The sequence below is a fragment of the Bidens hawaiensis genome, unplaced genomic scaffold (assembly GCF_021521415.1).
Source record: "Bidens hawaiensis isolate Kalapana, Puna unplaced genomic scaffold, B.hawaiensis_p1.1 tig00001269_1, whole genome shotgun sequence".
NCBI classification, from domain to species: Eukaryota; Viridiplantae; Streptophyta; class Magnoliopsida; order Asterales; family Asteraceae; genus Bidens; species Bidens hawaiensis.
Genome location: NW_027491072.1, coordinates 964,801 through 1,036,889, shown reverse-complemented (window position 1 = coordinate 1,036,889; position 72,089 = coordinate 964,801). Strand labels below are relative to the sequence as shown.

The window sequence follows — 72,089 nt, the reverse complement described above, 5'->3', positions numbered from 1 at the left end:
GATACACCGTTTTGTTGAGAACATACGACGCATTGAATTCATGATGAATTCCCTTCTGTATGCAGAAGAAATCCAATACATTATTCATGAATTCAGTTCCATTATCACTACGAATTCGTCTCACTTTAAGTTTGTAAAGTGATTCGATCTTCGTGATAAGATTCTGAATTAACACAGGAGTCTGATCTTTAGATCCCATAAATAACACCCAAGAATATCGTGAAAAATCATCAGTCAAGACTAAACAATAAAAATCACCCACGATGCTAGCACGATTCACAGGACCAAATAAATCCATAAGAAGTCGTTCTAGGGGTGTAATAATCGAATTAATCGATTTACACGGGTGTGACTTCTTCTTTTGTTTTCCCTTCTTGCAAGCGACGCAGTGATCATTCAACTTGAAGTTCTTAAGGGTTACTCCATCTACCAAGTCATTTGAAACCAAATGATTCATTTTGCGCACATGGATGTGTCCCATACGTCGATGCCAAAGTATCGTATCTTTCTCCGTGGCTTTGGAGATAAAACACGTTTCTAAAGGACAAACATTTACGTTAAAATTCATGTCTAGGACATGAATATCATTCGATCGATGTGATCTCATGACAACCATTGCTTCAGGAATTGTGTATCCCGGTTGAAGGATAACACATTCCTTGTTTGTGAAAACTGTGGTATATTGTTTATCACAAATTTGTAAAACACTCAACAAATTATGATCCACTTTTTCACAATAATTTACTTTTTCAAACGTCACTTTCCCGTTTGAAACTTCTCCTTCCTTTGTTATCATTCCAACTTCCTCACAGTTGGTAATCATACAAAACACTTGAGAAATTAAATAAACTTGAAAACAATTCTTTGCATTAAAATAGCATTACAGAGTATAATTTGGCGGAAAACGTAAATAGATGAATAAGTTCCTAAGACCAAAATTAATTATAACTTTTAAAAGTCTTTTGAAATAAAAGGTTTGTAAGTAATTCTTCATTCCAGTATGTGCTTCACCGTCCAAGTAACTCCGTGCACGTCCAAGCGAATATGCATTCTCTTCCTAACCTGAAACTCACACTAACAAGCACACAAAGTCAGCTTAAGCTGAGTGAGTTCAAGTTTTAAATAAGTAGCAACAGTTTTTAAATTATCATTCCAACGATTTCAAAACGGTAAACGGAAATACATCGGTTAGGTCACCACATTCAATAAATAATCATCCTTACGTATGAGCATCTCTATACGTGCATTCCTATATACATAAATATATATAAAACATCCAATAATAACATTCAGGGCCTAGAAAACGTACAACCCAAACACGTAACATTCAGCGCATGCAAACACAAAGTAGGCATACTCAACATTCAGTGGTCGAGACGACCACAACATTCGCCAAATTTTGGCCATTCTAATATATATAAATATATATATATATATACATACACATTCCATAACATTTCAAGGCCTACCGATACTAGCTAGCCTATGTAAAACCATTCAAAACATTTCATCAAGTAAGAAAAACACTTAGGTGTGCATGCTAGCCCAAAACTTAAAAAGAGTTAAACAGGGCATCGAGAACTCACCTGAGATCGATCGAATACTTGCAACGAGCTAGGAAGTTCCTATGGGCACAATCACAAGCAAGGACCTGTAAATTATACATAACACGTTACTAGACTAGACTGTAGGAACACTCTAGCCTAGTGGGCCGTACAAGCCCAACACTTTGGCTCAAGGCCCAACAACTTGGCCCAAGGCCCAAGGGAAAATCAAATCGGGTCGAATGCGCGTGTAATAATCCTTAAAACCGTTTGTTAATCGAATCAGGCCCGAATGGGCCAAATTCCGTCTTAGATCTTACATGAACCCCGAGCACATCCTGGTTTATCTTAGAATTTATCTTTTGGTCTCGAGCACACTTTGTTCTTCTCCAGCAAACCTTCATCGAGCACACTTTGCTTTTGTGCATGCTCAGGAAAAGAAGAAAAACTAAGTAATTTTCGAGCAAGGTCTCGAGCAAGCTCGAGTAAAGTCAGCAGCATGCTTGATTAACAGAAGTGCTTGCTCAAGCAAGGGCCTCGAGCAGCTTTCCAGTATGCTCGATGAAAGACCAGTGTTTGCTCGAGCAAGGGCCTCGAGCAAGCTTTCCAGCATGCTCGATGAAATTGTTTTCTCGAGCAAGGTCCTCGAGCAAGCTTTCCAGCATGCTCGATGAAATTGTTTTCTCGAGCAAGGTCCTCGAGTAAGCTTTCCAGCATGCTAAATGAAGTGCGTTCAAGCATGCTTTAAAAAAACTGAGTATACTCGTGAAGGGACTTTGACTTAGGTGCGCTCGTGGACTGAATCCATGGTCGTAAATGAATTACACTTGGGATTTTTTTGTGTCGTTGACCGTTTGGCCAAGCTGACCTTTACGAAAGATACATTCCTGGGGTATTTTGGTAAATTGCCCCAAACATAAAAAAAAATAATTTTCCCACAGCCCTTAGACTCCCCTAGGGCCATGCAAACTGATTCGGTTGGTCATCCAACCGATTAACGCATCAACTCAACAATTTGCAATTCTACACCTAATAAACCCTAGTTTTCGAACTAAAATCGATTGACCGACCTAAACACCTCCATTGGCCATGAAATTATAATGTGATGTACACGTCATACCTAGAGGGATGTTGATGCAAAATCCTCACTCGAAACAGCCCCTGAAAAGCTCAATTGGGCAGCCACCCGGTTAGCCTACAACCTGACGTTTTTCGATCAATACGGCCAATATAAGGATCAATCAACGTGTAAAAGACTTGGGGAATTGTAGTACATACCTTGAATTGAAGTTCTAAGGCTTAGAATTGGCTGCAAAAAGAAAATCGTGGGTCTTGGGGCTACTCCTACCTGCCGATCACAGAAAGAAATGGGGGCTAGGGTTAGGTTGTGTTATAACATAATATGTTACACTCTAGACCCTCTAGATTGGAGTGTAAGGCAAAATGGAAGGAAGAGTTAGGCTCTTAATGTACCGGGATGGCGTGAAGGCTTCCGAGAAACGTCGGTTAAGTCCCAAGAGTTATACATACTCTACAAGCTTTAATTCTTAAAACCGGAATTAACGGGCGTTACATTACCAGCAAACGCCACGTAGCCCCCTTGAATATCTTTGACATTGGTCAGAAGGTCCAGGTTTCCAGTGATATGCCGAGAACATCCACTATCCAAGATCCACTTGTGGCTTGACACGGATCTAGATGAACTCTGCACAACAAGGTAAAGAAATTAGTTCAAAAAGGCAGCCCAAGCCTCAGTGTTGGGCTCTCCCTTTGATACTTTAGGAGAAACGTTTAAATTAATACTGCCATTCAGAAATTGAGAATAAGTGACAGGTTTCTTTGTTTTCTTCTTTAAGTACCCATCACGTATTCTACCTGAATCAGTGTTTTGACAAATAGGTTGATCACGATCAACGAATTTGTTTGAAACATTATTAGAATCAACCCGAACAACCTTCTTCGGATTAATATTTGAATACTTATGACACACCCATCAAATTGATTTTCTTTTAAATTTTTAAACAAATCAGTCTTTCGAGTTGATGAGGATTTGATATCATCTATCTTCGCTTTACATTTCTTTGAGATATGACCAGGTTCACCACATTTGAAACATAAAAGAGAATCTAAAGATTTTAATGGTGAAGTACAGGTCTTATTTAATAGCAAAGATTGATGAGTATCAACCTTGGGTTTCTCAAATGTTACCGACTTTGGAACTTCATGTTTTAAACCCTTTTTGGTCTTATAGAATTCAAGATTTGTTGAATTCGAAGAATTCTCCAAACCTAATCATTTTACAAATTTGATAGGTTTAAACACATTATTTCTTGGTTTTTCTTGAACATTAACAGATTTTGATTAATAGAATTTTTGTTCAAGTTCGGTAACCTTTGAAGTATCATCCTGATATACACTTTCAATCATTTCGGGTTTAAGAAGGTTCAGTGGAACTTCCTTGTCCGAAAAAACTTTGGATAAACCCTTTAACTTAAATACTTTCCAATTTGAAGAAACAGACTGAGGATTGACAAATTTCATCAACTCCTCATCAGTTACAGTCGGTTTATCTGATTTCTTCGAGTTAGAAATTACATTAGACTTTTTCGCTGAATTACCCGAAGACTTTGAGCCATAAACAACTTGCTCAAACTCTTCAGGTTCACACAGAATGTGATTGTCAACAGGTATATTCGTGTTTTTGACAATCTCATTTGGTTCAGACAACTCCTCGATAGAACCATCCAATTCATTTTTGGTAAAGACAGCTCTACTTTTGATATGAATCTGTTCTCGAGTAGTTTTGGTTGAATCGACATCCTCAGATTTAACAGTAGGCATTTCTGAGCATTTTTTCACATCGGGAATGCTACTGTAATCTTCCTTAAAAGGAGGAGGAATCTCGACGAATCCTAAACCTGCTTTTCCATTTTTCTTATGAGCATGGTTTACTTCAATGATTTCATTCAAAAGAAACGAGGAATCTCGAAATTTTCCAAGTTTGTTTTTAAGTTCCATTATTTCATTTTCAAGTTTTGAAATACAGGTTCGGAGTCGAAGAATTTCCTGAAAATGTTGATCAACAACTATAATCTTACACTGAATCTCAGCTTTAAGATCATGATTGCTTTCAGACAGATTTTGAATTTAAGTCTTGATTATTCTAGTAACTTTGATTTCTGTCTATAGCATTCATTGATCATAAAATGATCTTTTGTGAGAGTAGTGTTCTGATTTAAAGCTGTTTCAAGTTTGGCTTTGAGTACAGCACATTCAGAACACTCAATCACTTCAGTTGAGAATGCAGATACATTAACTTGAGGTTTAGGACATATCTCATCAATCTTAGCCATACAAGCATAAGATTCAACTTGATCAGAAATTGATTCAGTTTGATCTGACGAACTCTGATCAGTATCAGTTTCAGAGTCAGATGAATCACTTTCATCAGATACATTATCACTGTTTGCATCTTCGAACTTCTCAACTGGTTCAACAATAGCCACATTTGCTTGATTACCCAAGAAGCGTTGAGACCAATCAACAACTTCATTTACCACAAGAGCTTGAGTAGCTGGAGACTTATCTTGTTCACCACCAGCTGAAGTTGTCTTATTCTTATCCCCACCAGATGAATTCTTTCCTGAAGATCTATCTGAATTGCATGGCCCAGAATATTCTTTTCTTGGTTTATCGCATTCTTTGGCAAAATTTCCAAAGTCCCCGCAATTGTAACATTTCACCTTCACTTTATCAAATCCAACCCTCTTATTCAAAGTAGGAAGATCTTTCCCAGTTCGCTGCATGAATCTCTTGACTTTTCTGACAATCATAGCCATGTTCCACTTGAGATCCATTAACTCAAGATCATCAGGGTCGATTTGATCATAGTCTTCATCTGTTAATTCACTCGTGGCTATTTTGCTTCCAACAAGTTGTTCATACGAAGTCATGAAAGCGCATAAAAATGCAAATTGTTGTTCAGCCTCTTGAAGATTTACTTTAGGCATGCTTGAAGTTGTAGCATGTGTGCTTGCATTGGCTCCATTAGCCATAAAGCATACGTTAGGCAGACTGTTTACATTAGGAGTTTCTTCTTGAGCGTGAGCGAAGAACGCATTAATTGGAATAGAATTTGAAGAATGGTTGGGCATTGCTCCTCCATAAATTAAAGGATTTTGGTTTGAGGAATGCTGGTTTTGATTTTCCTTCAACGAATTCTGGCATTTAATATTTAAATTCCCTTTCCTCTATATTATTGATAAATTGTATAGCAGTAAGCTCAGTGTTTCGAAAGAAGCCATTTTCTTTCACACAAACAAGAAAGTCGAATATGATGGGGGCTAGGCATTTTTCAGCGTATCAATCTTGTCTGTTTCAGTTGGATCAAGATTAACACTTGACATTTCCACAATCAGATGACTAAATCGGTTAATCATCTCTTCAACCGTTTCATTTTTCATCAAAATAAATTTTCGAAATTGAAATTTTACGACAGTCTTCTTACTCTCGAGAGTATTCCCCAAACTTCTTGTTTTCAAAGTTGTGAACAATGAAGCACAGATCTTAATAGTACTGTATTGATGAAAGATTTGTTCTTGTAAAGCTATCGTGAGAGTCGAGTAAGCTTTTGTCTCACTCTCATAATCTTTCAATTCTTATGCTTCATAATGTTTGAATTCCTTTGGCGTCCAACCCATGTTGTCACTACCTACTAGAGGTGCCGCATACACATCATCGAGAAAACATACGCTACTTGGATGTACCGATCCCAAGTGAGCACGAAACCTCAGTTCCCACCGAGCAAAGTCTAATAGTTTTAGAAGTTTAGGATATTTGTTGTGACTGCCAATCTCATTGTCCATAGTTAGCATCTGTTGCATTAAAGCATTCTGAGATGCTAATGCATAGTAAGAAACGTTTTTTGAAGCCATGAGTAAACAATTTTTAAACATCAAGGACTAAATTTGTCAATGCTTAAAATTTATGGTTACTGTTCACACGAATGAAAGAACAGTAACGAATGTGAATTGCAAAGATTAACGAATGAATGAAATTCGTTAATGATTTAAACGAATGTGACTGATTAACGAATAGAATGATAATCATTATGAAGTGAAACGAAAGTGAATAACGAATGAGTATAGACGAATGGTGAATGAGTTTAGCGAATGAGGAATGACGGATGTGTATAGCAAATGTATATAACAAATGAGTAGTGAATAACGAATCAGATTGAGCGAATGTGGTTTGAACAGCGAATGAGTAGTTAAGACTTAACGAATGAGCAGTTAAAACTTAACGAATCAGTCTTTATTGTAACGAATGTGTATTCAAATCTTCATCAGGTCTGAAATTCAAAACAAAATTCAAATCCGTCCAAATCTAACTTATTCACCCTAAAACCTATATCAATATGCTCGCAATTCGATTCTGAATCTCCCTATGTTCGTCCGTAATCACGAACACTTCAAACCAGACCTCAATTGACCAAACAATCAACCGCCATTAAGCATTCAATTCAAAACTCAATTCACTCGATTCACTTATCCAATTCAACTCAATTCTGAACTCAAACCTTCATAATCCAGTCTCAATTTCCTTAATACCTTTCCTAATTAACAATTATATCGGTCCAATTACTATTAATATGAAGCTCTGTTTCACCAGAACTCAATCAAACAACAATACTGATCAATTCATGATGAAATTAACTCATTATTTGATGAATCTATACAATTAAACAACGAATAGCATCGAGGATCAGATCCGAGGCTCTGATACCACTTTTAGAGAGCATGATATGATCTAGATCTTGTGATTACAACGATGAAATCGTTATGTATGTATACGATTAGGCTATGTTACTTTAAGTGTGTGAACTGTGTGAGTTGAGAGAATATTTTGGCAAAGTAACGAGAGGGAATGCGAATGAATAAGAACTGTTACATTAATAAATAGACTACAGGGGTATATATAGAGGATGACCTCGTTCATTAAGATAGACTTAACGAATGAGTCATTCGTTTCATTAACTTAACAAATAAACATACTTATTCGTTAATACATTATCATAGAGAATAGCCTTCATTCGTTATGTTATATTCGTTAAGCTAGGTTAACGAATGGGACTTACATTAATACGAATGTGACCCATTCGTTACGGAGTAACGAATGCGTCTTACAATTAGGCGAATGGCATAATTACATTAAAACCCCTATAATAATAAACTATTACATTAATACCCTGATAAAGACCGAGACGTACAAAACATGTATCAACATTTTGTTCACACTCTTTTGAGGTTTGTGACTAGAAATGTGATCTTGTTCGTATCGATTAGGACAAGCGTAAAACACATGTCCAACTTCATTACAACAAAAACAACGTCTCCTATCAATAAACTTATTGATCTGGGATGTTGATTCAAAATGATCAAGCTCAGCTTTCAAACGATAAAATTCATCATTTGACTGTTTTCTAAATTCAATTTCCTTTTCAGATTCTGAAGTTTTGCCAATTACAAACTTTATCTTTTTCTCTTGATTAAATCGTGAAGATTGCTTGTTATAGAAACTTGTTTTTGCAAATCTTGACGAGTTTTCATCTACTTTCTTTTGTTTATCCAAATCACTCTTATGATTACTCAACCCATGAGGTTTAACACTTTCCTCATTCAACACATCTTCTACCATTTTTATTCCAATTGCAGAATCACAACCAGAACTCTCATGTTCAACAGATTTAGAACTATCATGCCGTGGCGTATTGATTTCCACATTTAGTGCCTTTTTCAAATCTTTTGGTTTCTTTGGAACATAGTCATTCCACAAAGGTGGAGGCACAGCATGATAATTTTCTCTTAAGTTCTCGGTCTCATTATCCTCACTTTTTGATGATGTTTTGGGGATAATGTGATCAAGTACATATGACGATGCAGCATAGCTTACCAGTTTCAGGTTAACTCATTCAGTCTCAATCTTGAGTGTTTGAAGCTCAAGTTTAAGTGTTGCGTTTTCATCAATGTGTCTGTTAATGGCAATTTGTTTGTCTTCAACAGTGTGTTTAAGCATTGAAATTGTCTTTTGGTTTTGTAAAATCTTTTCCCAAAGACCCTTTTCACACGATTGAAGCTTCATGTAGGCCTCATTAACAACAATTAAATCAAACAAAGATTTATCATAATTTTTCTTTAATTCTTTGATTTCTAGATTTTTGAAATCACATTCAAAGCAAGGTAATTCGCATTTTTCCACACAGATTTGAGTTTAGAATTACCTCATTGGCCATGAACGCTTGATCAATTACTTCTTCACTTGCCGTTTCTGAGTCATCATCAGTGATTTCTTCTACCACTACTTCAACAACCTTATTCTCAGCCATCTTTTCATCAACAGAAACGATCTCCTCCTCATCTTCTGATTTGATGACGTCTGAAATTTCATCATTTTCTTCCACACCAAAAACAATTTTTCCTTGTGGAACATCCTCCTCATAAAACCAACCTGCAAAACTTTCAACAATATCAAGAGAAATAATGAGATAAGATAATAAGAAGGAACTTCATGAATTTTATCATAGGTTCGAGGAAGTTCATTATCAGAAGTATCACAAGCAGCTTCTTTCTCATTGTTGTTTTCTTCATCCACATTCTTGTCCTCAACTGCATCATTAGACTCTTGAGTCTCAACTTCATCCTTGTCTTTATTCATCTTAGCCATATTCTCATCATTAACCTTCTGTTTGTCTTCGTCAACCACTTCAGCCACATTAGCTTGGAATACCGAACTCCAATTAAAACCTTCATCAACTTGGGCTGTAGCTGCCTTTTGCTGCGAGGTTGATGCTTCAGAAGTTTTCTCCCCTTCGATGATTCTCCCTCTAGGTGATGATATATATCTTGTTTATAGTAATCTCGTCCAAAAGGATTAGCACTATTATCATCAACAATCTTGCTAGTACATTCCCTCTTGAAATGTCCTTTCTCTTTGAAACGAAAACATCTAACTTTAGACTTGTCAAAGCCTAATTTAGAAGTTGTACCATCAAGCACATTCCGACCAGTTATCTCCTTGAATCTTTGTGCCCTTCTTATCACACTAGCCATGCACCATTTTATGTCAATCATCTCCATTTCCTCTGGGTCAATCTGATCATAATCTTCTTTAGTCATATTATAATTTCCAATGTGACCCGTCACCAAACACTCATATGATTCTAGAACAGAACCTAGAAAAACCATGTGTTCCTTGATAGTGTCAGTGGTCATGTTTCCAGTATCCTTAAATTTTTAAATAAATAAACGTTCCACGCAAATCTTCCCATGGTTATTTCTCTTATAAACACCTTTTACTTAAATTTTCAAATTTCAATTTTTTTAAAAAGTCATTTAACAAATATATATATATATATATATATATATATTCAAAAAATTTCATTACACAAAATATAATCATAATATTTTTTTTCTAAAAGAAATTTCATTTTAACCAAATGAGTTATTACTTATATTATAATCCGTATTATTATTATTATTCTTATCAATATTATTGTAATTCCAAAAAGATCTTTAAGATAAGATTTTTTCTTAAGTTAATAAAATTTGTTACAAATTATTTTTATCACATTTCACTCAATAACCAACTTTTTCATACTCGTTAAGTTTGTGAGACCCGTTAATATTATATTATCACTATAATAGTTTTATCAATAAGTTATATCATTTGGCGATACTCCATGATATTTTAAGAACACCCAACCCAACAGAAAATCTTTTACACTAAAAGGTTTTATAGAGTTTCGTAAACTTTAGCACTTACTAAATATTTCTTTGCAAATTATTATTTTTCCTTGAGTTATAAAAACATCACGTTTTTACAACTGATTTACACAAATTTAAACGAATCTTTTTGTCACACCCCGTTTAGTGATATGTGGAAGCGTAAAACGGAAATGTAACAGATACAACTGGTATCAAATGCATTGTTAATAAAGAAACATTACTAACTACTTTACAATATATCACATCATTCTAATATCTTTTACAAACACAATCAAAACTAGCTCTTCAACTACTTTACTTCTAAATCAAATGCTCACAGCATCGATCACAATCCAAATATGTAACACATAAGCAATCTACTCCACCTTTCTGATTACATGAAAAGCATGTTTAAAGAAAAGGTCAACTACGAATAGTTGGTGAGTTTCATAAGTTTTAACGAAATCAGTTCTGCATACCACACTGTCGTAGTTTTTATATACGCGCGTATATAAAAATTGTATTTACCTTGGTATATATGTACAGCTGTATCTCTGTGTGTACATATGCATACATGTAAGTTTATAATAATAATTCGAAATTACGATAAAATCGTGCTTGTTTCTTCATACTACGTGTTTCCAATTTTCGTGTTTAATCAACCACTGTGGCCCCCCTTCCGCCCACAACGGTTCCACATAAAGTCAACCATTGTGGCCCCCCTTCCGCCCACAACGGTTCCGCGTAACATCAACCACTGTGGCCCCCCTTCCGCCCACAACGGTACTATGTGAAATTCAACATTACACATAGTATACACAAATAATTAATATTTCCTACACCACATTATTTCCTACTCCTATTCACATAGCATGTATATAGACTTACACACATATGTATATATATTTATGCACATGTATAGCATTTATCACGTATCACCAAACACTGTGGCTCCCTTCCGCCCATAATATCCTCGTGGCCTCCACTGCCCACGTTATCCCCATGGCCGTTACAGACCACGTTATCCCCATGGCCGTTACAGATCACGTTATTCACCCATGGCCGTTACAGACCACGTTATTCACCCATGCCCGTTACAGACCACGTTATTCACCCATGGCCGTTAAAGACCACGTTTTTCACCCATGGCTATTACAGACCACGTTATTCACCCATGGCCATTACAGACCACCTTATTCCCCCAACTTGTTATGTTTAACAATACACAACGTATTTGTATAAACGTATTGTCAAGTGTAATTTCATTATGTTTTGGTATTCGTACCATGTCCACTTAATTTATCATTCAACAATACTATTCACTGTTCATTCGCACGTAATCAATCATTATGTTTGTAGGGACTTTTTGTATGTAAACGTTCAGGTGATTTATATCCTGAACCATTTCCAGATAGATAACGTATGTAACTATGATTTTCACCCCAAAATGTTCATAAACAATTTGAAAAGAGGGGTCATGAAACTCACGGTTTTGTAAGCACTCAGTGCGAGGTCAGCTCGGGGTTTGTTTCCCTTGCTATAACTTAGTCCCTATAGTCCACATTATAATAATATTAATATTTTAATATTATTATAATCTTTATACTAAGCTGGGCTGTATAGCTAGTCTGGGTGTGGTTGTAACACCCAGAAAGTGTCAATAGGCTTAGATTGTGATGTTGTTCAATGTCTAATGTTTAAAATCGAACTTGGCTCAGTTTCCCCGTTTTACCAGCAGGGCCAAGTTGCTCGTTTACGTGTTTGGAAAACAATTATGGGGATGTAAACTTGGGTAAACGTGTTGGTCGATAAAATAATTAAGTTATAAAGAAAGATCACAATTCTGGGGTCTGGATTCGCTACGAGGCTCGTTTCCGTTTATTCAGTTTGATTTGGAGAAAAACGCGCACAATCTATCCAAATTGTCCGGATTTCTCACAAAAATTTCATTTTTATATAATTAATCCGAAAATATGCTTCTTGATCATTTTTTATGTTCGGATATTCCAACAGGTTCGTTAATCATGAACGTGTCGGTTTTCGTTAGAATTGAATTTATTTAATATTCAAATTAGCATAATTAATTATCCGTTAATCATTAGATCATGAAAATTAAGACACTTATCAAATAAAATATGTAGACTTTTATAAAAATATTTATGGAATTATTTATAGATTTATAAATTTTTAAAAAATCATTTTATATGTTATACTTAGCCCGAAAATCATCCGTTTATACCAAATGATTTCCAAAAAAATCCGCCAAAATTCCTGAGTGACCAAAACACTTCCCAAAATAACCTGTAGCAATTCCACAAGCTAACAATCTTGCCAAATATCATTTTCGAGCCAAAAACGGCTATGAAAATTCGAATAAACGCAAATGTACCAAACATACCTAGGGTTTTCCAAATGACCCTAAATTTCATATGTGATCAAAATATATTAAGTCTGAGTTCCCCAAAAAATTTAATAATTTTTCAAGCATTTTAACTATTTTTCTCAAATAAATGCCCTAATTTAGTAATAAATTCGCCAAATATTCTCGGATGGTCGAAAAATTACCAAATTTGAGAAAGGACTCAATGATATGGTCCCTTATGTCCCTGAAAAATTTCATGACCTACAATATGCACATCACAATCGAATCCTAAACAGCCCGTAATCGAATGTTTCGGCATTACCTTTGTGGTTTTCGCCCGTTTTCGCTCTCTTAATCCAATTTCCGGGTTCTTGTGCTTCTATATAAGCTAAGTACAGGTCCTATATCACAAACCAAGCATGTATCATCAACATAACAGCCTTGGAAGCTAAGGTTTCGGTTAGAGCTCTAAACCGAACTTTTGAACCGTAAAAATGCCGTTTAAACCCTCTAATCCGTGTTTATGGACAAAAAATCATTCAAACCAGATTCCTATCCATGTGTAGGATCAAAGCATGTTTTTGAACCATTTTTAGGATTTTTTTTCATGTTTAGAAGTGATTTTTGGCAATCAAACTATGTTTATATATGATTAAACATAATTAAACAAACAAAATATTAATCAAAATAAAGGTTTTTACCCAAGGTGTGAGCTTTGGTGGAGTTTAAGAAGTTGTAATCCAGAATTTTAATGAGAATCATGCAAGAAAAATCGAGTTTAATAATATATATATATATATATATATAAATCACTTAGAGGGGTATTTCCCTTGTTGGCGGCCAGGAGGTATTTGGGCCTCCTTGGGCCCAATTTTCTGGCCCACTGCCTCATTTTGCAGGCTCGGACGTTAAATCTCAAGTCCAAAATTATTTCAGTTTCGATTTTTGGTGCGAAAAATATATCGGGTACAACAAACGGCGCGAAAACGAGTGTTTTTCGGCTAATTTCTTATAAATAAAAAAAACATAGTATTTGTTTGTAAAACTCAAAAATATTTTCGCGGATCGCTTAAAGCATCCCCAAAAAGTATTTGGTAGATCTTTTTCGGCTTAACGGATGATACAATGCTTGTTTCGGAACTATCTTTCGCGTTTAAATCCATAGCGGGTAGTTAAACGAGCATGTTTTCGTTTAACTAGTTTGCTATCGAACAAACGCCTTAATATCAATATTTTGGCCAATAATAGACGTATATCACTTATAGATGGCCCCCGGGATATCCGGGTCATAACCAGACCCGTTCGATTATTCGTTTGTTCGCTACGCAATAAGCGGTTAAACGCTTATTTGAGTTTGTAAGTACTAAGGTGTATCCGGTTTTGTCACGAATGTCACACTTTTTCCCTCCCTTTTCAACGCCAATGAGTTCCGAGATAATAAGTCATACCACCGACCCCATAATAATTTTCATACCATAACCCACTTTCAAGAAGACCAGCATTGAAAGCTACCTTTTGTTTCCTTCCTTTCTACTTCATATAGATATATTGTTATATATATTAATCTATTTGGACATTATCGAAATAATTTTTATGCATCGATTTCTTTTGAAGATTGTTGGGTTTGATTATCATTAATTAGTGAACTATTTTCATTCATAGTTGCATTCTGAATCGGTTTACTTTGTTATTTCAATCTCGTGGTCTATAGCCGATTTCCCATAAACGTAATAGTTTAGTGGAAGTTGGGGACTATGAGAACGTTATTATACATGTTGAGTTTGTTATTTTACATAAATTGTTATGATTGCTTGAGTAGTCTGAGTTCCGCTCAATGTTTTATTCGAATCATCTTGCATTCTTGATTTCAATATTTTATCAATTTGACCAAGATTTTATAGTGATTTTGAAGTTTCAATTACTTTTATTCTTGATGTCTTATTAATTTGAGACCAAAGTTTTACTTTGATCTCGAAGTTTACAATTATTTATTTCGTTATTCTTAACCTCAATGTTGTCCTTATTTCGGTTGATATTTTATTCGGAGTGTACATCAGTTTAAACAAGTCATTATTGACTCAAAGGACATAAGCTATTCTACTATTCTAATATTTCGGTTATCTATTATATTCTGGAACCCAATGCTTTATCGACTTGCGCGTTTATATTTTGTGAGCTTGATGCTACTATATTATTCTCGACTTGAATGTTTTGACTTTAAAATTGTTATTCATTATTCACACTATTTTAAGTTACCTTAAGAATTTCGCTTATTTTGTTTATACTTCAATTACTTCGTTTGTTTAGTTTGAACCACAATGGTTTAATTTATTTATACCTAACATTTATATTTATCCTTGGCCTCAAGAACTTGTTTATATATTTTTGTTCTTTTCAATCCTTAAAGTTCATAGTTCCTAATTTCAAAATTTTCATATAAGACTATTTTTTTATCTTAAAATCCACACAATGGGACAGATTACGTGGACCATCGGATGAGAAAGGTAATTATGGGTTGACACGTAATTATCCAAGTTCTCGCATGGAAGACATAAGAAGTCTATTGTGTGCAATAACTCGAAACATGGGATGATTTTGAAAGACGGGACAAATACAGGATGATAAGGGCATGGTGGATACACCGCAGATATATCCTATATATAAATGTCCTTGCCATATTCCCATTTGTGACGTCTTTAAGGCCATTCAAAGATCGACGTTATTGTTTTAACTTGGTGTTTGCAAAAAAAATAAAAAAACAATTGTTAAAACATTTAAAAAAACTCATTGTATTAGTTGTTTTCTTCTAAAATGTTATTTTTATTTTAATTTCGAGACGAAATTTCCAAAAGTTGTGAATCCTATAACATTCGTTACTTTTCATACCCGAAAACCCGACCCATTTCGAATTTTCGTTATATATATATATATATATATATATATATATATATATATATATATATATATATATATATATATATATATATATATATATATATATATATAGGGTAAGGATCCTAAGACAACCGACAACCATTGGCAAATTGAGAACTTTGAGAACCATTTTGGACCACAAAAAAAAACTCTAAAAAAATATTTAAAAAAATTATAAAACAGAAAAAAACAAAAATTTTAAAAATGTAAAAAAACCAAAATTCTTATATGTCATTGCGGTTTCATTTAAAAAAACGAATTTTTTTTTCTTTTTAATTCGTATTATTCCTATACACATATGTATACTTTCATTTAATCTCTAGTTACGTAATGTACACATATGTACATTATCATTTACCTTAAATTATACATATGTGTATAGGAAAAAACATGTGTGTACATATTATACATATATGTATAATAAAAAAAACTGATTTTTTTTTAATTCGTATTATACCTATACATATATGTATACTTTTATTTAATCTCTAGTTACGTAATGTACACATATGAACATTATCATTTACCTTAAATTATACATATGTGTATAGGAAAAAATCATGTGTGTACATATATATACATATATGTATAATTTAGCTAAACCGAGAAATTTTTTTTTTAGAAACCGGTATGATAAATAAGAACTTTGGTTTTTTTACTTTTTTTATTTTTGTGTTTGTTTTTGTTTTATGATTTTTTTATTTTTGGGTTTTTTTGTTGTCCAAAATGGTTCTCATAGTTCTCAATTCCCAAAAAGTTCTCACATGATCCTGATCCTATATATATATATGTATGTATGTATGTATGTATGTCTATACATATGTTATTATTATTCTCAAAGTTTTGTTTCGTATGACAGTTGTAACGTTTATTTGAATTTGAATTTGCACTTGTATTTCGTTAAATCGACTGGTCCGTCGTTCTTTTACATTTGTGTTTAACGTTCAAGTCATATTCACAAGGATTTATGTTCATCGTCATTCGATTCCTTTTCATTTTATTCAATTCACGAAACTCTGGTATTTAAAGTGTTTAATAAAAGTAAACAATTCGTAACTATTTGGGTATAATACGCAAGATCTCAAAATTTATAAAATTATTATTACATTTATTTACATCCTAAAGTATAAGGTCTAAATAGTATATATATTAATTCCTGTTTTAGATGAAACATGAAAATTAGAGGACCAAAAATGTAAATTAACTTAAGATGTTATATATTATCTAAAACACCAACCCAGCCCACCCCTGTTCTCCGTCGGTCTTCCGACAGACATTCCGGACGCCGAGGTCCGGTTCCGGCGATAAGTAAACACACCAAAACGCTATTTTTAATCCAAATTAATGATCATAAACCCTTTCTCCACTAACGGTTAATTATAATCGAGCATTATAACGAGTTTTAACGAGCAAATAATGTCAAGTAATTCCTCAAAACGGCCGGATTATCTATAAAACGCAATAACGTCTAATTAAGCTTCAACAGTACGATTTAGGCTATAAATAGATCCTAAACATTACTCTAAACTCGTCCCTGAAATCTATTTCATCCAATACACTCTCCATATCAAGAAATTAATCCGTCAAAACTTGTCTTTCCGGCCACCATATTCGTCGTCAATTCATCACGTTTTCATGTAATTAATATATGATTTTTAATCACTTTTAACCGATTAACAAAACCCCTAACATAAATTGATCAAACATTGAACGGATTAATCTAATTGAATCTAGGGTTCAATGAGGAAGATGATGATCTTTGTTTTTTATTTATGTATTTTTGTTTCTGTCATAAATCAGATATCAAGCTTAGCCCAACTGGTTAGCACTTCTTACTCTGGATCTCTAGACCCGGGTTCGAACAACCCGGGTCAGATCATTTCTTTTGGGTTTCATTTTTTTATATACTAATCATTTAAATGTTTAAAATTATTATTAAATCTTTTAAATTAAATAAAGCTATTTTAAACTAAATAAAAAAATTAATTAATTATAAATTATAATATGTCATGTTCACATAAAAACATTTTTTTTCATATTCGTTGAGTGTCGTGAAACCGGTTAATACTATTTAAAAAAAATATTCCGTTTCGTTAACTTTGCTTCGTTAACTTTAAAGATAAGTTATCATAACTGTTTCGAGATAAAATTCAACTGTTTACAACCAATGTTTCGGTGAATAAATTATTCTCATTTTAGTAACAAACCCCTAATTAAATAATATTAAAAGTAATAGTAAAATCATTAAAATCCCGTTAAATCTTAAAACAATATTATAATGCAATGCCTTAAAATCTATTCAATATTCCTTTAACCAAAATATTTAACTTTATAATCCCGTTAGTTAGAGTTAGTTTTGTTTTAATTATAGTTCTTGAAGTTCGGTTGTTTCGAGTTCTTTAACGCGCTTTCAGTTTATATTTCAAGTTTATCTTCGACATCGAGGTGAGTTTCTCACACCCCATTTTTTTAACGCTTTTACTTTTGGGGTAAGCATATATATCCTATTAAACGCAAATCGATTATATACTCAGCTATTAAACTGCAATTCATATCGTGGACTTGTGTGTTATATGTGCTTACTTGATTATGTGCTCAGCAAGTGGTTGTCTCAATAAGTATGATCATACGCCCCCCTTTGCACTCAGGACCATTTTGTTATGAGTGGAAAAGGGACCCCCGATCCGAGTACGTTAGCTGTTGCCAACTGGAAAGGACATTGCATGCGAAGTAGTTTAATTATCACAAGTTTCATGGAATTGCAAGGTTTTTATGTATTTATTCAAACTTGTGTGAACTCACCAACTATTAAGTTAGTTAACCGTATTATATATATATATATATATATATATATATATATGCTACAGGTACAAGCATTAGAGGATGATACTTGGAGAAGACACTAGACTTAGGTTATTTAAACAAATGGACCAATTAATGATAATATTGTCACTTAATAGTGTCACATGTGTTTTGAACAATCTGTACGTCACACTCAGGCATTTACGCTTTAGTCGGGGTGTTACACTTGGTTTTTCATTAATTAGCGAACTATTTTCATACATATTGCATTTTGAATCGGTTTACTTTGTTATTTCAATCTCGTGGTCTATAACCGATTTCCCATAAGCGTAATCGTTTAGTGGAAAGTTGGAGACTATTAGCATGTTTACACACCTGTTGAGTTAATTTTGATTACACGAATGGTTTGGTCGTATTGTTCTTTTTCCGCCCAACGTTATGTTCGGATCAGTTTGTTATCCATAATCCCAATGTTTTACCAATATGAGATCAATATTTTTAATTCTATCTTGAAATTTCGATTATTTGTTCTCAATGTTTTACCAATTTAATGTTAGTGTTTTATTTGGATCTCGAAGTTGCAATTATTTATTAATCTCAAATGTGGCCCTTATTCATGTTGATATTTTCATTTGTTTATTGAGTCACTATTGACTCCAAGAACTTACTTAATTCTTTTATTAAAGTTTTGTTATTATTCTCGGACCCAATGCTTATCGACTTATGTGTTTACATTTTGTAGCTCAATGCTACGTTTACTTAACATGATATCCTCAACTTTATTATTTCATTATTTTAATTGATGTCATTCGTTATTCTAATTATTTCATACCTCTCAAGAGTTTCGCGCATTTTGTTTGTATATTTAAAACTTCAATGATTTCATATTCTCGCTTATCCTTGAACTTAAGGATTGGTTTCTATATTTTTGTTAAATTTTGATCTGTATAGTTCATCGTTCTTGAATTTTAAAGTTTTCACATAAGGACTTGTTATATTTTTAAACCCACACAATGGGACGGACTATATGGACCATCCGACGATAAGGGTAATTATCGGTCGACACTTAATTATCCAAGTCCTCGCATGGAAGACATAATAAGTATGTTGTGTGCAATAACTTGAAACCTGGAATGATTTTGAAAGACGGGACAAATGAAATATGATAAGGACATGGCGGATACGTCGCTAGTACAACCTATATATAAGTGCCCTTGCCATATTCCCATTTGTGGCGTCTTTTGGGTCATTCAAATATCGACGTTATTGTTTTTTATTTAATTATGTATATAAAATTTGTTAAACTTTTAAACAACTCCCTACATAAGTTGTTTTCGTTTAAAATTTTATTTTTATTTTAATTTCGGGACGAAATTTCTAAAAGTTGTGAATTTTGTAACACTCGTTACTTTTCAAACCCAAAAACTCGACTCATTTCGAATTTCTATTTTTGTTTATAAATATATACATATATTATTTATATCTCAAGTTCGTTTCATGTATTTTATGATGCACGTTTATCGTTCGTTCATTTCTTGTTCATTTTGTTCAAATAATGAATCTACAAGATTTAAAGTTTTATTTAAGAGAGTTGAAATAATACGTTAAACATCCAAATTATAACTTCTCATTACGTTTATTAACGCATCTCAAAGTTTGGGATCAAATTCGTAAGTTATATTTAATTTCTAGACTTAAAACAATATCGGTAATTTATGTAACTATACTTAAAACATGTTTTACTATAACTTTAAAAGACGAGGGACTATACTTGTAAATTATTTAAAAATATATTATTAAACCCAGCAGCCCCCTGTTTGTCCCGTTTTTCCGGCGATAGGCCGCCGGCGGCAGCCATGAATACTTCTGGCCAACCTTAAATTCAGCCATAAACTTTGTTTGACCCAATTAATTCGTTATAACGACTATAAGACGTAATACGCAATCCGTAAACAATGTTGGTAACGCAAACAACTGCCTATTTAGCCACAAAGTTGACAGTTACCGTCGCTAACAAGCTAGAATCTGCAATTAAAATCCAATTAACGTTAATTGATCCTTAACACTCCAATTACAAATATAAATAGGACCACATCGTTTATATAAACTTGTTCATACCCTCGTTAACCATTGAAAAACTCTCTAAGCTTGTTAATTACTCCGTTAAGTTATTATTTCCGGCGAACCTCCGTTTAACATCAAACAAGACCGTATCCAGGTAACCTTTATATGTTTTTTGTTAGTTTTTGGCTGACAATCAAAACCCCTAACATTAATAGAATGTATATGGGACAGATTTAGGGAATTAGATTTTAGGGTTTCTTGAGGTTGAAGATGAATATGAGTGATATAATACTAAATTTATATAAATCTCTTGTATATTTAATATAATATTTTATTAGTTTTCTTTTGGTTTTTATTAGAATTTGTATATTACTAATTTATTTGACTAATGTAGGTCCCAGGACTTGTTTGTGATTAAAGATGGCGAAAAACGATCAAAAATGAGTTAAACCGGCGAACCGGAGCATCCTGAAACGAACCGGACCGAACCAGGAGTGAACCGAGCCGGACCAGACGGGGCACCCACCCCCTTGGCCGTAGCGCCGCATGACCACAATGGGAGTGTGACCACCGCGCGGCGCTTTGGAGGTGCCTTCCAGAATATTCTACGTAATTTGGGCTTTGGGCTTGATATTTTCCAATTTAAAGACCCCTAAACTCAACCTTAAACATAACCTGAATACCCTAGACGGCTTGGACGAATTTGGGAGCTGAAGAGGTGATATTTCCGAGGGTTTGAAGGCTAGGAATCAGCCAACGGAGTGCTTATTATTCAAGGATGAAGACCACGAGTTTTATCCCCTTTAATCTTCTGTTCTTATTTATTTTCGCCATGATTTCCTTTATTATTGTTTGTTTGATTTTACTATGCTGGCTAATCATTTTAGACTGCCTAGGCTTATGATGAACCTTTATTAATGTTTGATGTTGACTTGGGTTTTATTTATCGTTATGGTTTTATGAACTAGTTAAAAGGTTTAATTATATTAAATTGATGCATATGTGTGTTTAGGGTTGTTTATTGAGTTTTAATATTCCATAGTTGCCTTGATTATTGTTTGTAACTATGATAGGTTGCTATTAGGTCATCTACTTTGTGTTTTTGACAATTTAATGATTGATTTCAAATAAGATCATAGGAATAATATTATTTAATTAAATAAACCAAAGTGTGCTGCTAACATAAATATCTGTAAGGTGATAGGTTATTGATAGATCTTTATTATTTAATCTTGCTAGATTTAGTTTTTCGTAAGGAGTCCGTCTAGGTTTGATTATTTATTATTGTCTATTGAGTCAATTGAATATATTAGATTGCCTTTGATTTCCGCGCTGTAAGGTAGGATTTCGTATAAAGGAACTAGTTTGTAATTAATTAGATGACCGTAAGGAAACTTGATTTTTAACACTGGTGAGTGTTAAAACTTATTAGAAACCCATAGGTGGCTTCTTGAGAAGGGTCAGGGATCCTGTTCGGGTTTTCTTTTAAGCGTCTATTTTACGATTGCAGTTCCATAACTCAATATTTTCATGGTTAATTGATAACTGAAACTTAGGGGATTCTAGCCTAGGTAGTTGTTTGTCATCATTTGAATTAATTCTAGGTTTAAGTCATCTTTAAGTCTTAGTGATTAATTTAATATTAGTTTTTAGTAAAACCCCCCAATAATAATAAACAAATTGTCGTGTCAATATTAGTTGAGTCTAATTAGCTAGTTACGTAATTTAGAGAGTCTTGTGGGTTTGATATCCGGAGTTACTTAGCTGTACTAGAGTCGATCGGTTCACTTGCCGGTTAGTAGTTTAGTTTAGTTTAAGAGTCTAGAATTTATTACTTAGTGTCTAGATTAGCGTGTTTCTATATAACTACTTTTAGCACATCAATAAGATTAGGTATTTATATTATCTTTTTCATTCTAAAATCATATATGTAACTGGATCAGCTGGTTAATTCTTGGGGATAACAGCAGAAGGTCACGGGTTCGAAACCCGGGCCATATCTTTCTTTTTATATATATTTTAATTAATCCATTTATTCATTTATTTATAGATTTTAATTATTTAAGAATCATAAGAAATCAATAAAGCTATTTTTAAGTCAAAGAGAATTTTTTATAAAATATAAATTATCATTTTCAACCAAAACCCAACTATCTTGTTTGTTAAACCATTAAAACGAAATTATATTTCCGTTATGTTATTAACTTCAAATCATCAAAATTGAAGTTTATAGATTGCGTTACGGTAGATTATTTCGTTAACTTTAAGATTCATTAACTTTTATTTCATTACATTTCATTCGTTATGTTTTATCTCGTAACTTATAATTCGTAAACTTTAACAAACTAATGTTTATTTTGTTAGCTCTAACTAGTTAACTTAAATTCAAGGCTTCGTTATAACCGTTCAAGTTAAGATTCTCATTTAAAATACGTATTTCGTGAATCTTGCATTCCTCATAATAGCGTTAAATTATTATTCTAATGATGATGAAAATAATATTTAATTAATTTAAAATCGTTAAAAGTCCGTTAACATTTGAAATAATATTATATAAAATGCTATTAAGATACATGTGAAATCCCTTAAACCAAATAATTAACATTAATAATCCCGCTAGTTTGGTCTTTAAATATTCGTGTTTATTTTATTTATAGTTCGAGAAGCTCAATCGTTTTGGATTCTTTAAAGTACTTTCGGTTGCTTCGGTTTCGTTATCGTGCTTACAGCTCTCATTTCATGTTTATCGATAATTTCAAGGTGAGTTCTTCATAACCCCATTTTTAACGCTTTATAATGTTTTGGGGTGTAGCACGTCACAAGTTTTTCTTTTGTTAGTCATGAACATGTTTACAAAGCGATTCACTTATATCGTACATGTTAATATTATTCGTGCATATTGTTTATGATTATACGTGAACTTGCTTGCAACGTGTTTATTGTTTTAATGGTGGAAGTTACGCAAACGCAAACACAAACGCAAACGCAAACGCATACACATAGTGGGAGGGTCCGACGGGATATACCCGCGCCGTCTAACGTTACGACATCGGTTGTTTACGTAAGGTGGTTCTCATTTCCCCGACTTCAACGGCTTTGGCTAAATGAACGGGAGGACGACACTATTTGATTTCATTTACTTTACGCTTGAATATTTATTGCATGACGATCGTTGAATCGCGAGTTTATATATATGTATGTATGTATGTATGTATGTATGTATGTATGTATGTATGTATACGCAAAAAAACTTATGAAAACTCACCAACTTAATTGTTGACAAAATATATTATTTTCAACGTGCTACAGGTTGAATCGATGGTGTGCTAAGGACGAAGATCATTAGTATACTTAGGATATTTGAAATAAAGAACTTATTTGCTTTTCGATGAAGTGTTATCATTTTCTTTTATTTATGAACAGTGTGTGTACTTTTGATAATATGAAATGAATTAAATATAATTATTGTCGCTTTAATAGTACTACGAGCTTATGAATGATCTGTACGTCACACCCAGGCGTATTCCGCTTAAAGCTGGGGTGTTACAATTTTTAAACCAACACATTATGACCTAAATCATGCTCTAACCCAACTCCGTTCCCCGAAACATGTTCTGACTTGATGAGAAACCATGTCTAATTAATTCGAATATGATCTAGTCTTTGATATGATTACGTTATAGAACGATTACGTTAACTGTGTGTAGTGTGTGTGTTGACTGTTGAGAGAGAATTTCGGCAGAGTAACGTGGCTGATCAATATAAAATATGAACTATGTTAGTTTAGAATAGTTTATAGGATATATATAGACAATGGGCCATTCGTGTCTCATTCATTAGACACACCTAACGAATGAGCCTTCCATTCGTCTAGTGATTCGTTAAACAAGCCTTAACGAATAACTCATATGTTAACATCACTAACATAGTGGTACAAAATACGCATGACTCATTCGTTAACCTTCCCTAACGAATGAGTCATTACATTAATTATCAAAATACCCCTAGTACGTTAAAATTTCCCATATACATTTAACAAAGATCAAGACGCAAAACGATGTATCAATAAACTTCCCCTCATCTCGAGCTCTTTGTTGTCTTCAGCTCTTGAACCCGCTAGTCTTCCAAATAGCACAACTGTGTATTCCAAATGCATGACAAACATGAACAACTCGTTGGAATTACTTAGCTTTCTCGTTAACTTTACTGTGCGCCCATCTAATCCAATTATGATATAACACGTCGTTATCGGCTTCAGACAAGTTGACCAACCACATCGGATCAATAACTCTAATAAACTCCATCTTCAATCCTGAAACCAATACAATTATGGCTTCACCGGTCTTGTCATCATAGTACCACCGATTGAATTTCTTGTAAAGACTTTGGGGGAAAATATTTAAAAGGACTTTCCTTGTAACACCCGTTAATTTTTCGGTTCAAAGGGTTCAAGCTTGTTGAGTATGTATATTCCACGGTATTTAACCGACATTTCTCGGAACCCTTTTCGTCATACCGGTACATTAAGTTATTTAAAATTTCCTTTCATGTTGCCATATCTCTCAAATTAAAAGGGCTAGAGTGTAACTTGTTGTTTTATGTCATAAAACTAAAAACCCTAGCCCCCTCCCTTCCCTATTCCCGATCGGACAAGAGAGCAGCCAAGGAGCTACGATTTTTCTTTCTTTGCAGCCAAGGTGTGATCATAAAACTTCAATTGAAGGTTCAAACTATGTCCCTACAAGTCTTTTACACCTTAATTGATCATATTAACGCGCTTATTGGTCGTTAGGGTTGAGTTTTGGTTATAACGATTTCTGACAGATTCTTACTCGATTATTGTTTGGTCTGTAACTTGATGAAAATATATTTTTTTTGATCGATTCTTGTTTCTATGATGTTCTAATTTAAGTCTAGTTTCCAGAAAGGTATAATATGTAATTTTTTGGACTAGATTTGAATGCTTTTTATGATTTTATAAGATCGAGTGTCAAAGCTGATGCGGGATGACGGATTCTGGTATGTCTTCCCGACGTCATAACCCTTTTTAGACAAGTCCAAATTGGTTGGTTCCACTTCTAGAAGTTAGTATTTTGAGTTAGGAACCAAACCAAATTGGAATCATTTAATTTGGCTGGGTAATGATTTTTATAAAAATAAAACCATTTTGTTGCGCACTGAAATAGCTGCACATACCTTTATGTGTTGGAGGAATTTTTATGATTTTTGTGTCAACTAGAAAAATATAATAAAAATATTTTTAAAAACCTAAGAAATTTATTAAAGTCTGGTAAACATTTGATAATTTATTTCAAAGGTTATCTTATGTAATTAAATGCATCTTCGCATGCTAAAATCTGCACGATTTACTTGTTATTGATCGATAAGTTTGTTTTAATCTTAACCGGTAGATGTTCTATTGTGTTCTTGTTGGGGATGTTTGAAGTGATTTTTTGTACCACAATATTCCTAGGTATGTCCCATATATCATACATTAAAATCATGTTCATTGGTGTTCGTTAGATTAGTCAACTAGTTGTAGTTTGATTGTTAGTGTTCGGTTGACTAGAATTGTAGTTTTATGCGTTTAACGCGAGGGTGGAAGTGATTAACGACCAATTCAGCTCGGGGGAACTTGGTTTGATGTACGGGCTGTTGGAAAATCATTTTTATAAGTTATGGGGCTGAATTGGTTGTCGGTTGCTCAAACGGGTCGGTACAACGCGCAATTGCGTTTATTGAATAGTTGGTGCGTTGTACTTGCGAGTTATCGACCCATTTGACTCGTGTAGCATCGTGTGGACTTGTTGTCTTTGATTTTATCATGTTGGATCCACATGGCGCTGAGTTGGATGTTAATGGCCTAAACGACTCTTAGACGCGCGTGTTAGTGTCACCTAGTGCTTCCGGGGGTAAATTGGGAATTCTTTATTCCCGGGAGTATCTAAGGGTCGTGTTGGTGAATGTAAGGCCCTGGGGGCTTTTATGATTGAGTTTGATGAGGTCGAGTTTTTAGGTAACTCGAACCATGTTAGAACATCTTGTAGGATAAACGAGTCTGTTCGATGTCGTTTGTAATGTTTGTTTGTAAACCGACAAGTGTTTGAGTTTTGGGATTACTTAGGGATTATCTAGCTCATTGTGAAAACGTGTCTTGTGTCAGGTGAGAGTTTTGGGATTACTTAGGGATTATCTAGCTCATTGTGAAGACGTGTCTTGTGTCAGGTGAGTTCATGATGCCCCCTTTTTACTATTTTAAGAATTTGGGCTAGCATGCACACCTAAGCGATTTTGCTTGATTAATTGTTTAAAATTATTTTGGATGGGCTTACTTGTATAGGGTAGGCCTTGAGATGATATTATCGTATGTATGTATGTATTATTGTATGGCCAATATTTGGCGATGTTAGTAGTCGTTATCGACTACGGATGTTACGTATGCCTACTTTGTATTTGCATACGTTGGATGAGATGTTACGTGTTTGGTTTGTACGCGTGCTCGACCCTGATGTTATTACTTGGATGAGATGTTACGTGTTTGGGTTGTCGTGTGCTTGACCCTAATGTTATTACTTGGATGAAGTATATGTAGGTATATAATTATAAGGATGTTTATATATAATTATAAGTATGTTCGTATATACTTACAAGGATGTTTATATATAATTATAAGTATGTTCATATATACTTATAAGGATGTTTATATATAATTATAAGTATGTTCATATATACTTACAAGAATGTTTATATATAATTATAAGGATGTTCATATATGATTATAAGGATGTTTATATACATATACAAGGATGATCACTTATTATTGATGATGGCCTAACTATTGTAACCCGTTTTATTTTTAAAACTCTTGGAATGATTATGACTATTATTATTTTAGATGTCAATTATTAAAACTTGAACTCACTCAGCTCAAACTGACTTTGTGTGCATGTTAGTGTGAGTTTTAGGTTAGGAGGAGTATGCGTTTCCGCTTGGACGTGCACGAGGCTACTTGGACGGTGGAGGGCATACTTAGTAGGAAGTTTTAATGATGAACACTTTTCTTTTAAATTTTTATTAAATACATTGAAGTTTGGTTTTGGGTATAATTCCCGGGTTTTGGGAACTTGTTTTAATAATTATGATTTTCCGCCGAATTATACTCTGAAATGGTTTTCGAAATGAAATGAATTGTTTTGGGTTTAAGAAGTTTGTAAGTTTCGTGTATGATCACCAACTGTAGGATTCCCGGGATTCGGGATCTTACATATATTAATTATTAACTTTCTTACAATAACTAAATTAAAATCCAAATATACATATATAAATATTAAAAACAAATAATGTAAAACAACCCCGTTAATACGGGGGATAAAATCTAGTTGTTTATAATTTAATATTCTAACATCACACTTGAAAAACTAAGTAAACCGACTTGACACACAGTATGCACACAGCCCCAAAAATATAAACAGAGAAAATGGCTAGAAACGTACACATGGATTCGGTTGAATATATAGTTATTCACTTTCTCAACTGTGCACGACTAACTATAAAACAACTAGTTGTTAATTAATGATTCTACTATTTAATGGTACTTAATTAGTTTAGCTAAGCTAAAGGGTTCAAACGCCTTTAACTAAATTAATCTTACTAATGGTTACTATATAACACCCTAACCTGAAACAGGCTGACGTGTCACTATTACAGATATCAAATCAAAGCCACAATCCAAATTACAATAAATCAAAACAACTTAAGTCATATTATTAAAACAAAATGAATTAACTTTTTAAAATCTTGAACTTCATTAGTCTCTCACATCACTAAAAAAACACAGACTAAGAAACATGGCTGAGCCAAAAATTGCCCAGTAACGGAAAGAACAACAGTAATGACGATAAAACGAATAAACATAAGCAAAATAATAACAAAATCTATCTTCCCAAAATAAGTATGATACCGAAATTTGATACTTTTAGAACATGTTACAATACAATACCGGAACGAACACTGATACTAAACGTATTACTAAACATATAACGGTGACTGACTTACACGACAAGTGATGTTACTAAAATAAGTCGCGTAATTAAAGGAGTACCCAGAGCCAAAACATCATATAATATATAACATATAACTTGTAACATATAACGTATAACGTGTAACATATAACTGAACTAGGATCGATGCATACGCCCCTAAACGGCCAAAGTACTACCAAAGTACTAGTTAGAGACGCTGTGAACTTTTAAAACACACTGTCACGAAAAGTGTTGTGCTCGGGTAATAGAGTCCTATATAACTTATTAATAGAAATTCATATTATTGTCCATTGGAACATGCAATAATGAGTACGAGTTATAAGGTGTATTGCATGCATAAGTATCACTAACCATAACTAGTAATCAAAACGGATCGAAATAAAACAAAACTAAATAATACAATCAGACTGCAACGTATAAAACGTGCGAAGGCCAAATTGGTCGCATTGACAGAGACAACATGGTGGCACTAAAATATAAAATACCAATCGTCCGTACTACAAAGTAACAGATTAGAATTTATACTATGAGTAAACGAAAACAGAAACCGTACTACGAAGTAACATGATGTAAGTAATACTATGAGTGAAAGAAACCAGAAACCGTACTACAAAGTAACGGACACGAACATAAAAATATTTCTAATAGATACTATGAGTGACGAAAAAACACAATTCATACCTTAAATATTAAGCAAAAGTAGCAAGTTGGCTCGTCCTCAATAACCGGACAAAACGGAACGTATCAAAAAGTGCTGATGTAGCAAACCGGCATGATGGCGCTTGTTATCTCCGGAAACACCGCCATGGGTGGCGGCGTAATCCTGGCAAGTTGTGGAACGGTGGCAGCGGGGTTCTTCAAACAAACACAAAAGTGGCAGCGGTGGTTGTCTCTGGCGATAACAGATTGTGGTGATAATGGTGGTTCGCAGCGGACTATGATGGCCATCAGAGAGTATGAAATTCTCGATGGTTTTTTTTTTCTTTCAATTGATTTATGTTGCTTAAAGGGTTATATAAGAATGATAGAGGTGTGGTAGATCCCATCGTAAAGCTCAATCTTCGGATAGCTAGTTGTAGCAAATGGTCAAAATATCAAAAAGTGATGAAAAGGAAAATAGGTTTACTTAGTCATGCTCTACAAGGATTATCCAAAACATTAAATAGATTTCTTTTATTTTATCTAGTTTATGCATTATGTATATATATAATTTTGTTAGCCAACTCTATTTTCAATATATTATTATCATATAACCATTAATATATAAAATTTTGTAAAAAAGAAAACTTAAATTTACGGGTATTACATACTAACTTTAACTAAGCTATCTATGATAGTCACATATATAACACTGAGTATTTCCAAAGTTCATTTGCAAAGTGCATTTTCATTTGCAAGTTAGTATTCCCATTTGCGAACTAGTTTTTGCGTTTGCAACTTATCATATAACCATTAATATATAATATTTTGTAAAAAAAAAACTTAAATTTACGGGTATTACATACTAACTTTAACTAAGCTATCCATGATGGTCACATATATAACACTGAGTATTTCCAAAGTTCATTTGCAAAGTGCATTCTCATTTGCAAGTTAGTATTCCCATTTGCGAACTAGTATTTCCATTTGCAACTTAGTATTCTCGTTTGCAACATAGTATTCCCATTTGCAAATTAGTATTCCTATTTGCAAACTAATACTCTCATTTTCAACTTAGTATTTTCATTTACAACTTACTGTTAGGGCTCGGATTTTCGGTATCCTCAGCCAGCAGTATGTTCAAGATAACTTCAAGATATGGTATCTTCCGAGGTAACAGGTATCCTAAATATATTGTATAAATTAACAATTTGTTCTCTATTTTCCTTGTTTAAACAGGTCAAAGGACGTTGTCATGATTTCCTAGAGACTCGGACCTGCAGTTATTAGTGCGTGGTTGAAAAGGAAACGTGGGAAACAATTTATTTGCAGCCTTTCCATGTTTACCAGGTCAAAGATGTCACCATGATTACCTAAAGACCCGGACCTGCAGTTAATAGATGGTGGCATGGAAGGAAACTTGCTGATTAAGGGGATTAACGGCTAATTGGACTCACTCCATAGTTTCCTTAATTATAAAAAAGTTTGTTAGACTCTTTTTTGTTATAAATAGAGCGATAGACTTTGATCAGAACACACTCTAGCACTCGAGAACTTACTAGTACTCGCTCTCATTGTAATCACGATCCAATTAAGCTCCACCACTTGTTATCACTTTATTATTAATAAATCGATGGTGATAGTTTTCACCACCCGGGGTTTTTTTCTTGTTATCCCAAGGATAACAGGGTTTTTCCTCGAAACAAATCTCTGTGTTCAAAGTCATTTTTACATGCACCGTGTCCCATTTTACTAATTTGGTTGTAAAATCACTATTGTCAGTTTTTGACCAAAAAAAATTTGGCACTCACCATGGGGCTAACGGTGCTTTAATCCATTAAATCCGTTTATTTCATTCACCTTCATTCTCTTTACAGTGGCCTCACAACCAAAAACCAGTTCAGTCTTTGCTCCAGTGGTCACTACTGCTTCAAGTGTCAACCCAGGACCTCCACCACTGCCGAAGAAAAATACTCAGCCCAGAGGAGAACTTCCACCATTCGCGGGATCCTCTACATGGGTAGACCCGGTTATTTCTAACAATGATATTTTTGCTTTGATAAAACAGGCCAAAACGCACATAGAGAAGCAAGAGAAGACCAACTCAAGGCTATTAAAGAAGATTAAAGGAATCAAAAAGAAACCAGGGCAGGAAGCCACTCCAATCATGTCCAGGGTCCTTGATTTTGATTCTCCAGGATCATCTATAATCCCGGATCCTTAGGGACACAATCAGCAAGGATTCCATCGAGCAGCAATCAGGATACTAGGGAGCATTTCCTTCGGTATCCTCGGAGTTACCCGGACCAACGAGGCCAGGGTCCATCAACATGCAGCCTCGCTCAACCGTGCCTGCTGGCATATTCTCATCAGGATCCCCTATGATGTCCTCGGAAGTGCATGTTGGAGATGACATCCTTATGCAGGCACCGCCTTATCCTGTGGATACCATCAATGGAGGAATTAACCACCCAAGCTCAGGATACCAAAGACCTAACCAAGATCCTGGTAGAAGTTTACTTAATTCTAATTTATACACTAACCGTGGATCTGTGCAGGACAAGGGGATATCCCCCGATATAGCCAGGGAATTACAGAAGATGAAAGATATGATTTCCAGTATCCCCGGGATAATCCGTCCCATAGCTGAAGTTCCAGCGGGCAGCCACAAACTTTCCAGGTTCACTTGGCCCATATTCGATGTGGAGATCCCCAGGAAATTCCAGACGCCCAACATGAAACTTTATGACGGCACTACGGATCCTGAGGAGCATGTAGCTCAATACAGAGAAAGGATGGAGGTCAACCCTATCCCCACAGAAATCAAAGAAGCCTGTCTATGTAAAGGGTTTGGTTCAACACTAACAGGGCCGGTCCTCAAATGGTTATTAAGTATTCCTTCCAATACTATCACTTCCTTTGCTCATTTAATTAACTTGTTTAATAATCAATTTTCTTGTAGTAGATCTTTTGAGAAAATGACAGGTGATTTATATAGAATTGTTCAGCATAACAATGAATCTCTAAGGGATTACATAATCAGATTTAGCAGGGAAGCTTTGGAATTCCCCAACCTTGATATGGCAGCTGCTGTTGAAGCCTTAAAGCTTTGGATTCTCCTTTCTACGACGACCTCGTCATGACTCCATGCAGAAATCTAGATGAAGTCAGAAACAGGGCATTGAGATACATTCGGCTAGAAGATGATAAGAAGGCTTATGGAGGTTTGGTTATCCCAAAGTACGAGTCTACCAACAGGAAATCAGACTCTCCCAAAAATTTCTTTAGGCCAAAGCCTTATTCCAAGCAGGATAATCCCAAGATCAACATTGTGGAAGAAGGCGAAGATGACGAAGAATATTCGAATATTGCTTTAACCTTGATATTGGTGGTGTAATTTGTGCCATGCAGGATTTAGGTGACAAGGCCAGATGGCCTAAGAAGAATGAAAAGCCCGGATCAAACAAAGACAACTCAAAATGGTGTGCATTCCATGAAGACTTTGGCCATCGGACAGACGATTGTATAGCACTCCAGAAGGAAATAGGGTACCTTCTCAGTAAGGGACACCTAAAGGAACTATATGGAAGAAATAAGAACAAGAGTCAGGATCCTGTCAAGATACCTGAAAGGGCACCTTCTACACCACCCGGAGCTAAGGTGGTATCCTTTATCTCTGGAGGATATGACATCTGCGGGACCTAGTATTCAGCAGCCAAGAAACATTCCAGAGAAACGAAGATGGACAACGGAGAAAGACCTCTCCGTACTTCCACATTGACAACTCAAAGAATCATATCCTTCGATGAGGAGGATAGATGTGACCTTGTGGATCCCAACCACGACGGTTTGGTAATCACTTTATGTATAGCTAACTGTTTTGTGCGCAGGATACTCGTTGATGGAGGAAGCTCTGTAAACATTATCCAGATGAATGCATTGAAGAAAATGGATATCCCAGAAACAGAGATTATCCCGAAATCCTCAGTTCTTGTCGGATTTAGTGGCAAAACCAATAACACCTTGGGAGAAATCAAACTTCCAATATATATTGAGGTAACTAACTCCCTACAAAAGTTTTGCGTTATTGACTCTTTATCTTGTTGTAATGTGATTTTAGGCAGGCCCTGGATCCACAACATGAAGACAGTACCCTCAACCTACCATCAGTGTGTGAAACTCCCAAGTCCTTGGGGAGTCATCAAAATAGAGAGTGATCAACAAGATGCCAAGGAATGTTATGCTTCATCAATGAAGTGGACTACAAAGCCTACTCAAGCATAGCAATTACAGAAACATCCAGGGAAGGTCCTGCAAGCAAGAGAGCAAGATGTAAAGGAAGTATCTTGGGATCCTCAGGATACTGAAGTCAAAGTATTGTTAGGATCAAGTATTCCTGAGGATATTGAGATGGAATTGATATCCTTTCTAAAGAAAAGAGCTTCCACCTTCGCCTGGAAACATGAAGATATGACAGGTATATATAAATCTATAATCACTCATAAACATGGTATAGACAAATCTTTCAGGCCAGTACATCAAAAGCGAAGGAAGTTTGCTCTTGAGAGAAACGCTATAATACAAGAAGAGGTGCAGAAGTTGCTCAAAACCAAGATGATAAGAGAAGTCCAATATCCTAGATGGTTAGCCAATCTAGTTGTTATCCAGAAGAAAAATGGAAAATCGAGAGTGTGTGTGGACTTCACACCTGAATAAGGCCTGTCCAAAAGACCCATTCCCACTTCCGCACATTGACTCAATGGTGGATGCAACTGCTGGCCACGAGCTGCTAACATTCATGGACGCATCCTTAGGATTTCAACAGATTCAAATGGAGCTTTCAGATCAAGAAGACACGGCCTTCATGACTCCCACAGGTATGTACTGTTACACTGCAATGCCTTTTGGACTTAAAAATGCAGGTGCGACATACCAAAGGCTCGTCAACAGGATGTTCAAAGACTAACAAGGGGACACGATGGAAGTCTACATAGATGACAATTGTTGTGAAGTCAAAAGGCCGAGGATCATCTCAAAGACTTGGCAACAGCATTTGATATCCTAGATGAATACAACATGAAGCTGAATCCAGTCAAGTGTCACTTTGGGGTCAAATTCGGAAAATTCCTGGGATACATGGTCACCAAAAAAGGAATAGAAGCAAGCCCAGAGCATATCAAGGCTATCCTGGATATCAAATCACCAAGAAATGTCAAAGATTTCCAAAGGTTGACCGGAAGAATAGCTGCTCTCAACATATTCATCTCAAGATCTTCAGAGAAGTGTAAAGACTTCTATGATATCCTGAAGAAGAATCAAAAGTTCGAATGGAGAGAAAAGCAAGAAAGGGCATTGGTATCCCTGAAGGAATACTTATCCTCAGCACCACTTCTAATGAAGCCAATTGATGGTGAGCCTCTATCCCTGTACTTAGCCGTTTCTGGGAGCGCAATCAGTGCCGTCTTGGTCAAGGATCATGAAGGTTAACAACATCCAATATACTATGTAAGTAAAAATCTACTAGATGCTGAATCCAGGTATTCTTATCTTGAAAAGTTAATTTTAGCACTTATAATGGCTTCCACTAAACTAAGGCATTACTTTGAAACTCATGCTATACATGTAAAGACTAACTATCCTATTAAAGCTGTTTTGAGAAAACCAGAAATTTCAGGTAGGATGGCAAAATAGGCTGTGAAACTTAGTGCATACGATATCTTGTATGAGCCAAGAACAGCCATCAAATCTCAGGCACTTGCCGACTTTATGGCTGATTTTAGCCAGGATATACTTGAAGAAGTTGAAAAGGAAGTTCAACAATTGAACGTCAAGGAAAGTTGGACTTTGCATACCGATGGTGCCTCCAACATAAGAGGAACAGGTCTAGGTATCCTGCTAAAATCGCCACAGGGGGACATAATACCTCTATCTATATCTTGTGAATTTCAGGCTCCTAATAATGAGGCTAAATATGAGGCCTTAATAGCTGGTTTGCAATTAGCTAAAGATATGAAGGTTAGGTATCTTCAAGTTTACGGATTCTTTGTTATTAGCTAACCATTTCAATGGCTCTTATGCAGCGAATGCAGAAAACTTAGCAAAATATTTAGAAATAGTTAAGCAGTTAGCTATGTGTTTCGAAACATTTGACATAGTGCAGGTACCAAGGGAAGAGAACACTGAAGCAGATGCCTTAGCAAACTTGGCATCATCTCTCAAGATACCAGGAGATGTCAAGATACCCATCGTTCATATCTTGACTCCAGCAACAAAGGAGAACCTCGAAATCTTAGAAACTTCAAATTCTAAGGATAATCCAGCATCTTGGACCAATTCCATAATACGGTATCTTCAAGATAACGAGATCCTAGAAGGAGAAAATCCCAGAGCATATCGAATGAAGGTAACACAGTATATTATCCTAAATAATGTATTATATAGAAAATCACTTGCAGGTCCATACATGAGATTCTTGGAATATCAAGAATCACAAGAAGTTCTCAAAGACATACATGAAGGCGATTGTGGAAACCACACTGGGGGCAGAGCCTTAGCATCCAAGATACTAAGGACAAGCTACTTCTGGCCAACAATGAAAAGAGATGCAATGGATTTCTCCAAGAAGTGTGATGCTTGCCAAAGACACAGCAACATATTACATCAACCAGCTGAACCATTATATCCTATCATCTCCCCATGCCCATTTATGAAATGGGGAATGAATATTGTGGGAAAGCTGCCCAAGGCTCCTGGTGGAAAAGTCATTATGCTGGCCATGACAGATTACTTCTCCAAGTGGATCGAAGCAGAGGCATTCGTTCAAATTAAAGAAAAGGATGTGATCTTATTCATCAAACGCAATATCCTGACAAGATTTGGTATCCCGGCGGAGATTGTTTGAGATAATGGCTCACAGTTCATCGGTAGTAGAACAACCAACTTTTGTGAAAGTTGGGGAATCAAGATGGTGACTTCAACTCTAGTACATCCTCAAGCTAACGGTCAAGCAGAATCCAGTAACAAGATCATCATCGACAATCTGAAGAAGAAATCGGGATCCAAGAAAGGAAAATGGGCAGAAGAACTACCATTTGTTCTTTGGGCTGATAGAACCACTTCGAAAAACGCAACGGGAAAAACACCTTTCTCCTTGGTGTTTGGGGCCGAAGTTGTTATCCCTACAGAGATGGTGATCCCCACAGCAAGAACCAGCATCCAGGATACTGAGTCCAACAAACAAAATCTTACAGAAGACCTGGATACCATCGATGAACTCAGGGATCTCGCCAGGATTAGAATGGCAGCATACCAACAAAGAATAGCCAAGTCCTTCAACAAGAATATCAGGATTCGAAGATTCCAAATAGGAGACATGGTGCTAAGAAAAGCATTTCAGAATACCACTAACCCAGCAGATGGAAAGCTAGCTCCGAAGTGGGAAGGTCCTTATCTGATAGATTCGGAGGCAGGAAAAGGGGCCTACAGGTTAATCACTATGGAAGGTGTTCCTATAGCAAGAGCTTGGAATGCTATCCACCTCAACGCGTATTTTTGTTAGTATACTTAACTGGTATATTGGTATCCTCAAGATGAAGGTATGTTCCCTTATCTATTCTTACATTCTTTAACTTCATTCTCTCTAAATCAAGTTTACTGACTTAAGCATTAGAGGGGTGTTAGCCAGGCTAACACCCACCCCTCATCAAGAGCTTAGTGTTTTGCAGTTATCCTAAGGATACGTTATCTCGACAACAGTCAGAGGCTGATCACCTCCCACACGAATATGATATCCCTGATATCCACTAATGTTTAAAGGTCTTCACATTTCCAATGAACGCCAGGGGCGCATGAATATGATATCCCGGATATCTCAAAAGGTTTAAAGGTCTTCACCTTTCTAACGACGCCTGGAGCGCACGATGATTCGGGTATAGTTCGAGGCAGGCTGACCAGACCAGCTGACAATCCGTCTGTTGTTGGTATATACCGAATGCATAAGATAAGTGGCAGACGTGTCACACATATGGTTTATAACATTTTCATGTTATCTAAGGTTTATAACACGTCCGTGTTATCTAAATTCTTGGCATAATCATGCCCATGCGTTTGGGACCTTCCCTAGTATTATCTCAAGCTTAGACATTTTCATGTCTCTCAAGTAAAGGCCTAGTCGCCAGTAAAAAGGCTTTATCGCCAGTTAATGGACCTTGTCACCAGAATTATCTAACTTTGTCTTGACAGCTCGCTAATTCTATGAATGTTACAAAGTTGTTTTTGACTCAGCAAAATTCCAGAAACATGATACTTCAAAAAGCTCAATAATTGGGGACATCATATGTAAGCTAACTAGATTTATAAATGATCTCCATGAAGGTATTCCTTACACTTAGTTCTATCATTCAATTTATATTTCAAGATATGATATTTGGTTTGATTATGATAACTCACACAAGGCGTAAGGATATATTGTCCTTAAGATATTTTATATCAATTCCGAATAAGTCTTTTGATTATGTTTTCTAAAAACATAAAAGTATTTTATGTTCAGGATATATGATCCTCAGGATATTTCAATACAAAATCTTAAAAGATACTTTTTCTGAAACTATAATTCTCAAAGTACTCAAGAAGCGTGTTTTGGAAATACATTATTCGAAACAGTAACTTAATTCAAAAATTGAAGACATATAATATTCCAACTAAAACTTGCAAGTTTCTGAACACAATGTTTAAAGCCAAAAGATTATGTTATTACTAACCATAAGTGCAGGAAATTAAAAAGGCAACACCCGGGTTTCGTCTTGAAAAGCCAAGATCCCTCCACCCAAGCATTGCTAAATGTTCAAAAGTTAAGATAACATGGGCTTCGTCTTGAAAAGTCAAGATCCCTCCACCCATGTATCCTGTTATCTTAAGCCTAGCTATTCAAGACACAAGTTCCAATTGTTCAAAATACCACAAACCTACAACCAACCATCATAAACCACAAACAAACATTCATAAAAACCGGGCTCAGGCCTTGTCTTTATCGCCATCATTGCCCTGTTGATCCTTCACCGACTCATCAGCCACCTCATCCGCCGTGCTCGGCCCCGGCTCTTCCACATTCTCTCGGCTCAGCTCCGCCACAATCTTCTCCCAAGCTGCCACATCCCAAAAGGGAGTCTCCAACCCAACAGCCTTAGCCTCCTGAGCCTGAACTTGATGACGGATAACTTGAGTTTTTTACTCATGGTGATTGAATATGAAGAGCAAAAAGAGAAAGAGGATTACCTATGAAGATAACCGAATGATTTGGGAAATATTTATCTTGGATAAATATAAAGATATCCAAGGGTTTAATATGGTGGCAGATGAGTGACACGTGCAGTGAGATCCTTCAAGCATGTAGAATTCAAACTTCAAAAATTTTACAGCTGTAATCCACATCAATAGCTGTTAAATTTGGGGACAATTGTTAGGGCTCGGATTTTCGGTATCCTCAGCCACCAGTATGTTCAGGATAACTTCAAGATATGGTATCTTCTGAGGTAATAGATATCCTAAATATATTGTATAAATTAACAATTTGTTCGCTATTTTCCTTATTTAAACAGGTCAAAGGACGTTGTCATGATCTCCCGGAGACTCGGACCTGCAGTTATTAGCACGTGGTTAAAAAGGAAACGTGGGAAACAATTTATTTGCAGTCTTTCCATGTTTACCAGGTCAAAGATGTCACCATGATTACCAAAAGACCCAGACCTGCAGTTAATAGATCGTGGCATGGAAGGAAACTTGCTGATTAAGGGGATTAACGACTAATTGGACTCACTCCATAGTTTCCTTAATTATAGAAAAGTTTGTTAGACTCTTTTTTGTTATAAATAGAGCGATAGACTTCGATCAAAACACACACTCTAGCACTCGAGAACTTACTAGTACTCGCTCTCATTGTAATCACGATCCAATTAAGCTCCACCACTTGTAATCACCTTATTATTAATAAATCGGTGGTGATAGTTTTCACCACCCGGGGTTTTGTTCTTGTTATCCTAAGGATAACAGGGTTTTTCCTCGCAACAAATCTCTGTGTTCAAAGTCATTTAGCACCGTGTCCCATTTTACTAATTTGGTTGTAAAATCACTATTGTCAGTTTTTGACCAAAACACTTACTATTTGCAAATTAATTCCTATTTGTAACATAGTATTCTCATTTGCAAATTAGTATTCCTATTTGCAACTTATTATTTTCGTTTGCAAATTAGAATTCCCATTTGCAAATTAATATTTCCATTTACAAATTATTATTCCTATTTGCAACTTAGTATTCTCAATTGCAAATTAGTATTCCTATTTGCAACTTATATTCCCAATTGCAACTTAGTATTCTCATTTGCAACTTAGTATTCCCATTTGCAAATCAATATTCATATTTTCAACTTAGTATTCCCATTCACAAAAGACTATTCCCATTTGCAAGGAGCATTCCCATTTGCAAAAGAACATTCTCATTTGCAAGGAGCATCCCTATTTACAAAAGAGCAATCCCATTTGTAAAAGAGTATTTTCCCATTTACAAAGGCCATTCCCATTTGTAAAAGAGCATTCCCATTTGCAAACGACATTTCCATTTACAAAAGAGCATTCCCTTATTTTTATTAACCGAACTTACTTGTTTAAGTCGAACAGAACCACCTATTCCATTTATGATAAAGTTTGCAACTTTAACACTCATTATATCCTGATCTAATATCCTACCAATTTTTATGGCAATCCGACCTCAAATACATAACATTTTTTTAGCTAAAATATACCTTTTAAAGGTTGGTTCAGATTTGGTTCGAGGTCGGTTCAAATATGGATCTTCACATGCATTTAATCTTGATCTTTCTTCTATAAATGCACGACTAAACGAACACCAAACGATTCTCTTTCTTTCCTCTTTGTTTCTAGACCCGAAATTGAATGGAGAAGGGAAGCGTGTGTATGAAAAAGATGTAATGAGATCTATTTTAAGATATGAAAAAGATGTAATGAGATCTATTTTAAGAGAGTTTAATGTGTTTTTATCGAAAAGCCCATAAACCTTAAGCCTATAACCCCTCATAAGTTCATGTTTTATTTTTCAGCCCATCACTCAACTTATTATTATTTATAATAAATAAATAATAACACATAATAATAAAATCTTTTATTATTATCTATCTAGGAAGACGGATGTTACAGTGTCCTTGTGTTCTTAAGACACGATATCTTTAGAGTACGAACCTTCAAAACATAGTCATTCTTAAGAACATTAAAGGGGTGTTTGGGTTCCTTATTTTACCTCCTTATAACTTATTGACAAGTTAATAAGTTACAAAAGTGTAACTTACGGAACTTTTTTCCTCGCAATATAACAATCCCAAACACCTTATTACTTTTTAAAAAGTTAATAAGTTATAAGTTAGTGAAAATAATCAATCCCAAACACCCCCTAAGTTCATTTAAGATGGTCATTTCTGGTTGCTTGTGGACCTATTTGTAAATTTATATGAATGTTAATTTTAATGTTAATGTTAATGTTTAAGTGTGGATTATTGAAAAAAAAAACAGAAGAAGAAAGAAAATAATGAGTTAGCGTAGGCAAGAAATAAAGAACTTACAAACATTAGTCGTTGGGTGTAGAAGATGCTGAATGAATAATTGCTGGCAAGAGGCCGGATGAAATGATATTGTAGTACGAAAAATATTTGATTGAAAGAAATATTGTATAGAAGAAAAATGATGAGTTAACATTGAATGTATAATATATAATATACTAGATTTTATCTCCCGTATTACGGGGGTTGTTTTACATTATTCGTTCGAAAGATTAGGTGTTTTCACTATTTCTTTCGCGGAAATACGATTTTAATTCAAAAATTTCAAGAAACTTATTTTCTTCCAAGAAATGGATTCAAAATTAAAGTAAGTAGCGTCAAATATAATTTTCTTTATTGTAAGAAAGTTAATAATATATTTAGGGTTTGATGATTAAAGGGTTTCATAAATAATTGATATTCTATAACACGTTTAAAAGCTATCTGGATTTGGTGACCCATGACCCGCTTATGGCTTTTACTATAAAATTGTTTATTAATTATAAATAATATCTTTTTCTTTCTAAATTGGATATTAAATTTTAGTATATTACTATTTTATAGGATTTTCATATCAAATAATTGGTAGGATTAATTTTTAATTTAATGAGATGTTATAACTCGTTTAAGAGCTATCTGGTTTTGGTAAGACCCATACCCATGAATTTGGGTTAAATCAATGAGAGGTCTCCATTTAAAAATCAAGAAATCCGGTGACTTCCATAAAAGGGGGGAGCGACCACATCGCGACACATAGAATTTTTGGGTTTTCGTTTATATATATTATAGAAATAGATATATAATATAATATACATGGCTTTTTTAAGTCGTTATTTTAAAATAAAATAGGTATTAAAAGTCCTTTTGTGATGAGAATATTTAAATGAGTTAATAGCCGTTTTCGTCCCTGTGGTTTGCTACTTTCGCCACTTCAGTCCAAAGTTTGAATTTTTGTTAATTTAGTCCTTATAGTTTTTAACATTAGCCAATTACGTCCCTCCGTCTAACGGCATCCAACTATGCTGTTAGTTTAAGGGGTATTTTTGTCTTTCTCCTGTTTATTTTTTGTTAATTGTCATTTTCGTTCCTGTGGTTTGATACTTTTGCTACTTCAGTCCAAAATTTGAAAATATTTCAATTTTGTGTTTAATTTAATTCAGAATTTTTTTTTTGCTACTTCAGTCCATAATGGAATTCATTGGTAAAGTGGTCAGGGTAATTCCCTAAAACCGAACTATACCAAAAAAACTAAAATCGTTTCTTTGATTAACGCATAATAGTTAAAGTTTAGAGATTAACATATCGTAGCAAACATCTCGGTCGAAATCAACATCAGGAGATCGAATATACCACATTTCCATGTTTGCTTAAGAAATCGAGGCACTAAATCGTATGTGTGTTCTTCAAATTGTGGTATTGCTCTTGAATTCGTCGAATTCAACCCTAGAGTTGTCGATTTGAAGAATTCAAGAACAACACCACGATTTGAAGAACACACATGCGATCTAGTATATCGATTGCTTGAGCAAGAATGTAAATGCGGGATATTTGACCACCTAATGTTGATTTCGACCAAGATGCTTGCTAGAATGCTAGGATATGTTAATCTCTAAACCCTAACTATTATGCATTAACCAAAGAAATGATTTTTTATCGGTATAGTACGGTTTCAGGGAATTACCTTGACCACTTTACCAATGAATTCCACCATGGGGTTGAGTTTAGAAAATGTCTATAAACTAAATACGAGGAGGGGGGTATGATTATTGTTGTCGATAAAGTAAATGTAGACCTGTTTGGGTCGATGCTCGTTGGTCTTGGGCTTGAATTATGCTCTTAGGGATTATAGAAAAAAAACTGAATTAAATTAAACATAAAATTGAAAAAATTCAAACTTTGGACTGAAGTAACAAAAACATCAAACCACTGGGACGGAAATGGCCATTAACTAAAAATAAACAAGATAAAAGACAAAAATACCCCTTAAACTAACAGCATAGTTGGATGCCATTAGACGGAGGGACGTAATTGGCTAATGTTTAAAACTATAAGGACTAAATTGACAAAATTTCAAACTTTGGACTGAAGTGGCGATAGTAGCAAACCACAGGGACGAAAATGGACATTAACTCTATTTAAATACAATAACTGGTTTCTAAGAATGTCTAAATAAAAGTCCGGTTTGGTCATATTTTGTCGAACGAAGCAATCTACAATATTTGGTCAAAACTAAAAAAGAATTTTTCCACCACCCACAACTTGATTAGTAGTTATCTTTTGAAAATTCAGTAAGTGTAAGTGTGTAACGAACATCAAAAGATCATGATGTAATAAAAAAAATCATATTTGCTACCGGTGAGTATGAACATCAAAAACCTCAAATTAGCAATCCCATGGATTTAAGAGGGGATGGGATCATGGGATTTAAGAGGGGATGGGATCGTACTTATTTTATGACCAAGTTAGCTATTTTGGCATGTAACATCATTGTTCAATTGTTGTTGAGGGATGAAATCGATTTAGTTATTTGTACGTGTGCTATGATCACGGTAGAGAGGATGAGACTGTGCTATTGTTTGCATTCCAAGGCTTCTAGATTATAATCGATTTAATAGTGTTGAACGACACTAGGGTTAAGCTACTTGATTATTTGTTGTAGGGAATGGCAAAAGACTAGAATGCCCTCTAATCACATTTTATGAGTTAACGTCTTACCTATATGTCTCTAATAGAGTTCGTTGCAAGAATAAAAATTGAAACAAAAGCAAAACGTAAATGATGTCTAGCATTATTTATTTTATTTTTTTGAACGACCAACAAAATTTTTATTAAATACACTAACAAGGCGTTAGAAACCACCGGTTACAACCAACAACAATTTTAATCACATATTGCATCAGTCTGGAACCCATTAACAAAACAAGAAATTTACAATAATGTATGTTATATCCAAAAAAAACCACACTGTTCCTCCCACATCAATCCACATCTTTTGGATCTATTCTTAGATTACACACTTTTTTTTTTGGATCTATTCTTTAACCATAGGTAATCTACCAAGCTACGAAAGTGAACCGGAGACCATTTATGAACAAGATCACTCATTTTCTTTTAAAGACATCACATCGTAATCAAACTGCATGAAAGGCTTTCGTCTTGTCTTCGAGAACCGATGTAATATGACTAAATCCCAACACTATCAACATAAGTCTTAGGTAGCCTACACCATCGAAAATAATGATAAACACAAATAATTAATTATGTAATTTTGTCTACTATTTTCACTGCTGAAGAAAAAAGTTGATGAGTTTATATGAAAATAAATCATGAGAAAAAAAGAAACAAATCCCACAGCGTCGAACAGAAGTCAGTTTTCCTCACAGCGTCGAATCGCCGCATCAACAGACACAAATCCCATCCAACGGCCAATATTAAACCCTCTCATCTGAACCGTCCAATCACACTACCCAATTTCGAGCGGCAAATTACCCGTACAACAAACATTCGAATCCCCACAACAACTTATTATAATCCGCTGGACTCAATCACGATCCAATGAAAATGATGGGAGTAAGCAGGAAACGGAAGGTGACGTCAGCAGCCAAGTATTACGGATTACAGAGCTTTCTCCAGCCGGGCTGCTCGATTTCACCCTCGGGCCCGTTTCGGGATAATGTTCGGGTTTTCCTTCAGGAGTGCTGTCAGATTGAGGATTATAATGTGGAAGGGATGCCCATTTGGTGCACATTCTTGTTTCATGAAAACAGAGGCTTTGTGCTGCCGTTGTATACCATTGAAGAGTGTGTCAAGAACTCGATTCAACCGCTCTGCGATCACTGCCGATGCTCAGGTAATTGTTTAATCATTTTGTGGGTTTTGGATTTTGATTGTTGGTGGTCTTGAATTGCATCTGGGTTTTGGTTATCTGGTTAATTCTAATCGGATTAAACGATTAGTTGATTAGGGTTTGATTAATTTGGGTTTTGGTTGTCTGATCAATTCTAATCTGTTATTTGGGGGTTTGTTGTATATAAATATAATCTTGATTTTGAATTTGTTACAGGATGGAGTCACCATTTTGTATCAAAAAGGAAGTACCATTTCATCATCCCGATTGACGACGAATGGAACAAACCAATCGACAATCGCGTTCTGGATCTTCAAACTCACGTGTTACACGGTCTGATCCACTGCAACGGGTTCGGTCACCTTCTTTGTATTAATGGAATCGAAGGCGGATCCAGTTTCGTCTATGGCAGAGAAGTTATGGATCTTTGGGACCGAATCTGCACCACTCTTCACAGCAGGTCATCCATTAAACCTTCAAATTTGATATCAAACTTTCAAAAATCTTACTGAAATTTTTAAGGGAAATATGTCTTGTTAACATTTGTTGTAATTATTGAAGGGAAATAAGCATTGTGGATACATCAACGAAGAGAACGATGGATCTTCGGGTTCTATACGGGGTATCATACGGGCACACATGGTTTGGAAGATGGGATTACAGGTTTTGCCATGGGAGCTTTGGCGTCACAAAAGACCAATACACACACGCGCTCCAATTATTAAGCTCGTTAGAACTCGACACGATCGTTAGCAATCGGTCGATCAAGAAACTTGTCTCTAAATACAGAGACTTAAGTGACACCCACTTGATCACAATCCGAGATCTGTTCAAATTCATGTTAAATCTCAAGTTTCACTCCTCCCTACAAATGAATAACAGCAAGAAAGAGAAGCATGTGAGGTGTAGAAAGTTTTCTAATTTGGCTGCTAAATTGGACAGCAGATGGCACGTGAGGAGGCTACAGGATGTTGCTAATGTGGTTGTGAATGCTTTGAAAGAACATCAAAATAAGAATATGAGCCGGCAGGAGGTTCGTGACACGGCCCGGTTACATATTGGTGACACGGGCTTGATCGATTACGTGTTGAAATCCATGAATAATGTAATTGTAGGCGAGTTTGTGGTTCGTCGGGCGGCTAATCCTAAAACGGGTGTTTTAGAGTACTCCCTTCGGGAGGTCAACGAGTCAAACCATCAAGTTGACTATGTTGACCGAGTCAACTTGATGGGTCACAGTGATTTATACAAAGATGTGGCCTACTTGTATCGGCATGTTTTGATGGATTCGGATAATGAAACGGTCGGGTTTGCGGTTAGGACGATTTTGGACGGCAAACACTTCACAAAACTGTGGCAGTTGAACGACGATGACGAGTTTTTGCGGTTCGTGTGTCGGGTGATACCCGAGTCGAGAAAAAGCTCGAGCGGTGAGGTGGTGGTGGTGCCGCTACACGCGACCGTTCAGGAGCTGAAAACCGCCACGGAGATGGCTATGTGGGACACTTATTGTGTGATGGAGAGGTTAAAAGTTAGAGAGATTATGGAACTAGAAGGTGTTGATGAGGAGGAGGTAATATTCGGGGCACTCGAGTCGGGGTCGGAGATTCGGGTTCGTGGGTTCGGGGTTGACTTTTTGACCACCAGTGACCTTAACTATGAAGGTGGTGAGGATAACTGGGTTGTGCATTGTAAATGTGGGACTCGGGATGATGACGGGGAGCGGATGGTGGCGTGTGATCTTTGTGAGGTTTGGCAGCATACGCGGTGCAGTGGGATCGCGGATGGTGAGGTGGTGCCACCCTTGTTCATGTGCTACCGGTGCTGTGACTCGATCGGTGCGCCTAAGGACTTGGAGCAGGTGGATGGTGTGGGCTATATAGATTGGATGATGGTTGCAAATCAACATACTGACTGTTTGGTTCGGTGAAAGATTGAACAATGTTGAAATTGATTTCATTTGTTTACGATGTTGTTGTAAACTTTGATTCTTTGAACAAGTGAGATCCAATTCTTTTGTAAAGAATTACTAGGGTAAAAAATGTAAATGAAGAGAAGGAAATCAGGTTACAAGTTACTGTCCTTGAATTTTTTTACTTTTTTTGAATTCTGAATAATGGATTGTTTTGTTGAGTAATGGAAACCCATCTGACATGGCGCGGTACGTTCTTATTTCTTAAGAAGTTTACGAGGAGCATGAGGAAGAGACGTGGGCTATGTCGGCGTGCCGGGCATATACTTAAGGCCGAATATCAAGCCTAACTCAAAAAGGGCTAGTGATTTGCCTTTTGTCTTGATGTAAACAATATTTAGATGTTAATAAATTCAAACCATCAATTTGCCGCAAATCAGTAACAAATTAACAATTCAATTGAACTCGTTAAACTAGAACTAGAAGATTACCCCGCGCGATGTGCGGGAATTTAGTGGGTTGTTAAAGTGTGAAAGAATCGGAATTAGGATGAGCAAATGGTACCGAGTACTGGTACTGAAACAGGTACCGACGGTACCAACCTTTTTGGTTTCGGGATCACGGTATCGTACTGATATTTTACAGAACCTCTGCTTTGGGTACCATAACGATAAACGGTACCGGTACCCATTTTTTTAAAAAAATTCAGTATTGATGCGGTCCGATCTCAATCTCTAATTAGAATTTATTGAATGTGTGTCTACTTTCAACCTCCGTTGGAGTTACCTATAAATAGAATTAAAAACATGACGGCCAATACAAATAAGAGAAAACTTTGGGTATTAAGCTTTTTGTTGGTCACTGTTCCCGGCAACTTCAAAGTTGATTAACAACTTGATAAAATGGTTATAAAATAAGTCAGCGTCATACACCACGAGCATGCTTTTGCAAGATATATCAAATAGATTAAAAATTTGTTGCAGTACATCACTTCCAAAGAATTCAAAGGATTTTCTGCATTTTTTGGTCTCCAACTAATACCGGCAATTTAAAGAAACAAAATAACCACTCTCTCCTAAAAATCCAAACTACCAAAAACTCTACTAAGCTAACAATAAAGAAGCATACAAAGAATCATCCTAATAAAAGGTCATGTTCACATTTTCATATGGGTTAATTTGGTCTTTAATGGGTCAAGTGGGCAAAAGTTCAAAATGGGCGAAATTGGAAATAGGGTGAAACAAGTCAAATGGTTTAAGTTACACAAAGTGTAATTAAAAAAACAACCAAACTATTGAAACAAAGCAACTACTAGTGCTGTTAAACATATCCAATTTACAAAAACAGAACCGTGTGATTTTATACAGATTTGATTTCATCAATTTGTTCTCAACATCGGCTTCCAAATCGATAGTTGCACCATGTTCATTTTTTGATGTTGCCTGTACATACAAAAATACTTATAACAATTAGGATTCTGTTATTACACAAAAGTAGCGGAATAACTGAAGAACAACAAAAGAACTATATCATTCAGAGGCGACACTATAAAGGACATGTTTCCATTAGCATCCTAAATATATCTAAGTTGACAATCTTATTCTTTTAAGTTTTAATTGCAAATATGTATGATTTGTTAAGAAGACTTTTTCCATTAGCATCGTGCATATATCTAACCTGATAGTCTTATTTTTTACGTTTCAACTGCAAATATGTACGATTTGTTGTGCATTTCACATCACATTCTTTTGCATTTAGTTTTAGGCTTTCTAATTCAGGCCACCACATTTTCTTGACAGATTAAAAATGCTCACTCTAATTAATTTTAGGTTAAAATCCAAAAATTGTAAAACATTAAAGGTGAGTCGAAAGTTATTGTGTGTAAACCCGGAGCACCCACAACACAACTATCGATGTTTTATGTTTCCAAAGGAAGACACCAAAGCATTAGTTGGTAACACCTGGCATATATCAAATATAACAAACGTTTAACATATAAGGTACACTAACAAACGAAGTTTGAGTTCAAATCAAACCCACATATATTAATTGAAGCCCTAATCAAATAACAGAAACCCTAATGAATAACACAGAAAGAAAGCAGAGCAAGCATATGAACCTGCTAATCATAACACACATTTAACATATAAGATACACTAAAAACCGATGGTTGGGTTCAAACTTGCATCAATGACAAAAAAGAAAGAAAGAAATCGGAGCAAGCATCGAAGCAACTATTGCAGATTACATTTGAAAGCAACGAATCCAAATCAAATCAAATTCAAAGCTTTTAACAATAGCAACGACGAATCCAAATCAAATCAAAAACGAACCTGGAATTAGATAGAAGAGCAACGTAACAATGGCTGTGAAGAACAATGATAAAGCTAAAAAAATAAAATATGTTACTGTAGCGTTCGAACTGTCAATAGTTGTGAGATAGATAGATAGCAACTACCATCGTCGAAATTCGTATCCTCTTGCAACGTGTTAGAAAATAGTTGGCTCCTCTAATGAACATTATACTTTGTGAGAGAACGGGAATTTGCCTTTTAATATATATATAATATTAATCTTCTTGGGTAACATAAATCAAACCATATGTATCATCGTCAACTATTTCAGTCTCCTTAGATTTGTGTTGGTGTAACGGTGTTTCTTCACATTACCATTCTCGAACTTATTATTATTATTATTTGAAATACAATATTTATGCACAAAAAAATTAAATATATAGGAAACAATTATAATTATTAATGTCGCACGAGTAAAAGAATTATTCATGAAGTTTGAGAAATAAATCATTATAATTAAGGTTGTTTATTTTTATTTTATTTAAAATTAGTAAGGATTGTTCAAAGAAATAGTTGGCCGGTGGGCCAAAAAAGCAAAAACTTATGTGTACACAGTACACAGAAAGCCAAACTTTGACTCACACAATACATAGCTTTCACCATTACTTTATACACCCACCGTCCGCTCAATTCGGCCACGTTTATAAAAAACATACTCCTCGTGCTACTATGTCAGCCCTTACATATACATACATACATACACATTCCATAAATCTATGTCCAACACCATATACAAACACACACTTAGTTTCATCGTAATATATTATCAACTCCAAACTTAAATGGCAACTTCTCTTGTATCAACTCCCCTCGTAAGAGCATCATCAACAACAATTCAAGAACTTTGTGTGTACGAGTGAAGAGGTAGGTCCCAGCAGAGCCCAGTTGGACCCGCAGGACTCACCTTGAAGAGAGACGTCTGCGCAGAAACCAACTGGATCCGCAGGACCCACCATGCTCAGAGACGTGACGTCCTTACGCGCAGTACGCAAGCTGTTCCCGCAGGAAATGCCTCCCAATGGTGAAGTACTCCGCCTGTTCCCGCAGCTGCAGATACAAGCCATCAGGGAAGGCCACCCGCGCAGCAAGGCTACACGCACAAGGCACTTAGCTCTCAATAATTCAGTAGTCACCTGAAGGAATGAGCGAAGCCGGGAACAATCCCGCACAAAGGCGGGAGGGGGAATACTCCCGCCCAAATGAGCCAGTCCGTACGATACTGGAGGATCTTTTGTACTGTACCTGACGAGGTATGGGCAAAAGATCTGACCAGAGATACGACAGCTCATTGACAACAGTATGGCGAGCAGCATGCTCTTGTACTGTATGTCACTATTAGCCGCTGCCTACTCACCAACTCCTGTCATACCACGTGCATAGCCTGCAGTTGGTGGAAAAGGAATAGTACACAGCAGGCCTGGTCACTGTCAGCCGCTGCATACCCACCAACTACCAGCATGGCACGTGCGTAGGCCACAGTTGGTAGAACAGAAATACTATTCAGCCGGCTACACCTTCTTGGAAACCTACCTTCGGCTATAAATACCCAAATGGTATGATCATCTTATCTTATCTGGTATCTTATATCTTATACCTGATATCTGCTCTAGCAATTTCTTAATATACACTTATATTCAAGAGCAATCTAGTCTGATTCTCACGCCGGAGGGTGGTCACAAGGAGGTACCCCCCCCCCTTCTCAGTGACGAGCTCACGGTGTCTGTTTTGCAGGTTATCAGAAGAACCATCTTTGCCGGATCTAACCCCTCGTGGGAAACATCTATTTAACCCCCAGATTATCCGTAATCTGCCCGGGGTCGATTAGTGTTTCTTCATTGGCGCCATCCGTGCATAAAAGCTAGAACTTAATCTTTTTCAGTTTTCTCAAAACTTCTGGAAAGATGGTTGAAGAAACTCCGGTAACCACAACCCCAGCTACTGGGGGGAATACCGGCGACTACACAGTTTTTACGAACACTACCCCGGTTACCCAAGCCGGGGGCAAGTGCAGTAAATTTTACGAACACTACCCCAGTTACCCAAGCTGGGGCAAGTGCAGTAAATAATCGCTCACTGGGATTCACCGATACCCAGTTAGAGAGACAACGAACGAGGCTCCCCCGCCAAACACTCGATGAAGTTAAAGCGTGGGCGGAAGCACGTCAAAAAGAATTCCAAGCTGAGTTGAATGAACGCTTACGTTTACTCCAACAGGCTGATGAATTCGTAAAGTACTTTGACGATGATTCGGAGGAATCCGATAGTGACGCAAACCCTCGTCATAGGGCGAAAGGGAAGCGTAAGGAAACGGACTCCCAACCGAGAAGGCATTTTGGAGAAACCTTCAAACCAAAAAACGCGGGTGGAAACCCACGTGACTTCTCCAAAGCATTTAGACCAACTGCGGCAAATGCGGGAACGTCCAAATTTGCAAGGGACATTGCGGAAGCAATCGCCCCGAAAAGTGCCAAACAGATGTCCAACATCGGCACTTACGATGGTATATCTGATCCAGACGATCATTTAAACAGATTCATAGCGGGGGCAATCGTCAGTAATTGGACGGAACCTACGTGGTGTTACATGTTCCAAATGACGCTTGTTGGGCCAGCTAGAGCGTGGTCCGATCGTCTACTGGTCAACCACATCTACGATTGGGCAGACTTCCAACAGAAGTTTAGCCAACACTTCAGCCAACAAAGAAAGTTTACCGAAGAGCAATGGACAATCCTCAAATGCATTCGAGAGGAAGATAAATCTTTGCTAGACTTCATCACTCGCTTCAACTCAAAGAAGCTAAGTCTGGGTAATATTAGTGAAGATCTTGTTCGCGCTGCTTTTATCCAGGGCGCGAACGACCCAGAGCTCATCTGCACCTTAACGGGTAAAGATGGCATGCCATCCACATGGGATGCCATCATGACAGCAGCTAAACGCTTTGCGGAAACGGAGAAGCAACTGGGTAGAGATCTCCCCCAGAGCACAAACCTATACACCCAGAAAACAAGAGAAGACAACGTCCTTACCGCCCGACTAAACAAAAAGCGGAAGCTAGGCATTTGGCAGTCAAGGGTAAACTTTGACACCTCATCCGGCCTGCAACATCGGTTAGGCGGAAGGGATAACGTACAGTCGAACCAGAACTCCAGATGGACGCCACTCACCAAAAGCGTCACCGAGATATTCGCCACTGAGGAGCTCCCATGGCCAAAGGCTCCAATAATCAGACATCGTCACAATGCTGATCGGAGCAAATACTGTGACTTTCACAGGACAAAAGGCCACAACACTGAAGAATGCACAGACGTAAAGGACATCGTCGAAGCATTTGTCAGAGATGGGACGCTCGCGCACCTCGTGGCGTAACAAACGCTGAGCAGGCTGATGCGTGTAGAACCCTAGTTGGGGAAAACACGAATAAAATTGCAGCTTCAATGTTGGAGACTACATACTGCGTAAACAACGAGATCCCGAACCAGGTGCATATCGGCTCGATGGCACTCCCATCCCAACAACATGGAAGGGAGCTCAATTACACAGTTTGCATGTAGATCAATTCCAAATTTGTAAAGAAAAGGCCCAGAGCCACTTCTAATGGAAATGATTCTCCTTAGAACATCGATGCTGATGATCTTACAATTATACTTATGAACTTTCCACACTGATATGCCGGTCTTCACTGCATACATAAGTGGGGAAGTCGTTGCTTGTGGAAGGCGGCAAAACCCGCATAAACACAAAAAACGGCAAACCTTCACGCAGGTCAGTCATAGGTAAAGTTGGGTCATCCCACTAAATGAAAGTGCCGGTTCTAACTGCACAAATCATGATGGAGGAAACCGAACTAACCTATTGACAACCGCGCGTCGAACGGTTAATTTATTCAAAACACTGATGCCGGTTTTCACCGCATAAATAAGTGTAAAGAAATCGTTGCTTGTGGAAGGCGGCAAAACCCGCATAAACACAAAAAACGGCAAACCTTCACGCAGGTCAGTCATAGGTAAAGTTTGGTGATCCCACTAAATGAAAGTGCCGGTCTTAACCGCACAAATCATGATAGAAGAAACCGAACTAACCTATTGACAACCACGCGTCGAACGGTTACCCTATTCAAAATACTTAGAAAGTTTCTAACAGAAGGATGAGGAAAACCTCCACGCAGGTCAGATATAGGTGAAGTTTAGCCATCCTACCAAGTGCAAGTGACGGTTTCACCCGCACAATCACGAAGGGGGAAGCAAAACTTCAACCTATTATCTACCACGTTCAAAGGTTAACTTATTCTAAACACTTAGAAAATTTCTAACAGAAAGATGAGGAAAACCTCCACGCAGGTCAGATATAGGTAAAGTTTAGCCATCCTACTAAGTGCAAGTGACGGTCTTACCCGCACAATCACGAAGGAGGAAGCAAAACTTCAACCTATTATCTACCACGTTCAAAGGTTAACTTATTCTAAACACTTGGAAAATTGCTAATTTAAACTAAAGTATGCATGAGCAAGTCATATAACGTTTATAAAGCAAGTCATCCAGTGAAAGTAGCGGTCTTACCCGCACAAAGATTTATATTTCATAATAATTCATTACAAGAATGGCCGGGTAACTACCCGCCTACAAGAATATAAATCTATACAAGCTAAACCTATCCTAACAGTGGGAAGGGATCTTAAGGTTCAAGCTTCAGGACCACTCCCTCCAAACCCACTTGTACCCGCACCATCAGTTGGCTGTGGCGGTTCAAGGAAGGTCTTTAGAATGGCTAGCCCATCATCAGCAGCAGCAACTTCGTTCACCTTCTCCACCACCGGATGCGGGAAGGCGGCATACTGATTCACTGCTTGGTCATATACAGCTTCAGTATCAACATCATATAAAGGGAAGTTGGAAGGCGGGATGCCTTTCTCAACGAACCCTAGACCAAGCAGGAAGCCGGCCTTTTCCCCATCCTCGTGAGAAGCGTTGAGGGCTGCGCTCATGGCATCGTCGTATGATGTGTCCGTGAAGACTCGATGCACAATCTACAAGAAAAAATACAAGTATCAAAACCTTTTCTATTTACAAAGAAAAGCGTGAAGACATTATGAAGCTAAGCTTACCTGCGACAACGCTTCTCGAAGAAGCCATTCCTTGGTAACCAGAGCTTCCTGGAGGGCAGCTTGAGCTTGGTTACGGGCGCGTTCGGCTTCACTTTTGTTGAGGTTGGCAAGCAACACTTCTTTAGCCGCAGCCTCTTCAACGCCCTTTAGCTTCCGCTCAGTGTGGTCAAGCACCCCCTCTGGTCCAAGATCTCTTGGAGCTTCTTGGCGTCTTCCATCGCCAAGGCATCATGAGCCTGTTGGAGCGCCTCTAGTTTGGCTTTAAGTTCCTCATTCTCGAGGCGTAGAGGCTCAGCAACAGCTTCAGCCTTGGTGGCCCTCTCAGCTGCATTCCGTGCAGTTTCCTTAGCCAGCCGAAGCTGTTCGTTAACAGCTTGGGCAGCCTTGGAACGGGCCTCGAGCCGGGCCTGAACTTCAACCTCGAGGGCCTTGAAGGCCTTCTCCTTTTCCGCAGCCACTGCGGTAAGCCTCTTGTTCTCCTCCCGGACAGCCCGCGCCTGAGCTACTTCTTGAATACGAGCTGCTTTTAACTTGTCGTTTTCACGACAGAGCAGCTCGACGCGCGGCTGCATCCGGGCCAGGAGAATCCGAAGCTCGTTGGTTAGCCTACCCTCCTGGTAGCTAGCCATTGCTTCCCCCAACGCACCACTGGGAGCTGCGTGACGAGCCCACTCCACGCACTCCACAGGCGTGCGAAGGGTTGTTACTCGGCGGATGTTCCATCGTTGAACATACACTTCATTGGAATCCGACACTGCAAAAAACAAAAAGCAGTTAGGAAAAGATGATAAAAAAAAAAAAAAGCCAAAAGAACCCTACGCACCTGTAGGGTCGACAACAGGCCGATAGCCGCCAAACCCATCACCTGAACCCAAGGGAAATCCATCCAAGAGGTCAGGCAGATGGGAAGGAGGCAGAGGTTGGCGAGAAGCCCCAAGCATACCTGAAGGATCGGCCGTAGCTGCCGACGTCGGAGGAGGCATGGAGGCCGCCGCGGTAGAAACCAACGGAGGTGAACTCACAACCGTGGTCGCCGTTGCGGAAGTACCCGCAGAAATAGTCACCGCCGGCTCAGTGAAAGATTCAGTAAATATGGCACTGACAGCCGGCGGAGATGTCATCACAGTTGGAACAGTTGGCTCAACTGGATGAGCAACTGAACCAACTGAAGCAGGCGCAGCCGCCTGGGTCATCGCCTCAGGTAGGTTGACCAAGCCTACCGTCATGGGTCCGGAGGTGCTCCTCCCCGCTCCACCCTGGAATGCGGTAGCATCCACGCCTGCACAAAGAAGATATAAGTATAATGGCGGAAAGATATGAAGTTAAAAAGTAAAGGAAGTTTGTACTTACGGGTTTTCTTGAGCCTAAAAGTGCGAACAGGCGGGGACGAACCCGATGGAGCCGGCCTCTTCACGCCGCTCACCGTCGTTGTCCTGGGCTGCTCGGAGGTGACGGTCGTCTCAGCCTCCGGAGCAGTGGTCTTATCACCACCAGGGTTCCCCGCCACCTCCTCGCTTTCGGTCTCTGAATCAGACCGATGCACCGGATCGGCAGTGGAGGCAACCTTCGCCTTCCCCTTCCCGCCGGCAGCCTTCTTTTTCCGCACCAACGGAGGACCATCTGCGGATTCCTCATCAGAAGACAAGATTAGAGGAATTCCAGCAGAGGTTTCAGCATTGAGAGGTCGAGGGTTGAATAACTCCTTACCTGGCCGCCTGGCGCTCAGGATCTCGTGGCCTGGCGGGTAGACCTCCACTAACCGATCCGCCGTCTGTTCAAGGATGGGCAACTCGTTCTCATCTAGAGCACGAGTACCCATCCGAGCGGGACCATCACTCTCCCGCGGCTGCAGGAGAGACTGCAAGTCGTTCCTTTCTGAAATAAAAAAGAAACAGTTAGAAGAAAAACCTATATCAACAAAGAAGACAGAGCATACCGTAAGGGACAGAGTTCAAACCGTATTCGAGGACGATGGGAATCTGGGACGCCTCCTTCCACACCCGGCTCATCCCAAGCATCACCATCCCAGACTCCGCAAAGCGGTACACCGGAGTCTGGATCCGGGAGATCTTGGCGAACCATTCCGCCTCCTGGTAGTTGGGGGCGTGAAGGGCGGGGAGTGCTCTCCCATTCTTAAACGTCATCGCTATCAGGACGACGCGAGCGGAGATATAAAAGAACTCCCGCTTCCACGAACGAAGACTGCGCTCGGTTGCGCAGATCTTCAACCCCTTAATCCGATTGACCAAGGTATACCACCCCTGGATGCACCTCCAAGAATAGAAGGTCATCAGGCGGTCAACATGGGGCTCCACGCCCAGAATGAGGCACACCCACTCAAAGTGGCGGATCTTGGCGATCGCCATCGGGTGTACCTCCGTCAGATGCACACCGTGCCTCTCCAAGACACGGTATACAAACTTCGTCAATGGGAACCTGAGATTCCCATAAACGAAGAATGCAGCGTACACCCCTATCTTGCCCTTCGGGGCATCGTACACCGTCTGGTGTGGCTCCGGAAACTCAGGCTCGAACGGCTCGAGCATGAACTTCCGGACGATGTACTGAAAAAGCTCGGCAGGAAGAGCGCACTGGCACTCGCCAGCAGTGCTCTTGTCGTCCTTATCAGAAGTGGACGACGGATTCTCGACGAACACGTCAGACTCCTCGGCAAAAGAAGACATGTTTGGATGAACAGAAAAACGATTTCAGAAGAATGCTCGACGGAATAGTGAGTATTCGCCGGAAATCGTTTAGAAGATGAAGAGAGAAGTGAAAGTGTGGATTGCAAAGGACCCTCTCCCCCTTTATATACTCATCGCAATTAATGCGATGAATTTAATGCGGAAGAGAGAGAAATCGCAGGTGCAATGAAACTATGACACGTGGCAAAGAGCAAGCTGGCAACAGCTGTTGAAAGGACGCGTGCCATTAATTTCGCGGCCACGCGCCCGAAAAATCGCGCCCACGCGCCTGAAAAAGCGTCTGGAATGACCATGTACTGTCACGTCACCATAACTTCCTGCACGTCCTGACACAGTCAGAAGAAACCGTCGGACGACGTTTCAACAGTTTGGACTGTTCTTATCCTTTCACCAACTCTTCGAATTTCAAAATTTCAAAAAGATTTAAAAGTAAGCCGGAATATACCCCTTACCTTGGCAACCAAGTAACTATAAGACAGGTGCGAGTGCAGTGTTAAGGCAAAACCCTTCGCATAATTAGCACCTGCAGGGAATTGAAGCCAATAATACCTCGGCAACCAAGTAACCATAAGACGGGTGCGGGTACAGTGTCAAGGCAAAACCCTTCACATACTGAGCACCCGCAGGGAATTGACGCCAGGAATACCTTTAAGTAAAGTAACCGTAAGACGAGTGCGGGTACAGTGTCAAGGCAAAACCCTTCACATACTGAGCACCCGCAGGGAATTGACGCCAGGAATACCTTGGAAGTAAAGTAACCGTAAGACGAGTGCGGGTACAGTGTCAAGGCAAAACCCTTCACATACCTAGCACACCGCAGGGAATTGAAACCAGGAAGGATCTTCTGGGCCATGCTTGCGGAAACGGGAATAACATCCCCGCATAGCGGGAACGTCGACAACTACATTGTTTGAAGCTCCAAGATGGAATTGGTGGTTTTAACATAATTGATCACTATGTTCAAAACTACCAAAACCTCATGGAGAATCTACACAAGTGGGACTCAACGCTCCTGACTTGCGAGGAGGTTACAGACCTACCCGCATCATACCCAAAGATCAAGCAGGAAAGTCGGGAATTTCTGCAAGTGACATTAGGACTTCCGCGGGAAGAATCCCCATGGAAAACCTTAAAACTAAACCCTTTTCAAAAACCCTTTGCTTAAGTCCAAAAGTTCACCTCACTTATTAAACATTCATGAGAAGAACATTGGACTGGGGGGACTTGAAGAGGTAGGTCCCAGCAGAGCCTAGTTGGACCCGCAGGACTCACCTTGAAGAGAGACGTCTGCGCAGAAACCAACTGGATCCGCAGGACCCACCATGCTCAGAGACGTGACGTCCTTACGCGCAGTACGCAAGCTGTTCCCGCAGGAAATGCCTCCCAATGGTGAAGTACTCCGCCTGTTCCCGCAGCTGCGGATACAAGCCATCAGGGAAGGCCACCCGCGCAGCAAGGCTACACGCACAAGGCACTTAGCTCTCAATAATTCAGTAGTCACCTGAAGGAATGAGCAAAGCCGGGAACAATCCCGCACAAAGGCGGGAGGGGGAATACTCCCGCCCAAATGAGCCAGTCCGTACGATACTGGAGGATCTTTTGTACTATACCTGACGAGGTATGGGCAAAAGATTTGACCAGAGATACGACAGCTCATTGACAACAGTATGGCGAGCAGCATGCTCTTGTACTGTATGTCACTATTAGCCGCTGCCTACTCACCAACTCCTGTCATACCACGTGCATAGCCTGCAGTTGGTGGAAAAGGAATAGTACACAGCAGGCCTGGTCACTGTCAGCCGCTGCCTACCCACCAACTACCAGCATGGCACGTGCGTAGGCCACAGTTGGTAGAACAGGAATACTATTCAGCCGGCTACACCTTCTTGGAAACCTACCTTCGGCTATAAATACCCCAAATGGTATGATCATCTTATCTTATCTGGTATCTTATATCTTATACCTGATATCTGCTCTAGCAATCTCTTAATATACACTTATATTCAAGAGCAATCTAGTCTGATTCTCACGCCGGAGGGTGGTCACAAGGAGGTACCCCCCCTTCTCAGTGACGAGCTCACGGTGTCTGTTTTGCAGGTTATCAGAAGAACCATCTTTGCCGGATCTAACCCCTCGTGGGAAACATCTATTTAACCCCCAGATTATCCGTAATCTGCCCGGGGTCGATTAGTGTTTCTTCAACGAGATTAACGAAAGAGACCGAGGAAGTCCCGCGTATCTCCGGTTGGGACAGAAACCTGTCAACTCCCTTGGAGATCTTGCTCCTTTCACCAATAAGGTAACTTATTTTTTTTTTTTACTTTTTTATAAACCAAAATGATTTTTTTCATTGCTAAATTACAATAAAGTACAAGCTGCGCCACAACCGCTTTTGAATAGCAAATCCGATTATATTAAAAACGAAGTTTTGGGTTTTAGGGGTCGAAAAATTACTAGTCAAGATCCGCTGAACCCTGGTAAAAAAGGCCACAGCCTCCGAGGCCAAGGTCAAACTCTTTTAAACACCTAAAAGTTCTAGGTTCGAGTCCTACGGATTACAAAGAAATTTGCTAAATACTAGTAATGTTATTGTCCTTGCTGTTGGTTGCCTAGTGTAGACGCAAACTCTTTTAAACACCTAAAGGCTCTAGGTTCGAGTCTTACGGATTACAGAGAAATTTGTTGCCGTTTTTAAAAAGTGTTATTTATTTATGTGTATAGTTAGAGGGGGCAATCTTAACCTACATCTTTTCAAATGGGTCAGTTTGGGCTACTTTTAAAATTATATTGGCTGGTTAATTTGGTTAAAATATTTTAACCAAAGGGTTAGAATGGATCAGTTGAAACTCCACCTTGTTAGTTTTGGGTCAAAGCAGGTTGATAACTTTAAAGATACGGGTTGATGTGGATTAATGTCTTAAGAAATTGGATATGTTTCAGATTGAAAAGAGTTCGATTTGGATTCAATATTAAATATGTATTCTAAAAGGAGGTATTTATAGGTGTACAGTGCGGACCTTCAGACAAAGTTAGGCAATACTGCTGGAATATGTATTCTGATAAAGAACATGCCGGAGAAGAAAGGCGACAGGTACGAAGCCATTTACAGTTTTCACTTGGGTGATTACGGAGATATCTGTGCAAGGCGCCTACATTACCACAGAGGATACTTACCTGTCTATTACGGGCGGGACGGGCATATTTACCGGAGCATATGGTAAGGTGAAGTTGCAACAGTTGGTCTTTCCCTTCAAGTTGTTCTACACTTTTTACTTGCAAGGTTTGGCTGCTGATCTGCCTGCTGATTTGCTTGTAACCCCGATTCCTCCCTCACCCGTGGTGGAGCCGTCACCAGCCGCCAAAGCCATGGAATTCGGGGCTACTGCTCCTAATTATACAGAATAATGAATAGTTTATGTCTAATGTATTTTACATGAGTACTAATAAGTGCATACTTCATTCTTGTAAAACAACTGTGTGTTTTCAGTTTCCAAATCATATTATGAAAAAAAAAAAAATTTAAACCTTCTTTTCTTGTATTGGATCAATTTGTATAATGAGTATCACCGACGGGCAATTTTGTCTAAAAACCATTGATGATCAAAACAACCAATATGAATCCGCTAGTGATACCTAGATAGTAATATATATATATATATATATATATATATATATGTGGGAGATTTCAAATGAGAACCGTTTTGAGTTTTAAGAACTCGAAAGAACTCAACGTAATGATTTTTTTTTTCGAAATTTTTTTTTACACATGCGTAATATATGTAGGTTACATATACATACAAAATTACATAATTTTTTACGCACCGAGTCGACTTTTACACATGTGTAACGGACATAAAAGTTTGTGTAATCACTTTACATATTTATTCTCTCTACTTTCAACTGCCGTTGGAGTTAGTGGCGGACCTAGTTATATACAAGGGGTAGCCTCCGCTACCCCTCAACTTTTCATCGGTAGTACAAAGTTTATATGTTTTGGTCGGTTTTCGTATTTCGCTACCCCTAAAAAAATATAACGTTACCCCTGTTTGTTTAAAACCCAACCAAATTAAAAGCCGAAATCAATTAAAGCCCAACCAAATTTAAGCACAAACTATATAAAACCATTTGTTTGTTTTTTCTTTATGCTTAAGCGTTTGGTTTAGGTCGGGCATCAACATTCAACAAACCAAAGTTTCATTCAATCGTGGCTTCCACCCCACACTGCCCCAACTCCCTGCATGCTACACCCGAGTAGCGAACGATCGGTGCTCCTTCAGTCCCTTAATCCCTCGTCCACGGTTTGAATTCTACTTGTTCAATTTAGGTACTCTTCTACTTCTACTTAAAATGGTAATTGCTTATTTGTTTGTATAAATTGTTAATTTAGAATTGTTTATGGGAAATTACAGTCAACTTTTAATTTTTGTTGTCTTTATGATTTGAACACAAGATCCCTCCAAACCCAAGTCTTTTAAAGGCTTTGCCTTTGGCAATGGAGCACCACCCCATTGGTAACAATTGAATGATTGATTATGGTTTGTTGGATATTTGGATAATATAAATTGAAAATTGTAACTGAATAGGGATTTAGGGTTTATATGTAAATTGAAAATTGATTATGGATTTATGGTTTAAATTTTCTCTCTTCTAAAATTAGGGAACTTAGAAGATGAAACAACAAAGTCTTATTAGCAATCATTTTAAACGAAAATTACAAGGAACGATAATATCGGTCCAAAGGCAAGTTTAAAAAAAACAAAAAACTATAGTATGAAATATCGTAAAAAAATTCGGTTATTGTATGAAATACGGTAAAAAAATTTCGTTTACATTGTAAAATACGGTAAAAAAAAATTTTGAACGTTACCCCTGACATTATGGTCTAGATCCGCCACTGATTGGAGTTACCTATAAATATAATTAAAAACATTACGGCCAATACAAATAAGAGAAATATTTAGGTACTTAAGCTTTTTGTTGGTCACTGTTCTTAGCAACTTCAAAGTTGATTAACAACTTGATAAAATGGTTATAAGACTAAAAGGTGTGGATGTCATTTTGCTTCTAACTTTATAGTGTCACGTCAGCGTCACATCATATCTCACTTCACTCCACTTTCTTTCACAATATAATGGAAATGGACCACAATTCACCAATTCATCACTCCTTTTCCTTTACAGTAAAATAATAATGTTTACGTAACCAAAATTAATTTACAGTTGGTTATACTAAACTACTAGCAGGTTATACTAAACTACTAGCAGATAGATATTACCGAATAATAAATAATAATAAATAGTGATTGTTTATAAACTAAAAGTATTGGATTTTACTATTATTTTTTTATTATTCAGTTTAGTATTTTAGTTCAAAAAAAAAGGTTATACTGTTGAGCCCATTTGAGACCTTAATATATTTGTTCACAACCAAACAACCCTAAATCCTAATTCGTCATCTTCCAGACTTCCACCATTCGTCATCTTCCAGACTTCCACTTTTACCTCAGTTATTATTATTTTTAAATAAAAGAAGGATTTGGGTGTAAAATGGGTATGGAATTAAATAGGGGAGGGGATTGTTGAGCGATGATTTCTCCACCATAACTTTGCCACTGGGCGGCACCAACACGCCTGGGGCGGTGTTCACCGCCGACGCCGCTGGCCATGTCAGCTTTTGGGCTGTATTACGACACCCATACCTGATAGTCTATCATAAGTCAGCGTCATACACCACAAGCATGCTTTTGCAAGATATATAAAATAGACAAAATGACAAAAGACGTCCTTTACCTTTGACCTGATTTTCATTAGATATCCTTTAATGAAAGAAATAGCAAAACGCATAACTCATGTTTCAAAGTTGTTGCACGTTACGTCCTTTGTCACAAACCTAGTTAGATTTTTTCGTTAAATCAGCCCACGTGACAAACACGTGAGGGCAAATCAGTCGTTTCATTTTTCCATCTTCCCCCTTCCCCCCCCCCCCCCCCCCTTTAACACCCATCCCAGACGTACATATACGAAATTAGGGTTAACTCGATCAAATAATTTGGGAACCAGGGTTCGTTTGATTAAACCCGTAATTGATTGAACGTGTAATGGATTGAAGGATGGTGTTCTGCTATTGTGGTAAAGAAGCCGTAATCAAAACTTCATGGACTGATAAAAACCCAGGTCGTCGTTTCTATGCATGCCCCGTCCAGGTAAGATTTTATTTTGTAAATTTTTTGCCTACATGTAATTTGATGTTTTTTTTTCTTATAATTAGGGTTCAAAATGTAAGTTCATTGGATCGTTTGATCATAAGAAATGTCATAGATGTACAGACATAATCCCTGGTCTGCTAAGAGCTAAGAACAGTTTGGAAGAAGCTAATATCAGTCTTCGGGAAGCTAATGACAATCTGGCAGAAGCTAAGAACAATCTTGAGGAAGCCAACAGGAATCTTGGATGCAAAGCAAGCAAACTCAAAAAGATGTTGATTGCTAGTTAGATAGCTTTCATAATTTATGTACTTTTCTTCTAGGGGAATGGGCCTTTTGTTTAGGTTAATGATAGAATTGTGATGTTTTGTAATATCAATCTGATATTGTATAATCTATGATTTGTAATTTGACTTATGCAATGTAATGCTGACTTTTGAAATGCGGTCTTATGTAATGTTGTGAAATGTGATGTTATGTTATATTGATCTGCCCAAATGACTTAATGACTTAATTTAAGCAAACTAGTTGCACAAATTGCTGCACAATTTAAGCAAACCAGTTGACTGAACAAATGGCTGCACAATTTAAGCAAACTAGTTGACTACACAATTTAAGCAACCTAGTTGACTGCATAAATGACTTAATGTTGCACAATGTTGATTGCACAAGTTGTGATCTTGACAAATGACTCAATCTTGCACTAGTTTACTAAACAAATGACTCAATCTTGCACAATTGACTCAACTGATTGACTGCACTAGTTGACAATTTAAGCAAGCAGTTGACTACATAAACTAACAACATTCATTACATAAACCAACCATTCAGCATAGTCATTACATAAAACAACCAAATAAACATCCTAGATCATTAAAACAAGTTCAAAAGACCAAAATAACATCCGAAAGACAAAACTAACATCCAAAGACCAAACTACTCAAATAAACATGTTGCACACTTAGCCCAAAGACCAATCATACTTTTTTTTTTGCATGACCTTATGTTGTGTCCTGACTTGCCACACCTTGAACAAGATCCTTTAATCTCTTTCTTTGACAGCTTACCAGATCTTGTCATTTCTTCCATCTCAAATGCTGATTTTTTCCTTGTCTTCTTGGGTCTACCAACTTGCTATGTTTGGGTGGTGTCATAGATATAGTACATGGAGATTTTGGCCATAAGACTCTGTCATTGATTGGGTTTATCTTAAATGCATAAACCTGCCTCCACCTGTCCATTGTATGCACTGGATGAACCCAACTCTCTAGAGCACCAACCCTTTCACCATATGTAGCCTTGTACCAAACTGCTGCCACCACATGTTCACAAGGAATACCTAGTTTGCAAATAGAACATAGTTTAAACCCTAAGGAATAAGCACTTGACAATAAACACTTGACTATAAACACTTGCACAAATAAACACTTGACAATAAACAATTGCATACCTGTAAGTTCCAACCTTCTGCAGGTACATGTCTTCCTAACTAAGTCAACAACTCTTTGCTTACCTGGTCTACCACTAACATGATACAAATCCCCCCATTCCACTGAACATTATAATGTGATGCATTTTTTCTAATAATATCAAACTCTTTGGTGGCCTTGGGTGTAAGCAGGCTGTCAGTCTTGTTTGTAACAGCTAAAACATTTGTTATCCTTCTCATTAAATACTCCCTTATGTAATCAATAGCTGATATGATAGGCTTGTCTCTGCCTTCCACTATATTACCATTGAAAACCTCACACATGTTGTTAAGCAATACATCAGACAATGCTCTACCTGTGAACACAAGCAAGACATCACACAAGTTGTTGATCAACACAATGAAGACATCAAAGGCTTGTAGTTCATACCAGTGAAGTGTGACTTAGACAACCACTGGTGTGCTTCCTTATTGAATGCCTTCAACTCTTCCATTCCAGCCTCAAATTCAGGAATTTTGGTTGCATGGGCACACTTATACAACAAATCTTTATACAGCTTCCCTCTAAAAGTTGCCTTGAAATTCTCATGAATGTGTCTGACATAGTATCTGTGCTCAACACGTGGGAACAAGTTTTCAATTGCAGGAAGAAGCCCCGTTCAACAAAAAAAAATGTTAGTCAAATTTGATGAAAGTAAAGCATGAGTAAAGCATGAGTTTGTACCCAAATCCAGATTCAGGTTGAAGAGGACATACCTTTTGCCTATCACTGATGAAAGTAAAGCCTGAGTTTCTACCTAAATCCAGATCATCACCTAACAGTTCTAGGAACCAAGTTCAAGAGTTGAGATTTTCTGTCTCTACAATTGCAATAGCAAGTGGATAGATTCCATTGTTTGGGTCAACACCTACTACAGATAATATTTGACCTGGGAATGGCCCTTTCATGAATGCACCATCTAGACCCAGTAGATCCCTCCCTATTGCTTTAAACCCTTGCTTTAAAGCACCAAAACAAACATACATCCTTCTGAACCTTCTAGTTGGTAAACTTGCATCCGTGTCCTCTTCAACTTGAATCTTAACAGTAGTACCTGGATTTTGTTTCTTTAATTCTAACACATAATCTCTAAGAATAGCATACTGTGAGATGTAATCTTCTTGGACCATTTTCTTAGCTTTAGCCCTAGCCCTGTAAGCTTTCAACCTGGAAACCCCTAATTCATATTTTCTTTGAAACTGTTCTTGAACAGACTTCACAAGTATGTCTGGGTTTGTATGAACTTGATCTAGTAGTTGGTGTGATAAGAAGGTAGAAGTGCAAGAATTAATTTTTCTGGATTGAAGACATTTATGATCAGTTTGTAACTTCCTAACCACCCAAGATTCAACACCTTTTTGGTTTGAAATTAGCATTACCCAAGGTCATTGAAATTTGTCTGGATCTGTTTTTTTACCCCTACCACCAACATTAATAGGCCCCTTGCCCTTACCAACCACCACCTTTTCTTTCCCTTTTTTAAAAGCAGCCCCTTTACTTGTATTTCCTTTACAAACATCACCTTTAGGTTTTGGTTGACTGGCAGTATGAACCCCATAATCATTCAACATTAAAATCTGGTAGAGACCCAACACATTGTACCCTTAACCTTACTTTATCATCCTTGGCAAATACAAGTTGCCTTCTAGTTTCAACAGAATATTGCTTAACCAACATCTTGGCTTCTTTCTTAGTCCCAAACTCTTGTCCTATAAAAAAAGTTAGCCTTACCTTCACTGTTCCTATTTTCATTTGCATTTCTAACAGCATGCAACTGATGTTTTCTATTGCTTGTCTCATTATCATCAGAATCTGGCCCACTTAGAATCAAATCATTGTCTAAAACTTCATCTTGTTGGACAGTGCTAGTTTCTTCAACTCTTAAGTCATTGTAAACACTCATATCAACTTCATGATCATCCATATTAACTTCATGATCATCCATGTCTGTATTAACTTCATGATCAACATTTCTTTGCTTTCTTGTCTTAAAAGTATCATCACTATCAGTATCACTATCATCATCATTTAAATTAGCTTTAAAGTCACTATTTCACTATCATTCCCACCCTCACTATCACTACCACTACCATCATCATCAGACTCTAGCCCAACATCCTCATCCTCTAACACAACAGCCTCATCAACATCCAGCCCAACATTAGCCTCCACCCTATCATCATCAGCTAGCCCAATATTAGCCTCTACCCTATCATCAGGTTCTAGCCCACCATCAACATCTTGCCTAACACCACCTTTAATCCCAACATCAGCCCCAAGCCCAATATCACCCTCTGGCCCAACATAACCCTCTAGCCCACCATCGACATCTAACCTATCATCAGCAGCTAGCCCACCATCAACATCTTGCCTAACACCACCTTCAATCCCAACATCAGCCTCAAGCCCAACATCACCCTCAAGCCCAACATAACCCTCTAGCCCACCATCAACATCAAACCTATCATCATCAGCTAGCCCACCATCAACATCTAGCCCAACACCACCCACAAGCCCAAGATCAGCCTCTAGCCCAATATCACCCTCAAGACTAACATCACCCTTAAGCCCAACACCCCCACTTGAAATGTCATTCCACCTAGCTGGGACAATAGCATAAGGTCCAGGATCATCAATTTCTTCAACAGACAATTTTTTGGGCTTAGTTAGGGACCAAAATTCCTTAATGTCTTCAATCCTATGTTGGGTATACAGTTTAATGAGCTTATGCACTTCAACATGTGTAGCTAACCTCAAGACATCTTGGTCACTACACAAGTCTTCAATACCAGTATCTAAGTCCTTTTCAGGATGTAAAAATTGGTAATAAATTATATACGTACTGGAATAGCCTAACTCACCCATCATTTCACCAATTTCATGAACAGAGAACCTGTCTATGTCGATCAAGTCCACGAAATGACACTGACATCCTACATATGTACAATTTGGAAGACTAGTAAACCTACCACCGTGATTAATCTTGAAGCTGAAAATATTGGGATAACCCTCTGCAAAATTGCATATTTTTTGAAAGTAAAAACCCCAAAATTCAAACCTAAACAACTAAAAAACTCACAATTTAGGGTAGACATTACCGTAAAGTTGATGCACATCCTCATCGTCGATGCTTTCTCGAATGTACCAGTTCATTGTATAGATTCAGCAAGAGAGAGAGAGAGAGAGAGATGAAGAGACGAAGGTTTTTGAGAAGAAAGGGGGTTTTGTGAAATGAAACGTCGGGGGTGGGTGTTAACCGGGGGGGAGGGGGAATAAGGGGGAAGAAGGAAAAATGAAATGACTGATTTGCCCTCACGTGTTTGTCAAGTAGGCTGATTTAACGAAAAAATCTAACTGGGTTAGTGACAAAGCACATAGCATGCAACAACTTTGAAACATGAGTTATGCGTTTTGCTATTTCTTTCATTAAAGGACGTCTAATGAAAACCATGTCAAACTTAAAGGACGTCTTTTTCCATTTTGTCTATAAAATATATCAAATTTGTTGCAGTACATAACTTCCAAAGAATTTAAAGGATTTTCTGAATTTTTTGGTCTCCAACTAATACTTGCAATTTAAAGAAACAAAATAACAACTTTCTCTCCTAAAAATCCAAACTACCAAAAACTCAACGGTTTTAGCTAACAATAAAGAAGCATACAAAGAATCATCCTAATAAAAGGTCATGTTCACATTTTCATATGGGTTATTTGGTCTTTAATGAGTCAAGTGGGCAAACATTCAAAATGGGCGAAAATGGAAATAGGGTGGAACAAGTCAAATGGTTTAAGTTACACTAAGTGTAATTGAAAAAACAACTAAACTATTGAAACAAAGCAACAAACTAATAGTGCAGTTAAACATATCCAATTTAAAAAAACAGAACAGTCTGATTTTAAACAGATTTGACTTGATCAATTTATTCTCAACATCGGCTTCCAAATCGATAGTTGCACCATGTTAATTTTGATGTTGTCTGTACATACAAAAATACTAATAACAATTAGGATTCCGTGATTATACAAAAGTAACGGAATAATTGAAAAACAACAAAAAGAACTATATCATTCAGAGGCGACCCTATAAAGGACATGTTTCCATTAGCATCCTACGTATATCTAAGTTGAAAATCTTATTTTTATAGTTTTAAGTGCAAATATGTATGATTTGTTAAGAAGACTGTTTCCATTAGCATCATGCATATATCTAACCTGACAATCTTAATTTTCACGTTTCAATTACAAATATGTACGATTTGTTGTGCATTTCACATCACATTCTTTTGCATTTAGTTTTAGGCATTCTAATTCAGGCTACCACATTTTCTTGACAGATTAACAGTGCTCACTCTAATTAATTTCAGGTTAAAGTCCACAAATTGTAAAACATTAAAGGCGAGACGAAAGTTATTGTGTATAAACCCGGAGCACCCACAACACAACTTGTTGGGTTTTAACAAGATTATCAAAGTCATAAAACACCAATTTTATGGAAAACGCAGCGGAAATTAGTTTTAAATATAGTTAGTTTATAGTGTATAAAACCAATTTTATACATGCAAAACCCAATCCCGGATCCATATACGAAATACATACTATCAAACACATGCATGTCAAACTACCTTTGAAGTGGTAAAACCGGGTAAAGGAGATGAAGAATGAAGGGCAAGAACTTGAATATGAAAGCTCCTCAAGCTAGCATACCCCAAGCCTCCGACAATACACCTCTTAGCTAGGATTTTACACCTGAAATCTTCCTCCCTTTTGTTCCTTCCTTTGGCCGAAAACCACCAAGAGAGAAAGAGAGAAGAATATCTTTTGTATCTTGTGTGTTGTGTGTTATGAAAGAGAGAGGATAGAAAAGTGGTTATTCAAACTCACCACCCATTTGTCCAATGATAGATCTTGCATGCCTCCACTAACTAGTAAATAATAATAAAATAAAGAGAATGGTTAGAGGGGGGGGGGGGGGGGCACATCAAGGCTCCCTCTCAAAATTCAAAATCCAATTTTATTATTATTTGTTATGTTATAAACATTTTCATGCTCAATAAAAATGTTACATAAGACTAGTATACATGCAAATGAATAAGTCTTATACATTGTTATTTAACCAACTTAAATAACACTATGTAATGTCATTTCTTCAATATATAAATCATCCATATGATCTATTTAATTCACAAGTACAATGTACTTTAAAACCCCATTCCAAATAACGCAAGTGTTAATATTTATTTGTTATGATCATATCATATATTAACAAATATTATTGGTGTTTGTCTAGCTTGTTATTGGGTATGACCCTACTTGGATCATAACGTACTAGCCATATCAATAATAATATTTGTCTTGGGCAGACCGAGTCCAACAATCTCTCACTTGCACATGATACATAGAAGATTGATGCAAGTAGCAAATACTGCCTAACTACGGTTTACTACCCCTAATACGCATGACGAAGTGCCATTCAATAACATCATCCCTTTCAAGTCCCTTACTTGAAATGATTTAGGTGAATCTATCATTTATCCTTTTGTCTCAGATGTCATGTTAACTCCAGAGACATAGAGTGATCATTCTCTGTTGATTTAACTTTGCAGGCCTTAGACATCATACTCTCAACAAATAAGAGGGACAAATCCCCTTTTGACTACATACGTCTTTCACAATCACCTAGTACAAAACCTGATCTTAGACTTATGTACCGTCATGTTTCAGAGCAGCGAAGAACTAAGTCAAAGTTTAATATTTGGTGAATATCCAGATCCAATATGTATCTCAGGTCGGAGGATACTATGATATTCGCCTTTACTCAAATTTACTTATGATCAATCACAAAGATTTCATGTAGCAATATTTGAGAGCGGGTCAGTCCAATACTTATATCTTATAAATATCTATGAACCTTGGCAGCAACCTTTTGCTCTATATTCATACCTTATGAATATCCACCAATCCAAGTTCATAATAGTCTTACCTTCATGTTTTTTCCCACAAATATGAACGACTACGGACATTTAGAATAAGTAACTTATTCATGGATTTAAACATGCTAAAATGGAACATAACTCAAAATGTCATAATCATAAACCATAATCATATGAATGAGTCAAAATAACAATTGTTCTGATATCCAAATACAAAATTCAATCATATCCAATCACTAGAATATCGTAGTCCTAAGGCACAAGTGTGACCTTCATGCTTTGGCCTTTCAAGGAGCTTCGTGAGTGGATCCGCAATGTTTTGATCGGTGTGAACTTTGCGAATACATGTCTTTCCTTTCTCAACTTCATCCTTTATGTAGTTGAACCTCCGCTTAATATGCCTCGTCTTTTGATAAGCACGAGGTTCCTTGATTTCAGCAATCGCACCCTCGTTGTCACAAAAGATTTCTAGAGGGTCCTGAATGGTACGGACCACCCCTAGGTCGGCAATGAATTTCCTTATCCATGCAGCTTCTTGAGCTTCCTGGCGGCGATGTATTCCTAATCTATGGTGGATAAAGCTACCATGTCTTGTTTTTAGCTCTTCCAAGAGACTGCCCCACCATTCATAATGAAAACATATCCCGATTGTGATCGAGAATCATCTCGATCGGTTTGGAAACTCGCATCCATGTAACCCTTTACAACGAGTTCCTCCTCACCCAAACCGTATGTTAGAAACATGTCCTTAGTCCTTCTAAGATATTTCAATATACTCTTAACCGCCATCTAATGGCTACTTCCCGGATTATGTTGGAATCTACTTGTCATGCTTAAAGCGCATGACACATCCGGTCTAGTGCATACCATTGCATACATGATGGATCCAATAGCCGATGCGTATGGGATTCCATTCATTTTCTCTTGCTCATCCTTTGAGCTTGGACATTGAGATGCACTCAATATCGTTCCTCTTTGAATAGGTACCCAACCTCTATTAGAGTTCTCAATCTTGAACCTTTTCAAGATTTTGTCAATGTATGTAGTTTGGTTTAAACCTATCAATCGCCTTGATCTATCCCTATAGATCTTTATTCCCAAAATATAGGCGGCTTCACCAAGATCTTTGATGGAGAAACAAATTCCAAGCCATGCTTTTACATCTTCCATGGTTGGAATGTCATTTCCAAATAGTAGTATGTCATCAACATACAATACTAAGAAAGTGATAATGCTCCCACTAGCTTTCTTATACACACAAGCTTCATCACCATTCTTGATGAATCCAAATTTCTTAACTTCTTCATCAAAACGGTGATTCCAACTTCTAGATGCTTGTTTCAATCCATAGATTGATTTCTTTAACTTGCATACTTTGTTGGGATGTTGTGGATCGATAAAACCTTCGGGTTGAACCATATAGACATCTTCCTCAAGATGCCCATTTAGAAAAGCGGTTATGACATCCATTTGCCATATCTCATAGTCATAGTGTGCGGCTATGGTAAACAATATCCTAATAGACTTTAGCATTGCTACGTGAGAAAAAGTTTCATCATAGTCAATCCCTTGAGTTTGAGTGAAACCTTTTGCTACAAGTCTTGCTTTATAAGTATCCAAGTTTCCATGCATATCGGTTTTCTTCTTGAAAACCCACTTACTTCCAACCGGTTTGGAATTAAGAGGTGGTACAACCAAATCCCATACTTGGTTGTGATGCATGGATTGCATCTCAACGTTCATGGCTTCAAGCCATTTTCACAATCGGATTGTGACATTGCATCACGATATGGGGTGGGTTCATCCGAATCTACCA

General features: G+C 37.3%; 2 protein-coding genes and 1 pseudogene across 3 annotated transcripts; 2 read left to right on the top strand and 1 right to left on the bottom strand.

The window, feature by feature from the left end:
* Positions 1-44,317: 44,317 nt before the first annotated feature.
* Positions 44,318-46,530, top strand: LOC143570537 (PHD finger protein MALE MEIOCYTE DEATH 1). The gene is made up of 3 exons (XM_077056167.1): positions 44,318-44,603; positions 44,817-45,060; positions 45,162-46,530. The coding sequence occupies exons 1-3, from the start codon at positions 44,318-44,320 to the stop codon at positions 46,528-46,530; spliced, it is 1,899 nt and encodes a 632-aa protein (XP_076912282.1).
* Positions 46,531-47,069: 539 nt separating this feature from the next.
* LOC143570530 (allene oxide cyclase, chloroplastic pseudogene) lies at positions 47,070-60,077 on the top strand (annotated as a pseudogene). Its single transcript, XR_013141947.1, has 3 exons — positions 47,070-47,135; positions 58,864-58,971; positions 59,675-60,077. The product of XR_013141947.1 is annotated as an allene oxide cyclase, chloroplastic pseudogene (transcript).
* A 4,064-nt stretch (positions 60,078-64,141) lies between these two features.
* On the bottom strand, positions 64,142-66,288 carry LOC143570519 (uncharacterized). Its single transcript, XM_077056155.1, has 6 exons — positions 66,075-66,288; positions 65,168-65,592; positions 65,060-65,100; positions 64,734-64,912; positions 64,388-64,659; positions 64,142-64,213 (listed from the first exon to the last, which is right to left on the bottom strand). Exons 1-6 carry the CDS (start codon positions 66,286-66,288, stop codon positions 64,142-64,144), a joined length of 1,203 nt encoding a protein of 400 aa, XP_076912270.1.
* Between the last annotated feature and the right edge of the window lie 5,801 nt (positions 66,289-72,089).

What these genes read in the sequence shown, in the direction of transcription:
- LOC143570537 (XM_077056167.1), top strand. Translation starts at nt 44,318, where the DNA reads ATGGGAGTAAGCAGGAAACGGAAGGTGACGTCAGCAGCCAAGTATTAC. An exon ending in CGATCACTGCCGATGCTCAG is followed by an intron (nt 44,604 to 44,816) that starts GTAATTGTTTAA and finishes AATTTGTTACAG; the next exon opens with GATGGAGTCACCATTTTGTA. An exon ending in TGCACCACTCTTCACAGCAG is followed by an intron (nt 45,061 to 45,161) that starts GTCATCCATTAA and finishes TAATTATTGAAG; the next exon opens with GGAAATAAGCATTGTGGATA.
- LOC143570519 (XM_077056155.1), bottom strand. Translation starts at nt 66,288, where the DNA reads ATGGATGATCATGAAGTTAATATGGATGATCATGAAGTTGATATGAGT. An exon ending in TCATCAGTGATAGGCAAAAG is followed by an intron (nt 64,913 to 65,059) that starts GTATGTCCTCTT and finishes TGTTGAGCACAG; the next exon opens with ATACTATGTCAGACACATTC. An exon ending in GTCTAAGTCACACTTCACTG is followed by an intron (nt 64,660 to 64,733) that starts GTATGAACTACA and finishes TTGTGTTCACAG; the next exon opens with GTAGAGCATTGTCTGATGTA.